General features: G+C 44.2%; 3 protein-coding genes across 7 annotated transcripts; 1 reads left to right on the top strand and 2 right to left on the bottom strand.

Annotated features, from left to right (window-relative positions):
• Positions 1-2,372: 2,372 nt before the first annotated feature.
• ZNF16 (zinc finger protein 16) lies at positions 2,373-19,402 on the bottom strand. Of its 2 annotated transcripts, none has more exons than XM_015087349.3 (3): positions 19,248-19,402; positions 15,877-16,081; positions 2,373-7,140 (listed from the first exon to the last, which is right to left on the bottom strand). In XM_015087349.3, the coding sequence occupies exons 2-3, from the start codon at positions 16,070-16,072 to the stop codon at positions 5,294-5,296; spliced, it is 2,043 nt and encodes a 680-aa protein (XP_014942835.1). In that variant the 5' UTR covers positions 16,073-16,081; positions 19,248-19,402; the 3' UTR covers positions 2,373-5,293. The 2 variants fall into 2 exon arrangements, with proteins under 2 accessions (XP_014942835.1, XP_014942836.1); XM_015087350.3 differs by lacking the exon at positions 19,248-19,402 and adding an exon at positions 18,849-19,241.
• Positions 19,403-39,228: 19,826 nt separating this feature from the next.
• On the bottom strand, positions 39,229-64,748 carry LOC106988869 (zinc finger protein 252-like). Of its 3 annotated transcripts, XM_027063536.2 has the most exons (6): positions 64,172-64,748; positions 57,311-57,522; positions 55,124-55,198; positions 54,611-54,737; positions 53,921-54,034; positions 39,229-43,375 (listed from the first exon to the last, which is right to left on the bottom strand). In XM_027063536.2, exons 3-6 carry the CDS (start codon positions 55,160-55,162, stop codon positions 41,016-41,018), a joined length of 2,640 nt encoding a protein of 879 aa, XP_026919337.1. In that variant the 5' UTR covers positions 55,163-55,198; positions 57,311-57,522; positions 64,172-64,748; the 3' UTR covers positions 39,229-41,015. The 3 variants fall into 3 exon arrangements, with proteins under 3 accessions (XP_026919337.1, XP_053064062.1, XP_053064063.1); XM_053208087.1 differs by lacking the exons at positions 57,311-57,522; positions 64,172-64,748 and adding an exon at positions 56,586-57,223; XM_053208088.1 differs by lacking the exons at positions 55,124-55,198; positions 57,311-57,522; positions 64,172-64,748 and having other exon boundaries at positions 53,921-54,000; positions 54,611-54,732.
• CF2H8orf33 (chromosome F2 C8orf33 homolog) lies at positions 64,703-66,658 on the top strand. 2 transcript variants are annotated; one of them, XM_027063564.2, is made up of 6 exons: positions 64,703-64,814; positions 64,902-64,947; positions 65,085-65,263; positions 65,499-65,583; positions 65,747-65,893; positions 66,241-66,658. In XM_027063564.2, exons 1-6 carry the CDS (start codon positions 64,809-64,811, stop codon positions 66,378-66,380), a joined length of 603 nt encoding a protein of 200 aa, XP_026919365.2. In that variant the 5' UTR covers positions 64,703-64,808; the 3' UTR covers positions 66,381-66,658. The 2 variants fall into 2 exon arrangements, with proteins under 2 accessions (XP_026919365.2, XP_026919366.2); XM_027063565.2 differs by having other exon boundaries at positions 64,809-64,947.
• The last annotated feature ends 4,105 nt before the right edge of the window (positions 66,659-70,763 follow it).

Below are 70,763 nucleotides of genomic sequence, written 5' to 3'. Positions count from 1 at the left end.
TTTGTTTATGTCCGTAAACCGAAGAGTAGAAGGTGTGGGGGCCAAAGAGTTTCTATATATTTTTGAAGGTGTGGAAATATTTATTACTTACATAATGGAGGTCTTTTGGGAGAGTAGGAAAGGCTTCTCAGAATGGTCTGAAATGGCTTAAGAGAGCAAGTAAGGGATGTTAACTTTGGGTCTTTATTGTGGTCAGTAGGTATGGTGGGTGAGAGGACTGCCAAGCATAGGTGAGGGCTTGTGTGGTTTGAATCTCCTGCTGGTGTCAAAAGAGAGAGCACCAGCTTTCTTTCTCTTTTTTCTTTTTCTTTCTTTCTTTCTTTCTTTCTTTCTTTCTTTCTTTCTTTCTTTCTAAATTTGTTTTTAAATGTTTATTTTTGAGAGAGAGAGAGAGAGAGAGAGAGAGAGCGAGCCGGGGAGGGGCAGAGAGGGAGTCACAGAATCTGAAGCAGGCTCCAAGCTCTGAGCTGTCAGCATAGAGCCCTATGTGGGGCTTGAACTCACAAACCGTGAGATCATGACTTGAGCTGGAGTTAGAGGCTTAACTGACTGAGCCACCCAGACACCCCAAGCACCAGCTTTCTTATCAGCTTGTCCAAATGTGGGCATGGAGAAGTAGGAGGATGAGGTTCCAAAGCTATCAGCCAACACTAAAAAATGGAACCAGACCATTCATTATAATTCATCCCTGATGTTTGATGACTGAAACACTAATTGAATTAGTACTCGTTTAAATAAACTATATGGCACTCTCTGCAACCTGCAGCCTGAGGCTGGTGAGGGAGATGAAAATCCCACTAAATTGCTTTTTCAAGAGTCCAGCATTGTGTTTTCTGAGAAGTGACATGAGTGCCTCAGCTACTCCAGAGGGGATGAGGGTGTCCTGGTGAGACCTTTTACTTAGGCCTGAGCATAGATAGAGAGATATCTTGACCTTGATTGATATTTTGGGGCATCTATCTGTGGGGTAAGAGGTTCTGAGAGTTTTTTACCCTAAAGGGGGCAACTTTTAAGGCAATGGCACAAAAGTTTGTAAAAATGTGGAGATGGGGCTATTCATTAGCTAGGCCATCCAGTGCTAAGATAATTGCCAGAAATTCAGCCCAGCCACTTGTGCTGACGTTTGGATCTGGTTCTTTATTAGGGAAGTCCTGGTTAGGAAATAAGGAACAGTAGCTCCCCACTGCGCTCCATCACCTATGACGGTTGGCAGTGCTGCTTGTATAGTCTGTGGATTCCCTCTGCTGTTAACTTACTTCATCCCAGGTGGCTCTCCAGGTAGCCAAAGGGTCTGGGGAGGGCTGCCCTCCAACACCCTGGCATCTAGCAAGGGACAGAGGACAGAGGAGGCTGCCCCTTCTGCAGGTGGAATATACCAGGGGGCCCAGGTTTGGCTTTATACTGTACCAAGGTGGCCTCAGCAGTTGTATTGAGCTCATGGTGTACTACTTCCATAACTCAGAACACAATGGGCAGCTGGGTACAGAGATAAAGTCACAGACTCAGGGCCTGTGAAAGCCTCCATTTCTAGGAGGTTCCAGTATGTGGCCAGCAATTGCAGCTCTGGTAGCATGTAGTATAGGGCAAGGAAGGTAGTTTCTTGGATCAGAAGCCCTTGGACAACTTATGGCCATGATGGGTGGTCCGGAGACTCTGGGAGATGTGAAAGGAGGTTGTTGAATCCCCTATGATGGAAAAGTCTTGGTGGGAGGGACACTAATGGGAATGTGGTGTTGGAAGCTGGACAGATTCTAGAGGATTTTGTTGGAGGGGGCCCCAACCAAGGTGGGCTGATTTGCAAGTCGCAACATAAATGGGGTTAAGTAAAATCTGTAGATGAGGAACATGTTGCCTCCAGAACCCCCAAAAGATCTAAAAGAGTTGTGGGTGCTGATAGGGACACTGATTATTTCTGAAGCTTCAAGGATGGAGCAGTCCTTGGTTTACAAAACATTTTTGGCAACTTAACAGAAGTGGCAGGGCCTTGCACTACATTTGGGGGCAATGGCCCATTCCCTTTGGTGAGCTGCTTTGTATCTGTATGTCCTGAATAAGTGACACACAAATTAATGCCAATTAAATCACCTTGGAGGATGTCATCAATGTAATGTCACATCTGTGCTCCCAGAGGAAGGTGGATGCAGTCAAGACTGTATGTGACAGTGAGGCTGCTGAGGCACCCTATGGGCATCCTAGTAAAGATATATCATGTTCCTTCAGAGGTGAAGGCAAACTGTGGCTGAAAGGCTGTGGACGCCATTGTCTAGATGTCCTGTTCACAGTGCCAACTCCAACTTTTACCATCACCTGCACGGTGGATGGACCCCACCCAAAAGTTGGTTCAGATGTCAAGACTGACAATGCCACACATACCAAGAGGGCATGAGATGGTTTATTACTCACGTAACTGAGGTGAGCAGGGCAGGGTTCCTTGGGGAGGCGCAAAGTGGCTTAAGGAATGATGGAAGGGCACTGAACTGGGTGTTTGCTGTGCCTGGGATGAGGCTGCAGTACATACTGCACATTTCTTGTTGAGTGGGACTTGAATGGTTTGAAATCTGCTGGCACCAAGGGGATGGCACTCAGGCTTCTCTCTCAGCCCGTTTCCCAAGAAACATTTCCAAGGACATCATCAAAGTCAAAAGAAAGAAATTGTGGCTGACCATTTGTTTCCCAGACTTTCTCTTTGGAAATGTGACATTCCAAACTCAAAACTCTCAGGCTGCGGATAGCAGGCCCCTAAATGTGGTCAATTCTGCCCAGACACTGGGTATGGACAAGGGTCCAGTAGAGCTTGACACTCACTCCTCCTTCCTGTCTCCAGACTCCCACAGCCATGCCTCAGCCCCAGGGGTCTCCCAACAGTGTGGAGGCCAGGGGAAGGAGCAAAAGGAGTTGATGAGGGAGTGATACAGAGAACATGCTTGCCCCTAGAGCCTCTTCTCCACACAGCAATGGCCCTGTTAAAATGTAAGTCATCCAAATCCTCCAACATCTCCTTTCACCCAGAGTAAAAGCCGAAGTCCTTGTCATGGCCATGAGGGCTTTTGTGATATGGCCCGTTACTACCCATCCCATCTGCTTCTCCCTCTGCTCACTCAACTCCTAGCCATACTGAACTCCAATGATTCTTGAACACTCTAAACCTGTTCTGCTCAGGGCTTTTGTACTGTGTGAATGGAAAAACAAAAGTTGTTTTTCCCAGTTATTGCCTAGGCATTTTACTGTATGATAACCCTATTATCAGAGTCTGGGCATTTAGATAAGAACGTGAATTCAGTGCTCACCACCCTAACCACTTCCTAAGTAATAGGTGCCTGCTACCCTGTTCTCTTATTTCTTGCTTGCTCATGACCTGGGATGATGGACTGCCCTCCATCATTGTGCTCCCTTGCTTCTGGGATGTGTGTGTAGCAAATCTTGTGACTTTACTTCCTTTGTGTAAGTGTATTGAAACTGTGCCTTCAATCAAAAAGACTCTGGGTTTTCACTTTCCCAAAGCAGGAGCTTGGATAACGAGAGAGCTACCTGCCAACCCGTGTGGGTGGCTTGTGAGTCCCACCTCAGCCAGTCATAATCTGCACATTCCTAATACCCCAGATCTGGCTTCCCAACAAAACCAGCTATTCTTGCTGTCAACCCCACTCCCCCATTTTCACTGGTCATTTTCTCATTTGCTTCAAGTTGTCACTCAAAGGGCATTGTGGCAAGGCCTGCTCTGACAGCCCCCATTTAAAACAGAATCTGCCAAAACACCCACACCTTGTTTCCTGCTTTCCTTTCACGTCATGACAACCATGACCATTAGGCCATTTTTCTCTACCCACTGACCTCAAGGACAGACTTGTTTCTTGCTGTGTCCCTATGAATGGCATGTAGTAAGTATCTCACAAGTATTCACTGGGGGGGTGGGGGTGGGGTTGTAGAATCCAGGCTGGACAATGGGGAATGTGAAGCCAGAAAGGATTGCCTGACAGTGAGACAGAATGAGGGTTAACAGATGGAGGTCTCCATGGAGTGGAAAGATGAGCAAATGAGGATAACAGAGCAAGGCTGTCACCAAACTGCAAATGTGACAGTTTGTTATCTAGCGTATTGCCTTGGGAAAGCAGGGCTGAAGTGGAGGGGAGTGAGTGAGTAGTGATGGGCTACCCTGATGGCCTCTGAGAGAAGGGTAGGCAGCCCACTGTAGCCCAAGCCCATGGAACCAACCTGTGCACCCTTGATCCAACTTTCACATACTTCTCTCTTCAAACCTCTCCCTCATTTGCAACTGATGACTCTGCCTCTACATCCTCGAAAGCAGAGAAGCCAAGCCCTTATCTTCCTACCTCAACTGCAAACCTGACTACATCTGCCCATTAATGCCTTTCCTCCTGAACCATGAGGGAAGTACTTCTCTGTCCACCCATCCTAGGATACTCCTAAATTGAGACCTGGTAGCTGGCACCCAGGGGCCTCTCTCGTGGCAGATGTGTTGCTTCTGGGCCAACTCCCCCTGCTCATGGAGAAGGGCACAGCTCTGGGAAACTGAGGAGGCCGGTCCCCACCTACTGGGGGCACTCACAGGTCCTCCATAAATGTCTGGTGATGAATGGGCCTGGGAGAAAACAACCTGGGAACTTGTGGGGAGAACAGGAGGGGCATGGAGAGGGCAGGCCTCTGTGGGGCCAACAGCCAGGACCATAAGGCACAGAGCTGGGAAGTTGGGAAACACCTGCATGTGTACTTGTGCAGCAACCCTGAGTGGAACTGTAAGCAGAAAGCATGACCTCAGACTCAGGCACAAGGGCAAGGGGGGCAAAGGGGTCCTGCATCCAGTGACTGTATGGGAGGGTCAGTGGTGATGACTACACACCACTTCTGGGAAGGATGACTATAATTCAAACTGAAAAGCTCGACCTGATATATGTAAACAGAGTATCATTATAACTATAGAAAAGAACTCACTATGAATAATTACCAAATAAAAGAATTACTGTTGTTATTTTGAACCAAATGTCAGTTTACTTTTTTGGTTCTGTTTGATTATAGTAATAAACTATTCATGAATATGCACCTTCTATCATCCTTTTCCTCCTAATAAATGTGGCAGTCTGATAACAAAATGTATAAACAAAACAAACAAGAAACAAGAGGTCACAGGAGGCTGGAATGATGACAGGGGAAGGAGGATTGAGGTTTTTTGGACAGTGGGATATGGGTTTACAGGGCAGCAAGTGAGCCTGGCTTCAAGTCTGGGAAGTGGGTGAGGCTGGGACATGGCCAGAGGAGTCGGGAATGGAGCTCTGTTTCACTCCCTAGCATGGATCAGCTGGTGTTTGACCAACTTGGACCGCTGGCTGAAGGCTTTCCCACAAGCAGAGCAGTCGTAAGGCTTCACACCGGTGTGGATCCTCTGGTGCTGGATGAGGACCGAACGCTGACTGAAGGCTTTCCCACACTCACTGCACTTATATGGCCTTTCGCCAGTGTGGATTATCTGATGTTGAATAAGGTGTGAACTCTGGCTGAAGCCCTTACCACATTCGACACATGTGTATGGCTTCTCGCCAGTGTGAACTTTCTGGTGGTGAATAAGGTTTGAGCTTCGGTTGAAGGCTTTACCACACTGGTTACATTCATGAGGTTTCAATCCATTATGGATTCTCTGATGCTGAATGAGAGTTGAACTCTGGCTGAAGGTTTTTCCACATTCGGTACATTCATAGGGTTTCTCCCCAGTGTGAACGCGCTGGTGAAGGATAAGGTTGGAGCTCCGACCAAATGTTTTTCCACATTCCCGACACTCATAGGGTTTGTCACCCGTGTGCACACCCTGATGCTGAATGAGAGCCGAACTGTGGCTGAAGGCCTTCCCACAGATGCTACATTCATACGGCTTCTCTCCTGTGTGGATTATTTGGTGCTTTCTGAGCACTGAGCTGTAACTAAAGGCTTTTCCACACACATTACACACATGAGGTTTTTCTCCAGTGTGAATTCTTCGATGCTGAATGAGGCTTGAACTCTGACTGAAGGCCTTCCCACAGTCACTGCACTTATAGGGTTTCTCTCCAGTGTGAACCCTGTGATGCTTAATAAGGTTGGAAACCCGGCTGAATGGTTTGCCACACTCATTACACTCATAAGGTCTCTCTCCAGTGTGAACTCTCTGATGCTTCCTCAGGTGTGAGCTCTGGCTGAATGCTTTCCCACACTCATTACACTGGAAAGGCTTCTCACCTGTATGAATCCTATGGTGTTTAATGAGATTTGAGCTCCGCCTAAAGGCCTTCCCACATTCGTTGCACACATACGGCTTCTCTCCAGAATGAATTCTTTGATGCTGGATGAGGTTTGAGCTCCGCCTGAATGCCTTCCCACATTCACTGCATTCATAGGGTTTCTCACTCATGTGAGACTTCTGGTGCTTTTTAAGGCTTGAGTTCTGGCTGAAGGCTTTTCCACATTCATTGCATACATAAGGCTTCTCACCACTGTGGTTAATCTGATGCCTAATGAGGTTAGAATGCACACTGAAGGTTTTCCTGCACTCGCTGCACTGGTAGGGTTTTACACTCACATGAGACCTCTGATGACTTTTAAGAAATGAATTCTGACTGAAGGATTTTCCACATTCATTGCATATGAAGGACTTCTGTCCAGCATGGATTATCTGATGCTGGATAAGATCAGGGTTTCCTCTGAAGGTTTTCCCACAATCATTACATATGAGTGGGCTTTCGGCTACGTGAAGCCCTTCATGGCTAGTTAACTCCACACTGTGTTGGAAGCTGTGGCCACACATGTCATACATATGTGTTCTCTCTTCTGTAGGAATTCCCTGAGATGCCATTGGGTTTGGGCTCAGACTGAAGCTTCTCACAAAGTCATTACAGCCTAGCTCTTTCTCTAAGGTGCTGCTAAGGAGCACTGCCACTGGTGTGAAGCCCCGCTCCTGGTAGTGGGACTGCACCCGTTTCTCATTGTCAGGGGCTGCCCAATCTCCCTCCAGGACATCCTCACAGAGTTCTCCAAGCTCAGAAGCCTGGGAAAAATCACTGGTATAGTTTTCTGATACTTCTGCCTGTGATTCCAAATCCTCAGAAACTTCTCTCTTCTGAAGAAACTCCTTGTCCTCAGTCCTGGTGTCCCAATCTGAAATAGCAAACACAGTCATTTGGAAGGAAACAGGAAAATACAGATGACACATCTGGGAACGTGGGACCCATTAGGGGTGGTAGTCCTAGATCTCTCAAGGGGGCCACAGAGGGGGCTGGGATGGCTTTGAGGGGACCAGGCTGCAGGGCATTCAACCTACAAGACTGACCCTCACTCCCCTGACCCATATCTCAGGAAATCACCTGTAGTCCCCCTACTGGCTCAGGCCAAAATCCTGCCCCTCAACTGTCCCTTTCCTGTCTCATAGCAGGTCATCAGCAAGTCTTGTGAGCTCTACCCTGGAGCGCCTCAAATGCAGGCACTCACCATTCCCACCATTACATGCCTTATGCTATATTGTTAAACACTCTACCGTTTTTTCTTTCCCACAATGTTTCTTGGGCCAGTATTTGTTTTCTTAGCACCAACTAATGGCATTCAGGCTTTGCCTCAGACGTCACCAGTACAGAGAGGCAGGCTCTCTGCTGGCAGGTGCAGAGGGACCTGTTCCATTCAGAGAAGCAAGGGTGGTTCTGATTGCATAGTAGGCTAAGAACTGCAGTAGGGACTTGCCTAAAATATCAGATTCTGTCCCGTCAACAAAGAGGCCTTCAGAGACTGAGCCCTGTCCTGCCAAAGCAACGCTTACCCCTAAAAGCTGCAATTCTAACCGGCGTTAGCTGGACAATTCTGTGCCCTGGTACAATGTTTTAAGCTGCTGTGTCCATCTTTCTGAAGGCAGAAATGTGCACAACGTTCCTCATCACACTAGAAAGGCTCTGCCTGGGTGGCTCAGTCTGTTAAGCATTCGACTCTTGACTTCAGCCCAGGTAATGATCTCATGGTTCGGGCTTTGTGCTGACAGCTTGGAGCCTACTTCTCTAGTAGATATGAAGTGGTAATCTTGTTGTGGTTTTGATTTGTATTTCTTAAACGACTGAATACATTTAAGCATCTTTTCATATGTTTTTTGGCCATTTGCATGTTTTCTTTTGGGAAGTGTTTATTCAAGTTCTTTGCCCATTTTAAAATTGGGTTGTCTTGGGGCGCCTGGGTGGCGCAGTCGGTTAAGCGTCCGGCTTCAGCCAGGTCATGATCTCGCGGTCCGTGAGTTCGAGCCCCGCGTCAGGCTCTGGGCTGATGGCTCGGAGCCTGGAGCCTGTTTCCGATTCTGTGTCTCCCTCTCTCTCTGCCCCTCCCCCGTTCATGCTCTGTCTCTCTCTGTCCCAAAAATAAATAAAAACGTTGAAAAAAAAATTTTAAATTGGGTTGTCTTTTATTGTTGAGTTGTAAGAGTTCTTTTTTTTTTTTTTAAATACATTTTAGGACTTTATTATTTTCAAAATGTTTATTCATTTTGAGAGAGAGACAGAGAGAGACACACACAGAGAGAGAGAGAGAGAGAGAGAGAGAGAGAGAGAATGAATCCCAAGCAGGCTCCATGCCATCAGCACTGAGCCTAACATGTGGCTCAATCTCACAAACCATGAGATCATGACCTGAGCCAAAATCAAGACTCAGATGCTTAACTGACTGAGCCACCCAGGCACTCCGAGTTGTAGTTCTTTATATATTCTGGGTACTAGACCCTTATCAGAAATACTTGGCACAGAATTTTCACCCATTCTGTAGGATATCTTTTTACTTTCTTGATAATGTCCTGTTTTGTTTTGTTTTTAATTTTATTTTAGAGAGAGAGAATGCATGAGTGGGGGAGATGGGAAGAGGGAGAGAGAGAATCTTAAGCAGGCTCCATGTTGATCTCATGACTCTGGGATCATGGCCTGATCTGAAAGTAAGAGTCAGATGTTCAATTGATTAAGCCACCCAGGCCTCCCAATAATGTCCTCTGATACCCAAAAGTTCTAAGTTATGATACAGTCCAACTTACCCATCTTTTTCTCTTACTGCTCATGCTTTGGTGTCATATTTAAGAATCTATTGCCAAACCCAAGGTCGTAAAAATTTACCTGTTTTCTTGTAAGAGTTTTATGACCTTATTACTTATATTTAGGTTGGTGGGCCATTTTAAGTTAATTTTTGTATACAGTATGAAGTAGGGGTCCCAGTTTATTCTTTTGCATGTGGATATCCACTTGTCCCAGCATCTTTTGTTGAAGAGTTATCTTTTCTCCCTGAATGGTCTTGGCATCCATGTTGAAAATCAATTTGTCATAGATGTCTGGGTTTATTTCTAGGCTCTCAATTCTATTCCATTGACCAAAATGTTTTGATTACTGCAGCTTTGTAGTAATTTTAGAAACTAGTAAGTATGAGTTCTCTCACTTTGTTCTCCCTTTTCAAGCTTGTTTTGACTGTTTAGGGCCTTTTGTAATTCTATCTGAATTTGAGGACTATTCAACTACTGCAAAAAAAAGGCCATTGGAATTTTGCTAGGATTTGTACTGAATTTGTAGATTGCTCTGGATAGCATGGACATTTTAACACTGTTAAGTCCAATTCAAGGACTTGATGTCTTTCTAATTATTTAGGTATCTGTTAATTTTTGTCAAGGCTTTGTAATTCTCAATACACAAGTCTCTCACTTCCTTGGTTAAATTTATTTGTAGGTATTTTTTTTTTTTTCTTTTGATGCTTTAAATGATGCTAGCTGTGGGTACTTCACGAATGCCTTTTTACATGTTGAGGAGGTTCCCCTGTATTGAGTTTTCTGCTTTTTTTTTTTTTTAATCACAGAGTGTTTATTTTGTCAAATACTTTTTCTGCATCGAGATGATTACATTCTATTAGTCCTATTCATTCTATTAATGTGGTAAGTGACATTGGTTTTGTTATGTTAAACTACCTTTAAACATTTTTTTAAAGTTCATTTATTTTTGAGAGAAAGAGAGAGTGGGGGAGGAGCAGAGAGGGTGAGAATCCCAAGCTGGCTCTGTGCTGTCAGCATGGAGCCTAGCACAGGGCTCAATCCCACGAACCATGAGATCTTGACCTGAGCCAAAATCAAGAGTTGGACACTTAAATGACTGAGCCACCCAGGTGCCCCATGTTAAACTACCTTTGTATTCATTCCTGGGTTACATCTCACTTGGTCATGGGATGTATTCTTGAGTCACTCGGGTAATTTTTTTTTGTTTTTAGGAATTTTTTTCATTGAGGCTATATAATTTGTTGGTGTAGAACTGTTAACAGTCTTCTTTTATACTCCTGTTTTGTAAGATTAGTAATAATGTACATTTCTGAATTTTTAAATTTTTGTGTCAGAGGTTTGTCAATTTTAATCTTTTTAAAAAACCCAACTTTTGATTTTGTTGAATCTCTACTGTTTTCTACTATTTCATTCATCTGTGCTCCAATGTTTATTATTTCCTTCCTTCTGTTACCTTTGGGTTTAGTTTCCTCCTTTTTTTTTTTTTTTTTTTTGGTAGTTCCTTAAGATATCAAATTAGGTTACTGCTATAGATTTCCCCTTTGGCACTACCTTCCTTGCATACCGTAACTTTTTGTTTGTTTTGTCTGCAGACATTTTCCAATTTCCTTTGATTTCTTCTTTGACCCCCTGGTTAAGAGTATGTTGTTTTATTTCTACATATTTGTGAATTTTTCAATTTTCCTGCTGTTATTGACTGGAAATAATACTTTAGATGACTTCAACTGTTTTCAACTTATTAAAATTTATTTTTGGCCCTAACATATATGGTCTATGTTGGAGAATGTCCATATACACTTGAGAAGAGTATGTGCACTTTTGGGTGGTGTATACATATATGTCTGTTAGGTCTGATTGATTTATTGTGTTGTTCAAGTACCCTATTTCATTATTGATCTTCTGTCTAGATGTTCTATCCATTTTTGGAAATGAGGTACTAAAGTCTCCAACTATTAATGTAGAACCATCCATTTCTCCCTTCAAATGTATATTTGCTTCATATATTTGGGAGTTCTCTTTTTGCATGTAGAAGTTTATAACATATCTTCCTGATGAATTGATTTCTTTTATCCAAACATAAGTTCCTTCTTTTCTCTTACAGGTTCTAACTGAGTTTATTTTGTGTGGTATTATAGCATAGCTCTCTTTTGGTTACTATTTATTTGCATGTAATATCTTTTTTCACCTTTCACCTTAAACTTATTTGTGTCTTTGGATCTAAAGTAAGCCTCTTGTAGACATTATAGTTGGATCATGCTTTTTCATCCACTGTGTTAATATCAGCCTTTGGAGAGCTTAAACCATTTATAATTAAAATAATTACTGATAAGGAAGGATGTACTTCATTTTGCTATTTATTTTTGTTATCTCACCTTTTTTTGTCCCTTGTTTCCTCTATTATTGTCTTCTTTTGGGTTATTTTTTGTAGTGTACCATCTTAATTTTCTTCTTTCTTCCTTTTATGTATATTTTAAAGATATTTTCTTAGTGGTACAATGGGGATTGTACAATGGGGACAATTAACATCCTAATATCCTGAAGCAATGTAGCATGGTCCCCCCTTCCCAGCTGTTTTAGTTTTTATTCCTCCAGCTTTACTGAAACATAACTGACATACATCATAAGTTTAATCACAATGTGATTATTTGTACACTGATATATGTACACTGTAAAATGATTACCATCATAAGGTTAGTTAACACATCCGTCACTTTACACAGTTATCTTTTTTTTTTTTTTTTTTTTAAGTGATCTCTATACCCAATGTGGGGCTTGAACTCATGACCCTGAATTGAAGAGTCAGATGCTCTACTGACTGAGCCAGCCAGGCAACCCCTTTTATTGTGGTAAGAACTTTTAAGGTCTACTCTCTTAGCAATTTTCAAATATAGAATATAGTTAATTATAGTCACCATGCTGTACATAATATCCCCAGAATATAACCATCAAGTATGAACTGATATCAACTTAGCCACAACAGCATACAAAAACTCTGCTCTTATACACCTCTGTTCCCTACTTTCATGTTGTCAGAAATGTATCTTTATACGTTGTGTTTAATAACACAGATTTATAATTATTTTTACAAATTTGTCTTTTAAATCATTTAGGAAATAAAAGTAGAGTTATAAACCAAAAATACAATAATAGTAGTTTTTATAATTACCTATATAGTTACCTTTACCAGAGATTTTTATTTATTTATATAGCTTTTAGTCCCTACCCAGTGTCCTTTCATCTTAACCTGTAGGACCTTTAGCATGTCTTATAGGGCAGGTCCACTGGTAATAAACACCCTTAGCTTTTATCTGGAAATATCTGAGAATATCATTTTTTAAAGGGTAAATTTGCCAGATAAGGAATTCTTGGTTGACAGTTTTTTTCTGTCTCTCAGCGCTTTAAATAGGTCATCCCACTGCCTTCCAACCTCCACGGGCTCTGATAAGAAACTGGCTACTACTCTTATTCAGGATATCTTATAAAGGACGGGTCACTTTTTTTGTTGTTTTCAAGATTCTGTCTTTTGACAATATGATTATGAGTCTTTGTGTGAATCTCTTCAAATTTATCCTAGTTGGGAGTTTGTTGAACTTTTTGAATGTATATAGTCATATCTTTCATCAAATTTGAGACATTTGGCCATTAATTCTTCATATATTCTTTCTGCCCCTTTCTCTCTTTTTTCCATAATATGTATGTTGGTTTGACTGATGGTATTCCATAGGTCTATTAGGCCATGGTCACTTTTTTTCAACCTTTAGTCTTCCTGCTCCTCAGACTGAATAATTTCAACGGTTCCACCATCAAGTTTGCTGATTCTTCAGGTTTGTCTGCTCAAATCTGCTGTTGAAACCCTCTAGTGAATCCATTTGTTATTGTACCTTTCAACTCTAGAATTTCTGTTGTTTCTTTTTAGAATTATGTAACTATATATTTTATAATTATATAAATCTAAAACCTCTAGGTATTTTATTTGCACATTGTTTTTCTGGTTTCTCTTAGTTACATGAGCACATTAAAGATAGTTGGTTTACAGTCTGTCAAGTATCTGTGCTTTTTTAGGGACACTTTCTGCCACTTAATTTTTTTTCCTTTGAAGGGCAAGCCTTATTTTCCTTTTTCTTTGTATTCTTTGTAATTTTTTGTTAAAAGCTGGACATTTGAATATTTATTGTGATAACTCTGTAAATCAGTCTCTCCCTCCTCCAGGGTTTGCTGTTCCTGATTGTTGAGGTTACAATCATCTGTTCATCTAGTGACTTTTCAAACAAGTTTTGCAAACTAAAACAAGTCTGTCATGTGAGGTCACTGAGGCCTCTGTTTCTTTAGCTTGTGTTCAGCTAGTCTTTTGACAGAGATTTCCTTGAATGCTAACAGTAAAAGAAAAGTAATACCACTCTCCCATTTTTTATGCTGGGGTACTATTTGAATACTATATATAACTATCTTAGCTTTCTGCTTTTACTGAACTTAGAGATGATCCAGAGGTGAAGTTATGATCTTCAGAGGTCTTTTCAGAGCACATTTCCTGTCCTGGGCATGTATGTGGCTTTCTACATTCCCTGATATACTGGGGTGCTTTTGAAAGTCCTCATTTCCCCAGCTTTTCCTCCTAGGCTTTAGGTGGTTGACTGTACTGTTAAGCGATATCCTAGGTGGTTGGGGAAGGTAGTTCCCCTTAGAATGTTTTTGAATCCACTACTTTTCTGCCCTGAGTAAGTTCTGAGTTAGGCAAAACAGAGACAAGCACTTTGCATCAATACTTTATACTACCCCACATAGCTTAGGACAAACAAAATAATTTCTAAATAGGTCTTTTTTGCTCCCTTTGGAATCAGGGACCATGATCACACACTGGGAACATAAGCTGCTCACTTTAAGACTGTTACTGAGCCAGGGGATTTATGGGGACATGAGAAAGTAAAAACACCACAGAGCTTTCCTATCATTTTTAAGTTGCCTTTTTCTTGATTTGGCATTCACTTGGTTGCTGTAAACCTATTTTCTAGATTCCTGAAGAAGTTGGTCCTGGCAGTTTCTGCTTGTTTTTGTGGAGGACTGGGTATTTGGAACCACCTACTCCACCATTTAGTTCCACAAGTAGCTTTTTATTTTTTTAAATGTTTGTTTATTTAGAGAGAGTGAGCAGGGGAGGGGCAGAGAAAGAGGAAGAGAGAATCCCAAGCAGGACTCCATGCTGTCAGCACAGAGCCCAACATGTGGCTCAATCCCATGAACCATGAGATCATGACCTAAGCCAAAATCAAGGGTCAGATGCTTAACCGACTGAGCCTCCGAGGCTCCCCTCCCCCCACAGTGGCTTTTAAAACATGCGCCTAGGTGGCTCAGTCAGTTATGCGACTGACTTGGTCTCAGGTCATGATCTTGTGGTTTGTGAGCTGGAGTTCCATATTGGGCTCTGTGCTGACAGCTCAGAGCCTGGAGTCTGCTTCAGATTCTTTCCTTGATCCTTCTCTCTCTTTCCCTACCCTGCTCATACTCTCTTTCTCAAAAAAAAATAAAAACACTAAAAAAAATTTAAAACATAAGTTACCATCAATCTGTTCTTTTTTAATGGAGCAGGGCTTGGCCTCTCTCACCATTCTCTGCCGAGCATACCCTTAACCACTCGGTTCACATTCTGCCTCTGTGTGGGACAGTCAGCAGACCTGTCTCTCGGGGCTACTTCTACTTCCTGGGACCTCATCATGTCTCTCATCCCCTAACACTCTCCTGCTCCAAAACACCCAGGACTGTCTTGTACCACCTCTGCTTGTTGGGGAAGGTCACTGAGAGGATGCGACCACTGGTTGACTTACGAGCTGGACCCAGGCAATTGGAGGCCCCTCATCTTCTCACTTGTCCTTGGATGTACATACTGCTTGCCTTCCCTGCTCCCAGAAGCTGCCCCAAGGACAGAGCCTTGAGACAGTGATATGGTGCTGAGACCATCTGGACAGTACATAGGACTAAACCCAGTTAAGGCCACTATATCAACTTTTAAGATTTGGCAGCCAGGTGGTGGGATTTACTTGTATTGCAGCCACTCATGACAAGTTTCTTAAGTAAGTTCTCTTGCTTATTAAACTGCCACCTACCAATCGGGGTGGCCTGCCTTGTTATTCAGCTTCTCCTTCCCCTCCATGTATAGGGGCCAGTTTAAGTTATACCCAGGAAGTTAGTTGTCAAGGTTTGTCAACCAACACTGCCATTATCCCAACCTTCCCTGGTCATACAGAGTCTGTACATTGCCCGGATGTCCTGAGAATAACCATAGGTCCCTGTATTTAAGAGTGCCTTTTGTAAAATAGCCAACATCAGATCCCGGTAAGGAAAGTGAACACTACTATCCACCCTAATCACTGCTGAGAGGTCCATGAAAAAGGCAAGCTAGTTGAGGGCTCTTTGGAAAAGGACTCTAGCAGTGTTCTGAAGTGGATGAGAGTGGCTGAGCAGTGTGAACACAGCCAGAAGGGAGCAGGACGAAAGCCTGAATTAGGGCAGTACCTGAATCAGGTAAGGCAGTAACTGAACCAGGCAGTACCTACCTGCCTGAATGCAGGCAACCATCATTAGCCTGGAAGTTGGGCTGGGCAGGCCTCAGCTGGTGACCATCATACCACACCCCTCTAGGTCAGGTGGGGGAAACATGTGTCCTGCTCTGGCACCAAGACAGCCTGGGGCCAGGCCAAATTCCGTTCTGATCTCTAGCCTTGGCCCTCAAGTCCATGAGGCACCCCATCCCTAATGATGACATGGTTGCCTTCTAGGGGTAAGCACAGGGTGACATGGATAAAGTCCCTCTAGAATGAGGGCACCAGTGGGGGACTTGCTCCCAGTACCTGGCCGCTGATGGTGAGAAGGAGTGGTTCCTGGCTCAGTGTAGTCACAGCAGTGGGGATCACGGAGTGTTGATCCAGGGTGGGTCACAGCAGGAGCATCACTCACACACGCCTGGGCTGCAGGGATCCAAGGGGATGGTCTAGGAACTGAGGGCTCCATTTCTGCCTCTTCAGAGCGAGCTCTGAGGCTGGGCATGGCTGGGACCTGGAGACCAACAAGGATGTAGGTGAATGTGCAGGGGGCCTAGCTCCAGGGATCCATCCTCCCACCAGGTAGGGGTGTCTTTTTCTACTCCTACAGACTGAGACCAGAGGAGGGCCTGCTGCTAGGTCTCAGGAAGGGGTAAGATGCTGACCCCAGGGCAAGGTGAGCACAGTGTCCCCCTAGAAGGGATCCTGCCATGATAGAATAGTCCCACAAAACCTGCGCCCACCATGGGCCCACCCCTAATTCCTGACACAATGTCCTGAAGGTGGACCATCTGATCCATTCATGGCGGACCACCATGGTATCTGAGTTGTGTCCTCCTGGCAGCATCCACAGTGGATATCCCTGTCTTCCCACTCTACCAGTGGCTCCCTCCCAGGCTTCTCCTTATCTCCCTCTTCATGTTCTTACCCCAGGGTTCACTTTTGAACCTATACCAATTTCTTTGATTAAGGAAGGCATCAAGACCCTTATGTGAAGATTCCCAAGCTTGGGCTCATCTCCAGCTCTAAATGCTCCTTCTGAGAAGATAAAATATTCTCAACGACACATGATGGGTCCGAGTTAGTGATTTCCCCCACCGCTCCCACTGCCCTGTCTCTTCAAATGCACCATGCTCTGCTCAGTGGCCCACACGTTTGTGGCAATACCCCTTGGCCCCTTATTCACACTGAACCATTGATAGATTATAATGACCCCTCTGTCCTTCAGAGACTGAGAAGACAAATCAGGAAATGCTGGCAGAAGCCCACTGTGGACACTACTTGCCTACTGGGTAGTGGGAAGTATCAGCCCTCCCAGTCGTGTTGTTTTGTTTTATAAGGCAAATGCCTGAATTAAGCTTTGATTGCTGAGGCATCCACTGCAAAGAGGCATCGATTTCAAAGATGGTTATTGGAGAATAAATGCATTGCCAGCCACTGGACTAGATAAAAAGCCTGGCTGCCTCCCCTGACTGAGCCTCCTTTTAGCAATCTTGGTTGATTCTGATAACTGGTCATTTGGGTCACTCGTCATTTTTCTCTTCCTGAACTTTAAATTCCCACTCTTATGTTTTAAATTCACCAATAAAGAGTAGCCTACAAAACCCTAGGTGTCCACCCTCAACTCCAATAAAAGCAGAAGCCTAGGCCCATGCACCTCTCTCTCTCATTACTTGCAACCTCACTGTGTGGCTCCAGGTGTGCTAATCTATAGGCCCTTGTTTTGAAAGTTTCCTGATGGTTTTTGTTGCAGGTAAGAACCCCAAGGGTTGATCCAACCAAATCATTGGTTTTTGACAGGCTGAGACCGCAGGAAACAGAGGAAGCAAGGAAGGAGCAGCACCCTGGGGCAGGGAGGCATTTAATCCAGCCCAGGGAAAAGGGCTTAGGCAATGCCTGGTTAGAGAGGTAGGAGAAGATGGGGCAAAGATGTGGACAGAGCTCAGAGGCAGGGTCATTGGGATAGAGACTATCAGGGCCCTTGGCTGCCTGAGTGGTGAGGCACCGGCCACATTTCTGTATTAAGACAGACAGAACTAACCTGACACTGGTGCTCAGGGGAATGGCACAGACAAGATTCAAAGCAGGGACAGCACTGACTTAAGGTGTCTGTCTATGCAGCATCAGAACAGAGCAGATGCTGCTTCCATGGGGGGAACCTTCACTCTCCCTCTTCCAAGGGGAGACTCAGTCATTTGCAATATTCATTCAGTTCACTTTATTTTAAAGTTCATTTATTTTGAGAAAGAGAGTTTGCATGCAGGAGGGGCAGAGAGAGAGGGGGAGGGAGAGAGAGAATCCCAAGCAGGCTCCACTGTTAGCATGGAGCCTGATGTGGGGTTTGAACTCATGAACCCTGAGATCATGACCTGAGCTGAAATCAAGAGTTAGACGCTTAACTGACTGAGCCACCCAGGTGCCCCAGTTCATTTTATTTTAAAATTCTTGAAGGCGCACCTAGGTAGCACAGTTGGTTAAGCACCCTACTTTTGATCTAGGCTCAGGTCGTGATCTCACAGTTCCTGAGTTTGAACCCCGCAATGGCGCCTCCTCTGATCGTGCAGAGCCTGTTTGGGATTCTGTCTCTCCTTCTCTCTACCCTCCCCTGCTTATGCATGTGTTCGCTCTCTCTTGCTTTCAAAATAAATAAATAAACTTAAAAAAATAAAATAAAATTCTTGAAATTATCACTGTCACTGAATGGAGGCACAATCATATGGCTCAAATATGAACAGGCAAAAAAGAACTTCCTGGCCAGCCACTGAGTTCCCCTTCCCAGTTGTTAATGTATCCTTCCAGAATAGTCTATGCTCATTTTACACCTTGTTTTTCTCACCTCAGTATATGTGGGAACTTGCCCAGGAGGCTATAAACCCAATCTATGGGGTCAATCTATGGTAAACAGAATGTCCCTCAACACCCATGTCCACATCCCACTCCACGGAACCTGTGGATATGATACACTACACAGCAAAAGAGACTTTGCAGAGAGAATTAGCTTGGTGGACCCAATCTAATTACATAAGCCATTGCTGGCTCTGAGATGCAAGGTCTCTGTGCAAAGATTGGGACCTCAAGAGCTAAGGACAGTCAGCAAGGAAACTGACACTTCAGTGCAATAACCCCAAAGGATTCGATTCTGCCAACAAGCCTGGAAGCAGATTCTCTCAGCTAAGAGCCCAACAGGGTGCTGAGCAGAGACAACTGGGAAAGACAAGCAGACAGCAGCCCACTGCAGGCATCCACAGGATGGACATGGCTCATCCCTCAGCCCCACTCACGTGCAGGAGAATAAATTCCTCTCTCCTCAGAGCTTCTTCGCCACCTGAAGAGTGAATCCATCACCCGAGGCCTCCAGGCGACAAGCGACAACCTCACTTCTCATGCAGCTCAGTACAGTTCTGACGTTCGCACCCAAGTCCAGAGGCCTCTCCTGAACCCCAACCCCCATGCGCCAGACACCGCACACCTGCCCCGTCGCCTAAGGCAGCTTCGCCACGCAGCTTTGAGGCTGGCTCCCGGGCGGGTCAGGATCGGCCGTCCTGGGCACCCTCTTGAGGGCGCCCCTCAGGCCCGCTCCGGGGAGGGGCCTCCGAGGCCCCAACCCCGCCCAGGCCGAGCCGCCCGCCTGCCCCTCTTCCCACGACGCCCCGCCTAGACCACCCGTGGCCGGCACCCACCGCTGGGGTATCGGAGTCACGCGGGAGCGCGGTCCAAAACGTGGGGGTTTCGCCGGCTCGAACTCCCCACTCCGGGTAATCTCTCCGGGCACCGCCGCAGATGTCCTGCGGCTGGGCCCCGAGACGGACCCCGGAAGTCCCTCTCCCGACTTCCGGGCCAACGTCGTCGCTCTAGGCGGCCGGAGGCCAGAGCGACTTTGTGGTCCCGCCCCTGGTCCGGCGCGGAGGTGGAGCTCCCTAGCTTTCCTGCTTCAGAGTCGACCGAGCCACCAGTGCGGTGGCGACTAAACGTGAAAATACGACGGTTAGAAATGCAGAAGAATGAGCCGTGCCGCTGTAGCGAGACTTGGATGCCCAATTCCTGGAATCAAACAGACTGCAGCTTGATGAAAACATGAGGGCGCACGTGGTAGAACTGAATCCCTAAATCAGTAAATGATGGGGCAGATGGATGGAAAAACTGAAATTCCTTACATAGATAATACACATTTAGTGGGAGTGTCCATGGAACATTTACAGAAGTTGATTATACACTTAGACATTAAGAATACGAGTTTTAAGGTATGTATTTGACAGGCAGTTATCAAAGTTAGAAATATATAAAGTTGACTTAAAAAACGTAAGTATCGGAATTTACAAACAGCCTACATAACCTTTTAATAAAAAATGATACTAGCTAGAAAAGTACAGATAATGCATAAAGCAACGAAAAGCGAAACACTTAATTCTCAAACCTATGGGACCCAGTATAACGTGTAAAAGATATAAAATTCACTGAATATTTTTCGGAGAAAAATATATAATGTATTGATAAAATAAAGGAAATTAAAAAAAAAGGAAATTGTCAAGTTTTAATGTTTGTAGGCCCTGCATGGACTCTCATGGAAGCTATATTTTAACATCATAGTCATCAAAACTTTAAAGCATGAGCTCAGTTTCTACCCTGAACACATCGTAGTCTGCTTCATTTATAAATAACCTAAAAGGAAGCATTCCAAACATAAAGAGAAGAGTAAAACCAAAACCAAAACCTTTCCAGTTCCCATAAGATTAAGGTCATACAGCTCTGCATATACTAAAAAGATAACTGTAACTGTAACTTTCTGAAATGATTTTTGTCCAATGGTTTGTAACTAACTTCTTATTAAAAAAAAAAAAAGTATATAACCCTGCACCAAATGTTCTTTCCCAGGAGCACTCTCTTCTTTGTTGTTGTTGTTTATGGGGCATAAAACTGTCTTTTTTTAAAAGTTTATTTATTTTGTGTGAGAGAGAATCCCAAGCAGGCTCTGCACTGACAGTGTGGAGCACAATGTGGGGCTTGAACTTATGAACCTGTAAGATCATGACCTGAGTTGAAATCAAGCATTGGAGGCTTAACGGACTGAGCCACCCAGGTGTCCTGGAGGACTCTCTTCTTTGTGAATATTGTGTACCCAGGGCAGCTGTCCTAATTTGGACTCAGATAAAACTCACTTTTTTTAAGAGATTCTAAAAGTTTTGTTAATATTGCGTGTATTTGATGAAATTAGAAAAAGGAATAATTAATTGCACCAGCAATAACCAACAAGAAAATGTAACAAAAAATGAAATGTACTCCACGATAGCAACAAAAACCATAAAACATTTGGTAATTAACAACGAGCACTCAAGACGTCTGGTGAACACTTTGAAACTGTAGTATAGGACACAGAAGGCGATCTTAGTCAATAGAGAGGTATTTCTTGTTCTTGGATCAGGTAATTTAATATTTCAAAGATGTAAATTCCTCCCCACCCCCAATTTAACCTATAAATTCACTGCAATCTAGTCAAAGTTCTACTTGGTTAGGAGGAAACTCAAAATGTGCGTGGAAAAAGAAAAATCATTGAATAGCCAAATCAACCTAAAAAGGGAAAGAGGAGGATGTGCTATTAGTATTGACAGAAGAAAACACAGACAGCAGAAGCAGGACAGTGAAGAGATCAGTGTCAGACTTTTGTGGAGGTAGAAATTCAATAGATGATAATTCTGGCACCACAATCAATGGCAAAAGAGTGGGTGGGTTCTTTAGTAGAAGGTACTGAGAAAATGAGCTCACTCAATGGAGAAAAACAGAACCAGATCCCTACCTAACAACACGTGCAATGTTAGTCTCTAAATGAATTAAAGACCTGATATGAACAGAAATGAGGTTAGCAGAAAAACTACACAGGAAATATTTTGAAACCCTGGGATGAAAGAGATGCTCTGCTGATCAGCTATCAGAGAAAGACAAATAAATGAGTGAGATATGACTTCATACTGCTGGGTTGGAGAACTTAGAAGCCTGGATCACACTAGTGTTAGCACTTGAGGTTCAAATATTTTTCTCTTATGTAAAATCACAAATTTTATGGCAGGTTCCCTAGGCAGTGATCAAGGACCCAAGTGCCTCCCCTGAGGATGTTCTGCCAGCTGATTTGGAGGAGAGGAGAAGAACAGATCATAGGGATAATGAGCTGCTTCTGCCACAGTCTTTCCATGTGGTCACCTGCTGCACCAGGATGCAGCCCCTGGTCAAGAGGAAAAACCCAAAGTTCTGTCCAATCCCCAATGCAGCTCAGTCCAGTCCCTCTGGACAAGGTACAGGCTCTCCAACAGGTTCTATCACTGAAGGGCCAGTTGTGTGCCGCCCTCCCCCCCTCCCCCAACCTGGAGTGTGGAAAAGGAGGGGAATGGGAAACACACAGCAGCATTCAAACTCTGCTTGGCACTGTCCAAGGTAAGTCTGGCACGTGGTTATTTAAATAAAACTGTGTAGGGGAACCTGGGTGGCTCAGTTGGTTAAGTATCTCTTGATTTCAGCCCAAGCCCATGGTTTGTGAGCTCGAGCCCCACATTGGGTTCTGTGCTGACTTCACAGAGCCTACTTTGAATTCTCTGTCTCCTTCTGTCTCTGGACAGAACCCTATCACCCAAACTCAGCTGGGAGGAACTCCCTGGACTTTGGGCCTCATTAGGTCTGACTTTACTTTCTGGGGTGTGTCCTTGTCCATAATCTTCATGGTCAACTGCAAAGGAATGTGAGAGGCTGCCCTAGCCACAGCTGCCTAGTTTTGCAGGGGCTTCCTGATTGACAGCTGGGTCCCTGGGTCAGCTTCTTACATACATACTCCCACTCAGCTCCACATGCAAAGGCCTCATCTAGTCATGGGTTTAAGCCTGAGGATTCTTGTCTTTTATTTGTTGGTCTCTATATGCTCATCATCCTTCTCTGCTTCTCCAGCTCAAGGTGGCTACCTTGAGGCCACTTGCACCGCCAACTGTCCCTCAAATATTTGCAGAATGACCTTCCACAAGCAAGACACAGTCCCACTCTCTTGACTAGGTTGTCTTCACGTGTATTGGATCTGGTGCAGTCAGAAGAGCCCTCTGCTTGGAAGGACTAGCACTTGGTTTAATGCTGGACCGACTCCTGTTATCTGGCTAAGAACTCAGGATTTGAGAGGAATGTGGGGCATACATTTGGCTGCCTTTTCAGAGCCTTGCTTTCTCAAAGCTTCATGTGGGGTTCAGAAGCAACTGGTATTTTCAACCTATGGGGCCTTCTTAACAGACTTACAGATCACAGGCCACAGGCAGAAGAAAACCCACTTGTCCAGCTGTAGTCTCGTCCATCTTCCTTTCTCTACCCAAGTCTCTAGGTGAGCTTTGCTGAAAGTGTCAAGAAGTAACCAACACTTGCCAATATTCTGAACTATTTTCAACCATTTCTTCTAGAGCTATAAATACACCACAAGCAAGAGTCATACCAAATGCTTTTTCATGCATATCAAGGGTCACTAGCTTTCTACCTGTAACATCTCTGTCCTGACTGGCTGATCGTTAAGCCAATTCCACATGTATTAGGTTCTGTTTTGGCACCACTCTGCTCCCAGGTGTCAAGTTCTGAATTAGAATAAAGCTCAGTTGATATAAAGAAGCTCAAAACAAACATTGGCTTTAACAAGGCACAGGGTCTCCTGTAATGGTCCACATGGGTGTGGTGGCTGTCTTCCTGAAGCTGGAGGGTCATAGGGCTCTTCTACCTGAGGATTCCACCCTCTTCAGAGCACCTTTATGGCCAAACATGATGCATTTACCATGTCCAGTGGGAAAATGAAAATGTGAAACTTGAGGACACACTAAGAAGATGCACACATTCCTTCTGCCCATGGCCCACATGTCACACCTTACTCCAGCACAGCTCAGAAAGGCCATTTCTGCATGGATGGACAAGCGCTCTGCTACATTTTCATCTCTAAAAAGGGCACAGAGAAGGGAAAGGCAGTAAAGGACAAACAGCAGTCTCTGTGCATCTATTACGAGAGAAAATAACACAATAAACACAAAATAAAATACAAAATCAGGAAGCAACATCAGCAAATATTAGAGGAAAAACTGATAAAGATGCCCAACACAAGGTCTGTGAAAACCCACCATAATGTACCTAGGGGAAAGCACATTTGTATAGAATATGATAGATCATTGGTCCCATGCTCTTCCCAGCCTTCTTCTCAAATGGGCCTTGAGTTCTTGTCAGGATTTGGAGGTGTAGGCTGGTGGTTAGGAAATCACTATCTCATGGTCATTGGGAGTTTCTCAGTTCAGCAGCTGGCCATCTTGTGTAGTGTCAACACATTTACCTTTATATTTGTGTGTGTGTGTGTGTGTGTGTGTGTGTGTGTGTGTGTGAGAGAGAGAGAGAGAGAGAGAGAGAGAGAGAGATGGTTAAGATTGACTGAAAAAAATAATGCTTTTCATCACCCTTGCAATAAAAATATTTACTTCTAGATTAATTCATGAGATAGTGGCATTTTTACTATAATACATAATAGGACATAATAGGCAGACTTCTAATAAATTTATTGAGGATAAGCTATCTAATAAACTTAGAAATAAAAGAAAGGGGAAAAAACTGAAACTAAGAATGGACCACAGAACTGCTGTAAATTGCTTTTCACATGACAAGTGATATACTGAAGCCTGAAAATTTTTGTTCAACGTTTATTTATTTTTGGGATAGAGAGAGACAGAGCATGAACGGGGGAGGGGCAGAGAGAGAGGGAGACACAGAATCGGAAACAGGCTCCAGGCTCTGAGCCATCAGCCCAGAGCCCGATGCGGGGCTCGAACTCACGGACCGCGAGATCGTGACCTGGCTGAAGTCGGAGGCTTAACCGACTGCGCCACCCAGGCGCCCCTGAAAATTTTTGTTAATGGTTGATTGCAACAACAAAGCAAAAAACCATGAAACCAGGTTAAAGCAAAAAATGAGGAAGAAATCAAGCTAAAACTTGTTATGGATTGAATGTTTGTGTCCCCACCCCCTAGATTAATATGTTGAAGCCCTAATCTCTGATGTGATAGTACTTGGAGGTGGGACATTTGGGAGCTGATTAGGTTTAGAGGAGGTCATAAGGGTGGGACCCCCCCCATGATGGGATTAGTGCCCTTATAAGAAGAGAGACCAGAGTGTGTTCTCTCTCTCTCTCTCTCTCTCTCTCTCTCTCTCCACTCCCCTCTTTCCCCCTCCCACCTTGCCACCCCTGTCCCATGTGAAGACAATGAAAAGTTGTCAGATTGCAAACCAGGAAGAAAGCCCTCTTCTAGGAACCAAATTGGCCCGCATCTTGGTCTTGAGCTTCCCAGCATGGAGAACTGTGAGAAATAAATTCTATTTTAAACCAACCAGTCAATGGTGTCATGTTATGGCAGCCCAAGCTGACTAGTAATGATTTTGGTACCAAAAAGTAGGGTGATGAGTAACAGATACCTGAAAATGTGGAATTGGCTTTGGAACTAGGCTGTGGGTAGAGGCTGGAAGAGTTTTGCTAGTAATGTGGATGTTGAGGGTGATTCCGGTGAGAACTCAGAAAGAAAATGGGAGTGATGTAGAGAAAGCTTCCATCTTCTTAGAGAATACATAAATAATCATGAGTAGAATGTCAGAAGAAATATGAATGGTAGAGGCCTTTCTGATGAGTCTCACATGGAAACAAGAAACATGTTATTGAAAACTGGAGGAAAGGTGATCCTGGTTATAAAGTGGCAAAGAACTTGGCTGAATTGTGTTCGTGTTCTAACATTTTGTGGAAGGTAGAGCTTGTAAGCAATTAAATCGGATATTTAGCTGAGGAGATCTTTTTTAAACAAAGCCAGTTTTTTTAAGTGTATTTATTTTGAGAGAGGGAACACACATGAACAGGAGAGGGGCAGAGAGAGAGGGAGAGAGGGCATCCCAAGCAGGCTTTACTCTGTCACTGCAAATCTGGATTCAAGGCTCAATCTCACAAACCATGAGATCATGACCTGAGCTGAAATCAAGAGTTGAATGCTTAACTGACTGAGCCACCCAAGTGTCCCTAGCTGAGGATATTTCTAAGCAACGTATTGAAGGAGTGCCTTGTTTCCTCCTGACTTCTTATAATAAAATGCAAGAAGGGAGTGATGAATTGAAGAAGGCATTGTTAAGCAAAAAGGAATAAGAACATAAAAATTTGGAAAATTCTCAGCATGTCCATATTGCAAAAAAAAAAAGTAAGTGTGTTCAGAAGAGAACAGCAGGAATGTGGCTGGATTATGACTTGATAAAGAGCTTATGGGACATGAGCAAAAACACTTACAACTTTCATTGAAGGGGACAGAGATGGGATAAAATGAAGGAAGGTTGTTAGACTTCTAAGATCCTATAGGACTGAACCACAGAGCTACTTGGCTACAAATGTGCACTATTCTGCAAGACAAGTGAAGAATGACCCTAAAGCTGATACAGAGATCACCAAAGCTGTCTTCTCAGTTTCAAAGGGGGTACCTATTACCTTGGTTTCAATGGGCCTGGAGCCTTGGGCAGCCTCTGCAGGACTTTCTGGAGACTTCAGGATGCCACCTGTTTGGCAGAACCACAGAGGAAAGACTGCTGCCCTGGTGGATCTGGAAGGCAGAGCCCTGAACCTGTAAGGATTATTCTTGAGCCTTAAATATAGTGATATTTTCCCTGCTAGGTTTTCAATTTGCTTGGAACTCATCACCCCTTTCTTCCTCCCAATTCTCTCTTTTGGAATGGGAATTTTTTTTTTATGCCTGCCCCATCATTGTCATTTTGAAGTATATAACTTACCTGGTTTCATAGGTTCTCAGCTGAAGAGGAATTTTGCCTCAGGATTCATACCTCAGGTGTCACTTATATCTGACATAGATGATATTTAAATTTTAATGTTTATTTATTTTTAGAGAGAAAAAGACAGAGCATGAGTAGGGGAGGGGCAGAGAGTGAGGGAGACACAGAATCTGAAGTAGGCTTCAGGCTCTGAGCTTATCAGCACAGAGCCTGACTGGGGGCTTGAACTCACAAACTGTGAGATCATGACCTGAGCCAAAGTCAGGCACTTAACTGACTGAACCACCCAGGCACCCCTGACACAGATGATATTTAGATGAGACTTTGGAATTTAGACTTTAAAGTTGATGACTCTTAATTAGTTAAGACTTTTGGGACTGTAGGAATGGAAAGAATGTATTTTGCATGCAAGAAGGACAAGCATTTTGAGGGGCCATGGAGGGAGTGCTATGGAATGAATGTTTGTGTCTCCCAAGTTCATATGTTGGAGCCCTGATCCCCTATGTGATAGCATTTAGAAGTGGGAAATTTGGAAGATAATTTGGTTACATGAAGTCATGAGGATGGGATGCCTGTGATAGGATAAGTATCTTTATAAGAAGAAGAAGAGTATGCTCTGCTTGTGCTATCTCTCTCTCTCTCTCCACTCTCTCTCAGTCACACTCTTGCTGTCTGTCATGTGAGGACATGGTGAGAAAGCAGCCATCTTCAAGTCAGGAAAAGGGCCCTCATCAAGAACCTGATCATGATGGCACCCCGATCTTGGACTTCCCAGTCTCTAGAACTGTGAGAAATAAATGTTTGTTGTTTAAGTCACCCAATCTATTGTATTTTGTAATAGAAGCCAAGCTGACTAAGACACTAGTCAACTTTACTTGAAATCTGGGTCTTGGGGCGCCTCGGTAGTACAGTCAGTTAAGGGTCGACTTTGGCTCAGGTCATGAGCTCACAACTCGTGAATTCAAGCCCCACATTGGGCTCTGTGCTGACAGCTCAGAGCCTGGAATCTGCTTCAGATTCTGTGTCTCCTTCTCTCTCTGCCCCTTCCCTGCTCATGCTCTCTCTCTCTCTCTCAAAAATAAATAAACATTAAAAAATTTTTTTTAAAATCTGGGCCTTAGAGATTTGCCACATTTAACTGTCTTTCTCAGAATAGAGAATTTCCAGGATGCCTGGGTATCTCAGTTGAGCATCCAACTTCGGCTCAGGTCATGATCTCGAAGTTTCGAGTTCAAGCCACATGGAGTCTGCTCTGAATCCTCTGCAACCACCCCCCGAGTCCCTCCCCCACTCACTCTGTCTCTTTCACAAATAAATAAAGTAAAAAAATGGAGAATTTCATATGGCATAGGAGTCACCACATCTGAGTTCACCAGTCCTGAATTTTCCATATAAATGATAAGTCAGCCTCCTCAAGTTGGGAGAAGACAATAAAATGATGAATATGTGTGGAAATGAACAACAATAAATCTTTGGCTATATTGACTGAGAAAAAGATAAAAACCCAAACTATTATAATTAGAAACAGAAATGGGGATATTACCTCCAATTTGATGGAAATAAAAAGAAATACAGGAGAGGGCTGTGAAGGCACCTGGGTGACTCAGTCATTTGGGCATCTGACTCTTGATTTCAGCTCAGGTTATGATCTCATGGTTTGTGAGATTGAGCCCCGAGTTGGGCTTCGTGCTGACAGAGCAGAGCCTGCTTGCAATTCTGTCTCTCCCCTCTCTCTGCCCTCATTCACGCACGCGCGCGCGCGCGCGCACACACACACACACACACACACACAGTCTCTCTCTCTCTCTCTCTCTCAAAATAAATAAACATTAAAAAAAAAGACGCTTTGAAAAAAAATGAGTGCTGTGAACAACTGTATGTCAACAGACTGGATAATGTAGATGAAATGGAAAAATTCCCAGAAATACACAACCTACTAAGACTGAACCATGAATAAAGAGACAATGTGAATTGTCATAAAATAGGAGATTGAAACAGCAACCTCCAAAAAGCCCCGGACCTGATGGCTTAACTAGTGAATTCTGCCAAACATTTAAAGAAGCATTGACACCAATTTTTCTTAAACCTTCCAATACATTCAAGAAGAGGGACCACATCTTAACTCATTCTATAAGCCAGCATAGCCAATCTGAAAAGACTAAATATAGCATGAGCCCAGCTGTAGGACATTCTGGAAAAGTCAAAACTATGTAAACAGTCAAAAGATCAGTAGTTTTCAGGGGCAGAAGGGGGCAGGTAAATAAGTGGAGCACAGATTTTTAGGGCAGTAAAATACTCTATATGATACCATAATGATGGATACATGTCATTATATAGTTGTCCAAATCCAAAGAATGTACAATAGCAAGAGTGAATTGAAATGTAAACTGGGTGCCTGGGTGACTCAATCAGTTGAATGTCCAACTCTTGATTTTGGCCCAGGTCATGATCTCACGGGTTGATGGGTTTGGGCCACATGCTGAGCCTCTCTTTCTGCCTCTCCCACCTCCTCTCAAAAATAAACATTAAAACATTATTAATAAAAAAAGAAACGTAAACTATGGCTTTTGAGTGTGATACATCAATTGTAACAAATGTTCCAGTCTGGTGGGGATGTTGGAACTGGGGGAGGCTGTGATGCGTGGGAGTTTGGGAATATATGGGAGCTCTCTGTACCTTCTCCTCAACTTTCCTATGAACCTAAAACTGATCTTAAAAAACACAAACATCACTCAAGGAAGGGAAACCAAGGTCCAGCCCACCAAAGAGACAGACTCTTTTCTTTTTAAGTTTATTTATTTATTTTGAGAGAGACAGAGAGAGAGAGAGAGAGAGAGAGAGAGAGAGAGAGCAAGCAGGGGAGGAGAAGAGAGAGTGGGAGAGAATCCCAAGCAGACTCTGAGCTGTCAATGCAGAGCCTGATGCGGGGCTTGATCCCATGATCTGTTAATCATGACCTGAGTGGAGATCAAGAGTTTGGACACCTAATCAGCTGAGCCACCCAGGAGCCCCTCCCAGTTTTCTTTAAAACTTTTTAAAAAAGTAATCTGTACACCCAACGTGGGGCTCAAACTTATGACCCCAATAGCAAGAGTCCTATGCTCTACCTAGTGAACCATCCAGGCACCCCATCATTTCCACTTTCCTAAAACAATTGCTGGATCAGAGGACCATTCTCTGATGAAATGGGAACATTCTCAACCTATGAGAATGGGTTGGTCAGGGCATGTGGTCAGGTGAAGACTAGGGCTTCTATCCAAAACTAACAGCCCATATTCTTAGCATGTTGGAAGGGATCTAAGAGAGCTCAGGACCCCTAGAGGATAGGCCTCACTCACATTGGTTCACCTTGTCACCTCAGGTGTCTCTGGGCCAAGCTTCTCCCTGGATCAGGGCTACTTAGAAATCATTGCTGAGCTCAAAAGACATACCACAAACCACTCCATCTTTCCCCAGGGAGCAGAATTCACAGAATGCAGCACAGATGGTCCCCCAGATCTGACATCTGGACTCCTTTTCAATAGGGGACACTGAAATGTCAAGTGAAGACCAATGCACAAAATGCTTCCTTACTTGGGACTGATGGAAAAGGATCAGTAGAAAGTGTTTTCATCACCTTCAAAATGAGTAACATGAAAACAAAAGAGATCTCAACAAAGTTAATGAATGTAGACAATCTACAGTAGGAGGACAGTAAGAAGTAGGCTCCAAACTCTCTTTTAGTCTCTTTTTGTCTTTCAGCAGGAACACAGAAGGAGGAAGAAATGAGTGGGGGCTTTTAAAGATGAGGCTCTGGCGCACCTGGGTGGCTCAGTCAGTTAAGCCTCCGACTTCGGCTCAAGTGATGATTTTGTGGTCCCTGAGTTCAAGCCCCACGTCGGGCTCTGTGCTGACAACTCAGAGCCTGGAGCCTGCTTCAGATTCTCTCTCTGTCCCTCCCCCGCTCGTGTTCTGTCCCTCTCTCTTTCTGTCTCTCTCTCTCTCTCTCTCACAAAAAAACATTAAAAAAATAAAAATTTAAAGGCGAGACTCTGCTGGTCAACCCTGGGCTCCCACAAGTTTGACCATCTCTCTCTCTACCAGGCTCAGATCCCTCAACATGGAGGACACCAGTTCCTAAAGCCAGTCCTTCTCAGAAACCAGAGCACCCTGAGGAACTTGTCAGGGGAATAGGGACCAGGCACACTGCTTGCTCTGCTCTGCCTTCTGTGGGGGTAACAAGTGAGGGAGCTGAGCAGGGGTCTTTACCCTCTAGGGACAGTGACACATAGTGGATATTTCAGAGACAAAATTTTGGGGTCCTGGCTTTCGACAAGTTATTAAAGTCCCTAATTTTTCAGAATCCTCCCTTAAGAGGTCACTTGGTCCCACAGATTTTTGTCATGGCCACTTGGGATATATGTATGGAAGCACCTTCCACATGACCCAGCAGTCACAGACTGAGCCTTACTGATGTGGCCATTGACACTTTGACCTTGAACACTAATACCTGGTGGCACTCAGGGTTGAGTTTTGAAGTAGCCTACACCCAAGACAACTGCTCAAGCTCCTGCAAGTTCCCTTTGCTCCTCTCTTCAACACTACAATCTGTTTTTCTATTTCCCAGCTGTGAGACTGGCCTGAGAGGCCCTCAAGTGGCAGTGGACAGGCCTCCACCTCAGAAAAGTCATTTGTGCCCTCTATTATCTCAGGGTTCCTCTCCCTAGCTTCCCCATGCATTTCCAGGGCCTGTACAGCATGTGGTTGACCCGGGAGGGAGAAGTATAGGGAAAGGGAGGGGGGGGGTGACAGAAGCAATGAGATAAGGGATAGAAGGACTACAAGAAATCAAGGATGTGGGGAAATGGAATGTTTGTCCGCCCCGTCTGGCCTGTCTGCCCCCTTCTCTCCAGGATGCACTTCTCACGTCTTGTCTCTTACAGGCAACTGTGTATGCTCCCCTTGGAGGGTCAAGAAGTTGGGAAGGTCTACTGCGTGGGGTCACTGCACACTCCTAATGGCTCCACCCTGGGGAGCCCCTTGCCCCTGAGCGCCAGATGTTTGGCTCCCTCATAGTGCCAGCAGTATCACCATAGGCCCTCTTGAGGGCACCCTCTTCTCCATGCGGGGACTTCAGTGTTCCTAGTCACAACATCATGCTCTCCTCAAGCAGTCCTTCCTTTTGAGGATTAGATTTCATCTCCCCAATGGCCTGCCTCTAAAAGCTCACTACAGGTGCATGCACTTTACCCATCAGACCTCACAGCCTAATCTTTGTGATCTCATGTCTTCCTGTGAACTTTTCTCAGGCCACTCCCCTCTGTGCCTTTTCTCTTGATCCTTACATAGACTCACTAATAAGTTGGCCTTAGTCCTTTCAGCTTGGGGTGTTTGCAGAAACCTGTCTGCACTTGCCACCCACATGCAATCACCCCCAGCGCAGCCTGGCTTCTACCCCCTCTCCCTCCTCCCCACAGGGATTTGCATGCAGTTTCAATGGATATCCTAGGTATGAAATCCTGGGACACTTTTAGTCCTTATTGTAAAGGACTTATGTAGTATTTGATGCAGTTATCACGCAGGCCTTTACATTTTTTCCTGCTTCAATGTTACCAGGATCTTATTTTTAGTCTGATTCTACAAATGCGTTCCCTCTCTCCTTGATGGACTCCATTTCCTCTATCTGCCCTCAGTGATGCTTTTGCCCAGGACCCCAGCCCCTAACTTTTTACTCCAAACTTCTGCCAATATACAGAACCCCTACATGGCCCAGGGCACCATCACTTCCTCACCTTCTTTCATATCCATCTCCATACAAGAACACACCAACTTTACCTGATCCACTCAGACACTTAAATAAGAAATGAGGGGTCATTCTTGATCTTATTTCTTCCTCAGTCTCTAAATCTGTCCAGTCAGGAAACAACAAAACTAAAAGGCAGCCTACAGAATGGGAGAAAATATTTGCAAACAACCTATCTGATATAGGGTTAGTATCCAAAATCTATGAAGAACTTACAAAACTCAACATCCAAGAAACAAATCACCCAATTAAGAAATGGGCATGGGGTGCCTGGGTGGCTCAGTCGGTTAAGCGTCCAACTTCGGCTCAGGTCATGATCTCGCAGTTTGTGAGTTTGAGCCCTGCGTCAGGCTCTGTGCTGATAGCTGGGAGCCTGGAACCTGCTTGGATCAGGTGTCTCCCTCTCTCTCTCTGCCCCTCCCCCGCTTGTGCACTCTCTCTCTCTACCAAAATAAATAAATAAATAAATAAATAAATAAATAAATAAATAAAATGTAAAAAAAAAAAAAAAAGAAATGGGCAGAAGACATGATTAGACACTTTTCCAAAGAAGACATCCAGATGGCTGATACATGAAAAGATGCTCAACATCACTCATCATCAGGGAAATACAAATCAAAACCATGATGAGATACCACCTCACACCTGTCAGAATGGCTGAAATTAACAAACAAGAAAACAGGTGTTGGCAAGGATGCAGCTACCAGGGAAACTTCTTGTACTGTTGGTGGGAATGCAAGCTGCTACAGCAGCTCTGGAGAACAGTATGGGGGTTCCTCAAAAAATTATAAATAGAACTACTCTGTGATCCAGCAATTGGACTATTTGGTACTTGCCCAAAGGATACAAAAAAAAATACAGATTTGAAGGGGTATATGGACACCAGTATTTATAGCAACCTTATCAACAATAGCCAAACTATGGAAAGAGAGCAAATGTCCATTGACTGATGAATGGATAAAGAGGCACGCATGCACACACACACACACACACACACACACACACACACTGGACTATTACTCAGCCATCAAAAACAATGAAATCTTGCCATTTGCAATGATATGGATGGAGCTAGAATGTATTTTGATAAGTGAAATAAGTCAGAGAAAGACCAAATACCACATGATTTCACTCATATGTGGAATTTAAGAAATAAAACAGATTAACATATGGGAAGGGAGTGGGGAAGAAGAGAGAGGGACATAAACCATAAGAGACTCTTAACAACAGAGAACAAACTGAGGACTGATGGAGGGAGGTGGGTAGGAGATGGGCTAGATGGATGATAGGTATTAAGGATGGCACTTGTGATGAGTACTGAGTGTTGTATATAAGTGATGAATCACTAAATTCTACTCCTGAAACCAATATTGCACTACATGTTAACTAAAATTTAAATAAAAAAAATAAATATAGATGTGTCCAGTCATGTAGTCTTTCCAATTTTACCATTTAAACATTTCTGGCATCTGTTCCTTCTCTTGCATGCTTATCAAGAATTCAGTCCTATATCACCTTTATCCTAGATAATTCCTATCCCTTCCAGTCCTAAACGACTTTACCTGGCACCCCTTCATCTCCCTTAACCATTTCTGTATGATAAGTTCAGTTCCATATCACCTTCACCAAAATTGACACATTCTTTTTGCCCAGTTCCTCTACTACCAGTTAAATCCCATATCCCTTTACCTGGATCCTCCCTGTAACCTTCTTATTCTTTCCCCCACCACTAAGCCTCTAACAGCTGCTTCCCTGCCTCTTCTTTTTGCTGATTAAAATAACTCCATAAAATTAGTTATCTGCCCAATGTCCCAACATGACAGAGCTTAAATACTCTCAAAACTTTCAGTGCTCCTTTGTTTACAGTTAAAGCCCAGTCCTGGTCCACAGGGTCCTGCATGGTTGGGACACTTTTTGCTTCCTCAGCCTCAGCCTCAGCCTCTGCTTGCCTGGGTGGGGCTCTGCACCTAGCATGAGGCCTGCCCCTGTGCCTATACTCACCTGCCATCATGCATGTCCTGGCTCCTTTCTCTCCTTTCCCTGTCACTGCCTGGCCAGTGCCCCTGGCCCACTAAGACTTGGTCTCTCCCTTACTCACTTGGGGATGGAAGAGAGGGGAGGTGACATTACTGCTCCAACACCCATAGGTAGTACTCACTTTAGAAATTGAGAGGATTGGAGGTGTACATTCCCATGTGGGTGCTGAGGGAGGGCTGGGTTCTCAGAGTTGTTTTTGAGGAGTGGAAGGGAGGTTGTTTTTAGCTATGACTTTGCCCACTTGAGTGGTGTTTACTTCATTTTGATGGTTTGTAGGAAATTTTTTGTGTTCTCATGAAGAAGCTTGGAATGATCAAGACCAGAGAAACTGTGGTGTGGGAAATGGAGAGATGTTGGTTAAAGGACAGAGCCTTATAGTTACAAGTTGGTAAGTTCTGGGGACTTAATGTACAGCATGGTGATTATACTTTTTTTTTAAAATGTTTATTTTTTTGAGATAGAGACAGAGCATGAATGGGGGAGGGTCAGAGAGAGGGAGACACAGAATCTGAAACAGGCTCCAGGCTCTGCGCTGTCAGCACAGAGCCCAACGCGGGGCTCGAACTCACGGACTGCGAGATCATGACCTGAGCCGAAGTCAGCCGCTTAACCGACTGAGTCACCCAGGCGCCCCTACATGGTGATTATACTTAATGATATTGCGTATTATACTTGAAATTTGCTGAGAATAGATCTTAAGTGTTCTCATCACATAAAGAAAAGTGTTGAAAAACTACGTGAGGTAATGGATGTGTTAATTAACTTGATTGTGGTAATCATTTCACAATGTATAAGTATATTAACTCATCACATTGTATACTTTAAATATATACTATTTTTCTTAATTTACCCCAATAAATGTGAAAAAAAAAGACCAGAGAAACTGCCCTGAAAATGCAGCAAGAGGCTTTTGGATGTAGTGCACCTCTCTCACTACTGGGAATTGGATACCATCATGGATGTTTCAGTGTGGCAAGGAATCACTATCCCTAGAAAAAGGGATTCTCAACACAACTGGGAGCCTCTTAAGGCCTCTTTAGTTCCAGGTTTCTGGAAAAATGGGATTGTGAATAATACAGAGAACTGTCCTGATCTCGATCCTCTCATTCTGCAGTTAGAATGGTGACCTTGAAGCCCAGACAGTTGAAAAGAGGAAGCAAATTGGGGAGGAGCAAATGAAATGGCCCGGGAATCTGGAAGTGTGAGAATGGGAACTCCATGAGGCTCTCTGCTGTTTCATGGGTCTTGGGGATACTATAGCCTGGTTCTCTAGTTTGATTCACAATGGTTGCCCATACTGAGGACCAGCCTGCGGCCTGCTGCGTTGGTGAGGAAGGCAGGGCAGGTGGGCCCTGAACAACTTGCACTCACTCCTGCTGCTGTCTCCTCTTCCAACTGCTGGGACCCAGGTGAGTCATCAGTCCTTGGAGCCTGGTGCTGCAGCCTGAAATAGCGAAAAGCCTGTGACCCCCAACCCTGAAACCTGATCCCTAATCTCTTCCCAAGGGCATGGTATGGGTGTAAGGGGTGAGGAATGAGTGACAATGGTTAGCCAGTGTTTGAAACGTGCAATGACCACTGTTCTACCTGAAATACTTAGGATACAACAGCAAATAAAGACCAGTCCCCACCCTCAAGCAGGCCCCATAGTTTTGAGGGGAAAACAATTGTTCCCATCCAGGGCACAATTCCCAATCCAAGTCTTGCGGGCTAGGGGACCCAGGCCCTGCAGCTACTTGCCAAATTCTTCTGAGATGAGAGCTTGTAGATATTTTTTTTTGGCCACAGGATCGAGAGGACACCTTACTTCTGTTCCATAATGAGCTACTTTACTCCCTGTTTTTCTTCAGAGCATTCACCACCACCATATAATTTCTTTGCTTATCATCTTTCTCTCCTTGCTAGAATGTATGCTCCATGAGGGCAGGGATTTTATCTATTGCTGTATCCCCAGCATCTAGAACCATACCCAGAATAAGTACTTACCATATACATTTGTTGATTAAATGAATCCATGATCAACCACACTAGTTCTCTTTTAAGAAAGGAAGAGAGTGGTAGTATTTGGGAAAACACCACATTCCATTATAGGAGTTATTACACATAAATCTCTCTCCAATAGGAGTTATATTATGCCCTCTTTTACAATGAAAAACAGCCCATTGATGTGGAGCCAAGACTCAAGCTAACCCTCTCCAAAGGCAGTGTGCTCTTCCTACTGTTCTTGCTGCCCTGACCAGAGTGGCAGGAAAGAGAGCGGGCTCTGCTGTGTGCCCACTGTGTTCTGAGTAGCACATTGGTCACTCTGCATATTTGGTTCTACCTAATCCTAACCCCCAAATAGCCCCACATGGGTTTTTATTTCTTTTCCCATTTTGCAGATAAGCAAACACTCAGAAAGGTTAGTTTGCCCAGAGTAATCCAGCCTACAAGTGGGGAGCTGGGCTCACCTCCAGGCCTGTTTAATCCAAAGATTCCTATCGTAACACCCTGAGAACTCATGTGGGGATTCTGCCAAGTGCAATATGTCTCCTCTACCTATGCATTCAGGATCTGGGTAAATACCATGGGGTGAGTTCTGGGCCCCAGTGATCTTACTGTGAAATAAATGATCCTGAGTTAAAAATCCATTTGCCACTTGACTCCATGAACTCCTACTCTGGTGAACAACAGCAATATCTTGAACCAACATCAGTTCAGAGCCAGAGTCCAGTATCCCCTCCCCTTGCCTGATCAGCCTCAGACTACCAGGAACAAGCCTATACTCCAACAAAGTTAGTGTCATGGAGCTATTACCACAAGGGTGACAAACGAGATCTGTGGGGTGTCTCACCAAAGGAAAATGGAGTTGTTACAGGACTTCAGGGAAGGGTGTTTAGGTGAAATCTGTCTGAAGCAGTGCTTGGACGGGCAGGAAGCAAAACTAGGCTGTGGGTAGTGGGTCAACATTGGTTCTGGACTGTGAAGTGGACCCAGTCTCCTATTTCCCTGGAAACCACAAAATATAGATGTGGAATATGGGGTCCTAAACTCCTTATCTGGTTCCAGTTGTAAATCAAGGCTGCTTCTCTGTGTCAGTGACTTAGATCTGTCAGGAAAGAGTGGGTGTTTCATTCTTGATAATTTATCACACATCCCTGTTTTCTGTGACATTAGAGAACAAAGTTCTTCAGTAAGAAAACAGAGGTAAAATGTCATGACATTTTAAAGGTACATATCGTTTTTGGGAAAGTATTGTCTCCTATTAACTTTGAAGCTGGCTTTATCCTCATCTGCAATTCCAGCAGTTTAATAGATTGTTTTCTTCCTCAGTCCAAGCTAATTCTTACTTTCTCATCTCTCATAAGGGTGGGTATTTCCTGTCTTTCAACATGGTTACTCCATAATTGGCCACATTCCCTTTTGGGAAGGAAATAAGGTATAGTATAAAATTGGGGGAGAGCATTAGGGTCTTTCCTCAAGGGAATCTGGCCTTTTCTTCTTTCAAGAGGTTCAGGTGTCTCTTCACCAAATATATGGTTTTTTCACTTACACTGATAGAAACTTTAGTGGGCCGTCTATTTCTGTCTCAGAGACACCATCACCATTATCCAGGGCCAAAACATCTATGTTCTAACTGTTCTGATTACTGCTCTGGCCCTGGGCCTGTTAAGGTGACACACTTCCACTGAAAAGGTTATGAGCTCCTGTCTGGTATTCAACAATCCCCACTGAGTTATGGAACCCATTTTCATGACAGCCCTCCTACTGTCATTCCTAGCCTATAGAAATGAGCCACTGTATCACCTTCCCAGGACGTTGGTGCTCCCCCACCAATGCATTTCTCAAGCCTGGGTGATGCTCCTTGAGGGAAGTAGGCTCCAGCCACTACAGAATGAGTATCTCTTCCAGAAAGCTTCTTTTCATCAACTGGAGAAAGTGAAATGTCCTTCTCTTCTCAATTGTAATTAATTTACTTGGTTTAGAAGCTAGGGTCCCAAGGGATGACTGCTCTGTGGTAAGCAACAAGTGTAGCACAGAGCGGGTCTGCATCATCAGAAGACAGTCTGCCTCCCAGCCAATATTGATGTCATCATCACGCTAAGTAAAAAATTAGGTAAGAGACAAATTTATGACTGGAATGGAGCATATGAACGACTATGTAAATAAGATCTAATACAATTTGGGTGAAATACTTAACTGAAAACTAAGACAATTAAAAATTCATCACAGGAATTAGAAGGGATGTCTTAGCCATAGTTACTTAAACAGAGGATTAAAATAAAGGCTGGAATTCTTAATTAAGTAAACATCTGCACTGTATATAAAGATGGATTTAAAAAGAAAAAAAATATTTCTTCTGGATTTGGCATTCTAAGATCGCATGCAATCTTGAGGAAGACACTGTCATGGCTTCTTAGTCTTTCTGTCTCTTGAAAGGATGGGAGACCCTTGGAGCAAAAACAGTTAATTTGTCTTCCTTCCTAAAGGGCCCTTCTCTAGAAGCAAAAGTTGTAACTGAATAAAAAGCTCCAAGGCCCTATCTCAGACTGAGAAACCAGGAGAGCCAGAAGGAGCTTCTGACACAACTTCCAGAGACTAAAGTTTCCAGCCACCTCAGGAAAAGACAGACATTCTCTTTCTTATGTGGAACATGCCTGTCGGGCAATGGTTAGTGAAGTCATAAGCCAGAGGCTCCTACCTTTGAACTGTTTCTCATTTTCCGTCATTGATCAAACACCTAAAGACCCATCTACCAAACCACATTTAAGTAAGATGTACCATTTGGAATCAGCAGATGGGCCAGCCTTGGGGGCTGCAAGCTTCCTACCAGCACTGCCTGCATTCTTGGGGTGCTGGGGTGCAGCAGGTGCTAGCCTGCAGGACTCAGGAGGTATCAAGAGCCTGGGTGGTGGAGCCACACAGAGAGCACTACCACTGAGCAGACTGTGCCTCAGGTCTCACTGTGAAACGGTAAATAAAAGTACCTACGTCACTGAATTGATGTGAGGGCTAAATGAGAAAACCCATGCAAAGCATTAATCACAATGCCTGGCACATGCTAAAGTAAAAAAGTAAAGGTTTATTGACTGAATCACAATTTTCATTCAGCATACAACCATTATTATCACAGTAAATTCACTCCCATTTTCATTTTTTAAGTCAAAGCTATTTGCGGTGAAGTATGCTTAGGAGGATTATCATCAAGAGGCAGATTTTTCTAATCAGCTTTTCAACATTCTAAGAGAAGACCACTGCCACTACCATATGGACAACAGCCTGGAAAATAAAATCTGAAGTACAGGTCAAGTCAATGTAAGAAAAAAGAATGGAGTCAAATTCTAAGAAAGCTCCTTTAATAAATAGGAAAACTGGAATAATTTTATTAGTGAAAATGGCACTATAAAGGAATAAAATGGCCAATTGCTCTCACTTATTCTTTCTTACCCTGATTCTTATATACAAAGCACCATTCCATTATAGCTTATCCCAAATATTAACTGGTCAATCTCCTCTCAAGTGTTTGTTCATATGGCATTCAAATTGTTCATCAAAGACTCTAAGCTACTTTCAGTTGTCAGATTTCAGCTTCTACAACTGTTTCTCACAGACTGCTGTTGCTGAATTTCTATTTATTTATAGCCTGTTTCAGACCATTTTGATGTTAATCTTTCCTCCACAAAGTAGGAAAAAGTGCTAAAGAAGTTTCTGGAGAACAGGGTTCTGAGGATACTGAAGTGAACCACTCATAAGGGAACCTGGGCCAGAAGCACCACAGGCAAGGGTGGCAACTCTGGAAACTGGCTTTAGGAAAACAGAGCTCCTAGGATATTTGTCATCTCAAATATCAAGAACCAAAGGACACTGAGACCTTGCTGACCAACATCACTCTGGAGGACAAAAGGCAGCTTTAAAACATGCACACAAGAGTTCCCAGGCTGACAAACAACCTGCACAATTATCTACTTACCTACCTCACCTGGAATCCTGTCCTCTGGCAGCAGAAGGACCTGCCACTCCTCACCAGAGTCTGCTCAGTGCCAGGCTGCCCAGAACACAGTTATGACCACTCACCTTCTCCTCCTGAGAAACTGATACAGAATACACCAACCTTGGTTTTGAGAACAAAACCTGTTAAGTCATATCCCATATACCACTGTGTGTCTACCTTATGGCTGCTTTCCTCCCAATTCACAGGATTTTGTCTTTCCCAATTACCTTGTAGAAAAACCCATTTTACTTGTGTCATTCGACTTCTTAGCAGGATCTTACAAGTTTCAATCTACACATAAGCCTCATGTCGTTCCTTAACAAACTTTGCTCAAGCTCATAAGGTTTCTCTCCTGTCTGAATTACCTGATGCTGAAAAGGGATAACATTTTTGAAGTTGAAGGGATATTCCTCACAATAGAACGAAAACATTTTGAAGAGGCCCTAACAAAGAAATCCCAACCTGGCTCTATCATGATTGAAAGTGCAAGGATTCCAGTGAACTTTTCTTGAACCTGAAATAGATGAGTACAAGGAAAGAAAAGCAAGTGACCACATAAAATACCTCACTGCACCTTAAGATCTGGTGCTATGAAAACATGATTTTAAAGAAGTATATTTAAGCCGTGCTTGTTTAAAGTACTGAAGCACAGGGCCACCCTCTGAATCTGAGGGAAGGCATGTGACCTTGGAATTTTTAGCACATAATTTTGCAGCCTACCTTTAGTTAACAGCACACTGGGAGATCTTAAATCACTGGAGAGATGAATCTCCAAAATGAAAGCTGTAAAAGTGACAGCTTTCCCATCAGTATATTGCTTCTGATGTAAAACAGGGAAGGCTATCGAATAAAGTGGAGTTATTCTCCATTGTGAACTTTACGATGCTGAATGAAAGCTGCCTGTGCACTAAAGAGGGCCCCACAATTAATACACTTATAGGCTTGCTCTCCAGTGTGAATTTTCTCATGACCAGTAAGAGTTATTCTCTGACTAAAAGTTTTCCCACATTCATTACACGTATAAGGTCGTTTTCCACTGTGAACTCTCTGATGACGAATGAGGTGAGAGCTTTGTCGGAAGGATTTTCCACATTCAGTGCATTTGTAGGGTTTCTCTCCTGTGTGAATTCTCTTGTGTTGGATAAGGGACAAGCGTGCACTGAAGGCTTTCTCACATTCATTGCACATATAGGGCTTCTCTCCAGTGTGAATCCTCTGATGCTGAATAAATTGTGAATGCTGACTGAAGGCCTTGCCACACTTCTCACATTCATAAGGCTTCTCTCCTGTATGAATTCTGTGATGCTGGATGAGAGAGGAGCGGACGTTGAAGGCCTTCCCGCAGTCACTGCACTCGTAGGGATTCTCTCCAGTGTGAATCCTTCGATGGCGGACAAGGTGTGCACTCTGGCTGAAGGCTTTTCCACAGTCTCCACACTCATAGGGCTTCTCTCCATTGTGTGTTCTCTCATGTTTAATTAGGGTGGATATCTGCCCAAAGGTTTTCCCACACTCGTTACACTCATAGGGTTTCTCTCCAGTGTGGCTCCTCTGATGCTGAATGAGGTGTGAGCCCTGGCTAAAAGCCTTCCCACATTTGTGACACTCATAGGGCTTTTCACCATTATGGACTCTCTGATGTTGAACAAGGGAAGAGAGCACACTGAAGGCTTTATCACACTCATTACATTCATAGGGCTTCTCACCATTGTGTGTCCTTTGATGATGAATGAGATTAAAACTCTGGCTGAAGGCTTTTCCACACTCATTACACTCATAGGGTTTTTCTCCAGTGTGAATTCGCTGATGCTGAATCAGATGTCCCTTTTGACTGAATGTCTTCCCACACTCATTGCATCCATAAGGTTTTTCTCCAGTGTGAATTCTCTGATGCTGGACAAGGGACAGGCGAGCGCTGAATGATTTTCCACACTCATTGCATATATAAGGCTTCTCACCAGTGTGAATTCTCTTGTGCTGAATGACTTGGGAACGTTGACTGAAGGATTTCCCACATTCATTACACCTATAGGGTTTCTCTCCAGTATGAATTCTCTGATGAACGATAAGGGTTCGGTTCAGGCTAAAGGATTTCCCGCATTCATTGCATTCATAGGGTTTTTCTCCTGTGTGAATTCTCTGATGTTGAATGAGAGATAATCGTGCACTGAAGGCTTTGCCACACTCAGTACAGTCATAAGGTTTCTCTCCAGAATGAGTTCTCTCATGCTGAAGGAGGTGTGACTGTCTACTAAAAGCCTTCCCACATTCCTTACACATGTAAGGTTTCTCTCCGCTATGAGTTCTCTGATGATGAATCAGGTTAGAGCTATGACTGAAGGCTTTCCCACACTGATTACACTCATGAAGTTTCTGCCCAGTATGAATCTTAAGATGTTGACTATAAGATGAACACGTACTGAAAGCTTTTCCACATTCACTGCACTCATAAAGTCTTTCTCCAGTGTGAATGTTATGGTTCTGAATGAAGTAGGCATGAGCCCTGGAAGCTTTGTCGCACTCAGCATAGGTGTGGGGCTTCTCCCCACAGTGAACTCTCTGATGTTGGTTGAAGACAGAGCAGTGGCAGGAAGTTTTTCCACATCCACCACACTCAAAGGGCTTCTCTCTGGTGTGATTACTCCCATGTTGAGAAAGAGCTCTACTCCGGCTGAAAGGTTTTCCACACTCAGTACACTCAAAGGATTTCTTTGGCCTGTTAACCCTCTGACTCTCACCAGGAACTGAACTCTGCCTGGCCACTTTCACAAACACATCTGTCTGACATGATCTTTCTCCTAGATGGAAACATGGGAGATTAATGAGGTCCTGAGTTTGTTGAAAGTCATCTACATGTGGCACATTCTGGTGGAGACTCTCCCCTCTAGACCCTCGATGAAATCCGACAGGGTTTGGGTCTGCAGTGCAGTTTACCTCCGTGGAACCGGATATCTGGCCGTCCCCCCTAGGGGTTTTCACACGTGTCAATGCCACCGGTCTGGAATTGTTCTTCTGGGAGAAGGATTTCTTAAGTCTTTCCACTGTAGATTGTCCCCAGTAATTCTTTATCTTTCCCTCAGTTTTACACATTTCTTCAAAATCAGATTCCTTGTATATATTTCTTGCATGTTCTTCTGGTTTTGCTCTCTGGGACTCCCCTGCTTTGGAAATTTCCTGTTTTGGAGTTAATTCCTTTTTTTCCATTAGAGACTCAAAACCTGAAAGAATGAAGAAAAATGAGTTATGTGTATTCTACTATGGGAAAAAGAATTAGAGCATAAATAGGAACATTTATATGAAACAAGTATCTCCTAGGAGGATACTGGATTTTCAGAATGCAAAAGCAAAAAATGACCTCACTGGGATGAGGAAAGAGGGGAGAGAAGCATTCTATCAAAGCAACAAAAGCTGGTGTGGGGAGGAAGTAAGGAGAAGCCCAAGGTCAAAGTGTTACATCTGCAGATGGGCCAACTAGGCACAGATGGAGCAGAAACAGTGAGGCATGACTTGAGGGCGCTCAGAAAGGTGATGAGGGTAACAGGAGAGGAGGCTCGGAAGGTCACCACCTCTGCTGATCATGTCATTGCTGCATACTTTGCAAACAAGGTATCTTCTTATAGCTGCTTATAGCTTTCTATAATAGATATTCAAATATTTGTTTAAAAATAAATGAATGATAAATGGCTTGTAATGAATAAAGGGTATACAGAGTAATAGATAATGGAAAAATGATTTGATATGGACAAATTGGCTTTATAGAAGCAAATTAGGGTAAATAGAGAAAAATAGATACAAAGAAAAGATACAAAAACAGATACTCATCCAAACAGCAGGCACAGTACAAGGCAGAAAAGCTAAATGTGTGCAACAGTCCATACCACACATTCCCAATGTACAAAAGTACCTGAGTATTGGTAAAAATTGTGATACAACTGAATTCTGAAATTCAATGAAAGGAAATTTACTAAAGACAAAACAAAAATTTCACACTAAACCACTGAATCATGTGGACACAATGACTGTTGGAAGGATAACCCAGGTCAGAACACTGAGAGGGGAGCCCTGTTGTGGGATGCCATGAAAGCATAATTGAACCTCTTTTGTAAACTAGTTCTTATAGAGCTGTAACAGGCTGTTACTTGCAGACTGTTTGGCTAGACAAGGAAACAGAGCTGAAAACGTTGATTAGATGGTGTCTAGCATTGGGCTAAGTCCTTTTAACAGACTTCAGTGAACTACTCACAGTACTTCAAAGGGATTTACTTAAGTATGGAAGCTAAAAACAAACAAAAATTTATTCTAGAAACTTATGAGCAGTCTGAAGGGGCAGACTCTGGATGTAAACACCCAGAATTCCTGTGGCTTCTATCAGGAGTATCTGAAGTGTCAAGAGTCCTCAACATCTTAGGAGTGGAGTCTAAAAAGATCCCAGTTGAGAGGTATTATTTCACTGGGTAGGAAACAATGAAGAATGTGAACAAAATGAGAAACTACAGAAGAGGGGTGCCTGGGTGGCTCAGTTGGTTAAGTGTTCGACTCTTGATTTTGGCTCAGGTCATGATCTCACGGTTTGTGGGATTCAGCCCCACTTTGGGCTCTGTGCTCACAGTGTGGAGCCTGCTTGGGATTTTCTCTCTCTCTGTCCCTCCCTGACTTGTGTGCACTCTCTCCCTTTCAAAAACAAACAAACCACAGAACAGAATGATCTGTGGGTCAAGAAGCAACATCTCATGCTGATTCAGGCTGCCATTTTCCCTCAGGAATCTAGTGATCCTTGGTTGCCTATCTGTATTTTAACATGAGACAATAAAAAGATGCTTGGGAACTCTGTGTATGAATGGTACTTGTCAAGTGGAGGCACATTTGAGTAAGGTGGTAGTTATAAGGCCAGGGCATCCCCAAATATCAAAATTTAGAAGTCTTTCTTCTATGGTTGGTTTTTTGAGGCAATCCCCTAATTTTTGCCTTAGATAGACGATGCCTTACTGTTGGGTATTCTTTGTACAAAGTTAGAGGAAGGATGTGTCACTATTAGCTGTTTCTGTATTTTCACCTTTTAGTTGATATCTCAGGATTCAGGTCTTTTTTTAAAAAAAAAAACTAAACTAAAAACAACTCTTTATAAGTGGTAGACTGTTTTTCCATCAGGAGGTGCAAAATGTCTGGTTGCTTCTCTTTTTTCCAATGTTAGCAGCCATTAGTGATCATTATTTATATTCATTTTTATTAAAAAAATTTTTTTAACGTTTGTTTTTGAGACAGAGAGAGACAGAGCATGAATGGGGGAGGGTCAGAGAGAGAGAGGGGGAGACACAGAATCTGAAACAGGTTCTGGGCTCTGAGCTGTCAGCACAGAGCCCGACACGGGGCTCGAACTCACAGACCGCAAGATCATGACCTGAGCCAAAGTCGGCTGCCTAACCGACTGAGCCACCCAGGCGCCCCCATATTCATTTTTAAATTTGGAATTTTGAAATAGTGATTTCTAATTCTGTCATTCTTTTATTTTTCTTTTATTTTTTTTTAAAGCTGGAAGCTCTATGAAGAGAAATTTCTACTCACCAATTGTTCAGTTATCCTGAGGTATAATACATCTTATAAAGGCAGAATAAACACTTGATATTTTTATTCACCAGTTTTCAGAATAATGAATCCACTCCCTAGCATTCCTCAAAGGTGACCAATGAGTAGGAAATTACTCTAACAAAGTCTAACTCTAACAGCTCTAACAAAGCCTAAGACCAACCCCTTGACAAGACATGGTGATTCAATGTCATGTTATCTTTCTGCCAAAAGGAGACTTAATCCTCTTTCAAGAGTATGACATCAAATGGAGACTCTATAATGTTTTATCTATAATATTGACTCTCAATTAAATATCAGAAAGTATGTTAAGAAAAAGAATAATGACAAGAAACCAAGAGAAAAAAATACACAATAGAAACAAACCCACAGGTGATTCAGATACTGTCATGAACCAATATCAAAAGCAAAACTGATTAGTATATATAAGAACATAAAGAGATACAGAATGTGACCAGAAATCAAACGGAAACTGAAATTAAGAGTTCAATAGAGAGTTTGTTAGCAGACAGGACATAATAGAACAGAGGATTACTTAACTGGAAGGTACACAAGTAAAAGTATTAAGTTTCAGATTGAAACACAGAGGGGGAAAAAAGGACAGGGAATATAGAAAAGAGCATAAGAAACAGGTGTGATATGGTAGAACAGTGTAATATATGTATAGTTACAATCCCAGAAACAGGAGAAAAGGAACAGGACAAAAGAAATACTGGCTTCCTCACACCTATCAGAATGGCTAAAATCAACAACCCAAGAAATAACAGATGCTGGCAAGGATATGGAGAAAAAGGAACGTTTGTGCACTGCTGGTGGGAATGTAAGCTGTTGCAGCTGCCCTGGAAAACAGTATGAAGGTTTCTCAGAAAGTTAAAAATAGAACTACCATATGACCTAACAATTGCACTACTGGGAATTTTCCCAAAGAATACAAAAACACTAATTCAAAGGGATTCATGCACCCCTATGTTTACAGGAGCATTATTTACAATAGCCAAGATACGAAAGCAGCCCGAGTGTCCATCCATTGATGAATGGATACCCATGGTGTATATATGGGCAATGGAATATTATTCAGCCATAGAAAAGAATGAAATCTTGCCATTTGTAACGACATGGATAGAGCTAGAGAGTATTATTCTAGGTGAAATAAGTTAGAGAAAAAAATACCGTATGATTTCACTCATATGTGCAATTTATTTTATTTTATTTTTTTTTTAATTTTAACATTTATTTTTGAAGGAAAGATACACAGAGCATGAGTGGGGGAGGGGCAGAGAGAGAGGGAGACAGAATCTGAAGCAGGCTCCAGGCTCTGAGCCATCAGCACAGAGCCCGATGCGGGGCTCAAACCCACAAACTGTGAGATCATGACCTGAGCTGAAGTCGGATGCTTAGCCAACTGAGCCACCCAGGTGCCCCTCATATGTGCAATTTAAGAAACAAAACAAATGAGCAAAGAAAAACAAAAGAGAGAGAGGCAAATTAAGAAACAGACTCTTAATTATAGAGAACAAACTGATGGTTTCCAGTGGGGAGGTGGGTATGGGGATGGGCTAAATAGGTGATGGGGATGAAGGAGTGCACTTGTTCTGATGAACAGTGGGTGATGTATGGAATTGTTGAATCATTCTATTGTACACCTGAACCTCATATCACACTGTATGCTAGCCAACTGGAATTAAAATAAAAACTTAAAAAAAAATAAATATTAGCTTACAACTTTCCACAACTGACAAAAATCTACAAATCATTGCAAAAAGCTTGAAGAATCATAAGCAATATAAATGCAAAAAGACCCCACACCTGGGTATAACATAATCAAAGTGCTAAAAACTAAAGGAAGAAAATATTTAGAGCAGCAAGAAGAAAAAGACTTATCAACTTAAAAGCAAAATAAGACTGCAGGCTGACTGTTCAACTGTAGAAGTGGAAGGCAGTAGACAAAAGGGTGTTGTTAATGGGCTGAAGAAAATAAATGGCAACACAGATTTCAGCATCTAGCAAGAACAGTCTTCAAAACTGAAAGCTAGGAAATTGCATTTCCAGGGTGACAGTGTAAAGAACTCACTGGATCCATGTTACAGCAAAACAAAGATGGTAAGAATTATAAAAACAGATGAACACAGGGGAAGGGATAGAAAAATAAGATAATAACAGAGAAGGAGGCAAACCATAAAAATCTCTTAAATATAGAGAACAAACAGGGTTGCTGTAGGGGAGGTGGGTAGGGGGACGGATTAAATGGGTGAAGGGCATTAGGGAGGGCACTTTTTGGGATGTGCACTGGGTGTCATATGTAAGAGATGAATCACTGGGTTCTATTCCTGAAGCCAAGACCACACTGTATGTTAACCACCCTGGATTTAAATTAAAAACAAAAACAAAAAAACAAAAAACAAAAATACAACAACAAAAAACCAAACTAACAATGATTTAGTCTCTGGAAATTATCCTAAGGGCAAACTGCAAATCAAGAAGCAGTTTTCTTATCCAAGAAAATCTACTAAAATTTGGTATGAACACTGAGAATGTAGGGCATTTGAGCCATGACCCACTCCATCTCTACCCACAGCTCAGCCTGACAGATGCTGTACTTGGGTTCGGTGGGGACAGGAAGAAGGGGCCTTTCTCCTTGGCTCCCAGTGAAAGCTTACCACATCTCACCAGGAGGTTAGGCCACGGGTAGTTACCATTCCTTCCAACTCCAAGGCAAAGAGGCAAAAGTCCTGGTGAGTGTGGCTGAGAGGGCAGGGAGTCACCCTGCTGGAGTCAGAACAAACCTCTAACAATGCTTTAAAAATACCACAGCCCAAGTTTAATTGGATCAGACTGCTGAGCTATTTATACCCTAGGGTATTATCAAAACAGCAGAGCAATCTTTGTTGCTTTCCTCACATAGGAAATTCCAAGGGATTCAGGAGCTCTGTGCCAGAAATGGGGATGAGAACCAAATATGTATTCATTATAAATCACAGTATCACAGATAGGAATATTTTAATGTGAAAAAGACAGCACAGAGGAGGTGAGTGAATGCAGAGTGCTGTTGGGAGTCAGAAAATGACAGCAGGTGGCTAATGGAATGTACAGGAACAAATGAAGACAAATGGTAAATAAGAAAGTAAATACAACAAACTCTATATTCATTCTTGTTCTCATTTTTTTCTCAATTTTCATAATAGACATAATTAATTATATAAAGTAAGAATTATGAAAATGTATTGTTTTACTTGGAACATACAGAGATGGAACTGTGTAACATTAGCACAAAGAGAGGAAGAGAAAACAAAGCCATGTAGAAGCAACAATTCTACATGCCCCTGGAATTGTTAGTATAAACCAGAAGGAGATTCTGATAAGTTAAGATGTACCTGGTAAGTTCTGGAGCAACCACGAAGAAACTAAAGGTACTAGGTATGGCCATGTAGCTGAACTCACCATTGGAACGGGAGAGGCAGTGATTCGGGCTTCTTCAAGGCCAGGATTTACCTCCTCTGCTCTTTCTCTGTCTCACAAGTCTGAGGACAGATGTGTTTATGACGCGGAGCATAGAGACGGGGCTGGAGATGAGCATTTGGACATGCTGCTCCAGAGGACGGCAGACAAAACAGATAAACTGGCTTCTGAACAAGCATGTCCAACAGGGAACACACCAAACAGGGACTCTACTACATGAGGAAAAGAAACTTTTATCTGTTCAAGCCAACGTATATATGGTCTATGAAATACTGTCACCTAGTGCCAAGAATGAACATTTCTACATAGGAAGATTTGGGGTGATTTTATTCTCACTGCTGCACTTCTCTACAAGACTATTTTGGTAAGATGATACATGTTCACTGTATAAAAATACTTTTTTTTTCTTTTTGGCAGAGAGAGAGAATTCCAAGCAGGCCCCATGCTCAGCTGCACAGCCAATGAAGGGCTTGATTCCACCACTCTGGATCATGACCTGAGCCGAAATCAAGAGTCAGCCACTCAAAAAACAGTCACCCAGTCACCCCTAAAAATAATAAATTATCTTATTTTTTAAGTTTATGTATTTATTTTGAGAGGGAGAGCGAGCAAGCAGGGAAAGGCAGAGAGAGAATTCCAAGCAGGCTCTCCATTATCAATATAAGTCTGGTGTGGGGCTCGAACTCATGAACCATGAGACAAGACCTGAGCTGAAGTTGGAAGCTTAACTGACAGAGTCACCCAGGCACCCCCAAAATAAATTACTTTTCAACACACATTTCATAGCTTTCTACTCCTCTGGGATCAGAATCACATCTAACACACATCTAACACAGCCTGCTAGGCCCTAATGCAGTCCTGTCTACTTTTCTTCTTTTTTTAATGTTTATTTGTTTTTTGAGAGAGAGAGACAGAGGCAGAGTGTGAACTGGGAAGGGGCAGAGAGAGAGGGAGACACAGAATCCGAAGCAGGCTCCAGGCTCCAAGTTGTCAACACAGAGCCCAATGAGGGGCTCAAGCCACGAACCATGAGATCATGACCTGAGCCGAAGTTGGGACGCTTAACTGACTGAGCCACCCAGGTGCCCCTGTCTACTTCTCTTTAAACATGTGTGTCTCTGTTCTGGTCTGTCCTCCCCTGTACACTATAGGCTCTGACAGCCACGAGGATGCTACCCAGCTTGTTCACCGTAAGTAAGCCAGATCATAGCTGAGTGATACATTTGAATCCATACACGTTCTGTGCCCAATTCCCAGCCTGTCCTTGACAAATTCTTCTGCCTGGGTGTCCTTGTCCTTGGACCCCCTTCCCTTTTGCTCAGGTTCTTCTCAGGCTCCTCCTCCTACCTAAGAGGCAAAACCACAGGACCACCAGGACCACCAGACAAGGCCACGAGGAGAAGAAGCATGTTAAATGCTCAGCTGCAGGACGGTGAACATCCCTGAAACTGGGCAGAATGACAAAGTCCATCCTGGTCTCAGGTGGCACAGAGGAAACCACACAGTCTTGGAGCCAAACAGCCATGATTCAAATCCCAGCTACTCCCCAGCTGTGTGTAACTGACTCATCTCTCTGATCATCAACTTCCTCATCTATGAAATAGGGAAAATAATGCTTCTGGCATGGACTCTGAGCCCTCAAGAAATTGTAATGGGAGGTTGCACCAAAGGCCCTTGGAAATCTCCTGGAAGATAAACCACTTCTTACTTCCAGGTAAGGAGATATGACAAAATAGAAGTCATCAGGGGACAATGTTTAACATATTGTGTAACCCACAGAGGGTGGTGCATGTGGAGAAACGAAGGGGGACCCAAAAATAAGTTTAACTGGTTTAATTTCATCAGGCAAAATCTGGGTAAGAGAGTTACAGAGGCATGCTACCACTCAGTTATTTTACAGCACTTCTGCCAACTCTACCCCTTTCCTGCCAGCATGGACTCATTTCCCTATATGCCACCATTCCCACTGTGTGCACCCACGTATACAGGAAACTCGATAAATGGACTGTGCAAAATTGCAGGGTACAAGAACAATTTGCAAACATCAACTATATTTTTATACATAAGTAATGAAGAATTGGAAATACCATGCACAGCAGCATAAAAATAAAAATACTTAGGAATAAATCTGACAAAAGATGTTAAATGCCTAAACGTGGAAAACTAAAATTCTACTGAGAAACTGAAACATAAATAAATGGAGACGTACATCTTGTTCATGGGTCAGAAAACACAATATATGTCAATTCTCCCCAAACTGGTCTATAGATTCAAAGCAATCACAATAAAATGCTAGCTGTCTAGCAGGAGCAGAAATCAACAAGCTGATTTTAAAGATCATATGGAAATACAGAAGACCTAGAATAGCCAAAGCAACTCTGAAAATGAAGAACAAAGTTGGAGAATACTACCTGATTTCAAGACTTTTTTTTTTAAGTTTACTTATTTATTTTTGAGTGCACTTGAGTGGGGGAGGAGCAGGGAGAGGGACAGGGAGAGACAGAGGGAGAGAGAGAGAATCTCAAGCAGGCTCCACACTGTCAGCATGGAGCCCAGTGCAAGGCTGGGACTCATGATCCATGAGATTATGACCTGAGCCAAAATCAAGAGTCAGACACTTAGCTGACTGAGCCACCCAGGCACCCCTGATTTCAAGACTTTTCATAAAGCCTCAGTAATCAAAACAGTATGATACTGCAGTAGAGACTGACAATAGACAAACAGAAGAGAGCAGAGGGTCCAGAAATAAACCCACACATACATGGACAACTGATTTGTGACAAAAGCACAAAGACAATACAAGTGGAGAAAAAATGTTTTTTTTTCAACAAATGGTGCTGGAACAAGTGGATTAACAAATTAAACAAATTAAATCTTGGTGGGGCACTGGGGTGGTTAAGTCAGTTAAGTGTCCAACTTTGGCTCAGGTCACAATCTCATGGTTCATGATTTTGAGCCCCATGTCGGGCTCTGTGTTGACAGCTCAAAGCCTGGAGCCTGCTTCGGATTCTGTGTCTCCCTCTCTCTCTGCTCCTCTCCTGCTCACGCTCTGTCTCTGTCTGTCTCAAAAATAAACATTAAAAACATTTTTTTAAAATAAAAATTAAAAAACAAAAAAAAATTCAACAATCAGAAAGCAAAAAATCCAGTTAAAAAATAGGCAAAGACATGAACAGACACTTCACCACTGAAAATACACAGAAGGGAAACAAGTACATGGAAAGACAGCTAACATCTTTAATTACTAGAGAAATTAAAATTGAAACCACAATGAGACACCACTACACATCCATCAGAGTGGCTAAAATGAAAAAAATTGATGACACCAAGTATTGATGAGGATGTAGAGAAAATGGAACCCTCATCCATCGCTGGTGGGAATATCAAATGGTGCAACCAGTTTGGAAAAGAGTCTGGCAGGTTCCTAAAAAGTTAAATATATACCTACCATGTAATCCAGCCATTCTATTCCTAGGTATTTACCCAAGAGTAAAGGAAATGAATGGTCATACAGGGGTCTGCATACAAATGTTCTTAGCAGCTTTATCTGTTATTAACCCCACACTGGAAACAACCCAAATGTCTGTTAACAGAATTGATAAACAAATTGTGGCATATCCATACAATAAAATACTAATCTAAAAAATAAACAAAATAAAAAATAAAAAAATTAATAAATAAGTTATTGATACATAACATGGAAGAATATCAAAAGAACTATGTTGAGTCAAAAGATGACAGACAAAAAAAAAGAATACATGCTCTATGATTCCAATTATATAAAGCTCTAGGAAATGTAATTTATATAGACAGAAAGCAGATCAGTAATCACTTCACGATAGAGATGGGAAGAAGTGAGAAGGAGGGATTAGAAAGAAACAGGAGAAAGTTTTGGGGGTAAAGGATATTCTTGCTATCTCGACTGTGGTGAATAGTTTCACACGTACATACATAATGCACAAATGTTAGCATATTGCACATCTTAAACATGCATGGCATATTAATGCTTAATATACCTTAATAAAGCTGTTTCTAAAAGGGGGAAAAATGCATGGAGTGTGGAGCCAGTATGCCAGAGATCCAACCCAGCTCTGTTCCTGGCCAGCTGTGTGATCTCAGGCCAGCAACTGAATCTCTTGTGCCTCAGTTTCTTGAGCACCAACTGTGAGGACCTTGGAAGATTGCATAAGTTCATGTACTGAGCACAAATGTCCAGGCATTGTTAGCTGCTGTGGTAGCACAGAGGATTCAGCTACACTTACTGTTCACTATTTATATGCCCATACTCTTTGCTATACATGAAGAAACCCTAACTCATGTTTTTCTCCAAGGCCCTGAATCAGCCTGGGAAGTCTAAGTGAGCAATAGCAGGAATGACTCTGGGCAGGAGGGCATATCTCCGGGTGGTCTTTCCAAGCAGCCAAGGCAGAGCTGACCAGCAAGGCCTGAGAAGGAATGGGCAGCCAGGGCAGGGAGTCAGCGCCCCAGAAAGATACCTGAGCTCTTTTCTGGGATCTTTCTAATCATTTTCTAGGGTAAGGGAACCATGAACTCATTTATGGGTATAGAGAGAAACGAGAAGAAAGGCAGAAATGGAGAAGAGGGAAAGCAAAGCCTTGGCAGTGACAAGAGATGTGGCCCAGAGCTCACAGAGAAGGGCCTGGAGAAGTGGCAGCACCTGCCAGCAGGGGCAGGAGAGCATGGGGGCATTCCTGGAGACTTACTTCCACTCCTGTGATTCCGGATCCAGCTCTCCTCAATTCTCAGTGAGCGTGGGGCCCATGGTTCTTCCCCCTTCTCCAGCCTGGAGATGACATCAGGTTTGGAACGTTGAAGTCCTGTTCCAGAGAAAGGAAGCAAGACTGACAATTCATCCAAGTCCAGGGCAGGATGGCCCCATGGGCAGCACGTGTGTGCTGGTCATGACCTCCCCTGTCACCTGGTCTGCAAATCAAGGAGACAGATTCAGGCCTCTGCCCCAGCTGAAGAAAAGTTAAACCCAGCTCTTCTGGGGGCTGTGGATAAGGGACAGAGTTGGGGCCTGAACACATCACACTAGAAGACTCACAGAATCTTGGTGTCTACCAAGGACTGTCTACAAGGACTAAAGGGAAGCAGCACATTCTGGTGTAAGGTAGGGCTCTGAAACCAAATGGATTCAAATCCTAGACCTGTCCCTGACTGCCTGTATGAACTTAAATGAATGATACTCTTCTATACTTCCCTACAAGGAAATCGGGGTGTCCATGGCACTGCCTGTCCTCTCCTCTATGCAGACCAGGCCTGCCTGGGACCAGGGTCATAAATGTCTTACGTTCGGACCCAGGGGATGAGGAGCCTCTTAGCCCCAAGCCTAGCCCCAGTCCCGTTCATGAGCAAGGAACCCAGAGCCCAACTTCAGAGAGAAGCCTTACCCAGCGAGACCAGATTTCTGTAGGTTTCCAGCATCACGTCCCTGTAGAGGCCTTTCTGAGCAGGGCCCAGACAGCCCCACTCCTCCCAGGAGAGGAGCACAGCCACATCCTCAAAGGAAACTGAGACCTGGAATGACGAGATCTTGTTGCAACCCCAGGATCAGGCCCAGGGTGGGTCTGGGGTGTGGAGGAGCCATTAGGCTCAGGATGGGCAAAATCCCTCTGAACGCATGTACCAGGCTTATCCTCACAAGAGTGGCCTCTTTGAGGCAGGCACCATTTCCACTTGTCTTTGTCTGCCGAACCCCTGCCCTCCACTGTGTCTGGTCCAGGGATTGGGAAGACACAATGTGGGGCACATTTCAGGGACCTGAACTCAGGGACCGAGGACACTGGTGAAGACAGGCAGCCAACTACCCTCTGGGACCAGCCCCTCATACAGAGAACCATAGAGAGACTCCAGCCAAGAAAGGGCTAAGGCCACACAGAGGTGTCTCCATGCATACCACTCACCTGGGGCCCATCAGGAAGGAGCTGCTTGACGGCTATCATTGGATCTCTGAGCTTTTCCCAAGGAGGTGGGCAAAACTGCAGGGAGAGGGAAGACTGTAATGGAGTGTGACCAGCCTGCTTTTCTCACAGCAACACTGAGACTTCTGTGCCTGGATCTCAAGAGGTCTATGGCAGCAGACATGGAGTGTGGGGCTGCCAGAAAGCCCTGGGAAGGGCAGATGGACCAAGCACCCAGTAGTCCCTGAGACTATATCCCCTTGCCCACCATGAGGCCTCCCCAGCAGCCCCTAGTACAACAGCATCCTAAGGCCACCACGTGATGGCACCAGCAGTGCACCTGGCTGGAGGAGCCAACGGGCTGCATCTCAGGCCCACTTAGGAGGTCCTGGAAAGTGGGCAAACACCTGAGGACAAGCAGACTAGGCTCTTTCTAATGCAGTGCACAACAAGTAGGGAGGCTGACAGACAAAATTTTAAGTGCCTATGACAGGTGGCGATAAAGGATAGAAAGAATGAGTAGCATGAGGGCAGTACTTGGTGGTAGGAGATATTTTACAGAGGATAGTCAGGGAAGGCACCTTTGATAAAGCAACATCAAAGGAGAGATCTCACTGTAGTGAGGGCAGGCAGTGTGTGGATATTAGGGGAGATATATCCCAGGAAGGGGAAAGCACAAGTGCAAAGGTTATGAGGTGCAAGCTCACTTGATGTGTTCAAGTAAGGGCAAGGAGGCCAGAGGGGCTGAAGGGGAGCTGGGGAGGGCACGAGAAAAGAGGGTGGAGAGCCTCCTAGACTATAGGATTTGGGCTTTAAATCTGAATGAGATGGGAAGCATCTAGAAGGTCTGGACAGTGATATGACCTTGACAGGTCTTGTGGCCTTTCCAGCTGCTGCTTTGAGAACAGACTGGGGGTGGGGGGTGGGGGCTATCAGGGCCTAAACAGGAAAACCAGTTGGAAGGCTCTGGCTATAATCCACTAGAGGTGACCAGAGTGGTGGCAGCAGCTGATAAGTGATCAGATTCTAGATGCATTTCAAAGGCATACTTAATAGGATTTGCTGATGAATTAGATCTGGGATAAAACATCACGAATTCTGGCCCAAGCTATTGAGATGATGACATCTCCATTCACTCAAAAGGATAAGACTGTAGAAGTACATCTGAAGGGTAAAAATTAAAAATTGGTTTTGTATGTGTTGTATTTAAGATGCCTATTAGACTTACAAGTGGAGAATGAGAGCTTTTGCATATATGGGTCCATAATTCAGGAGAAAGGCCGAAGCTGGCTGGGTATACACTGGGAACTGTCAGTATACATATGACATTTAGAACCCCTCCTCTGGTTTTACTACAGGCTGACAGGTGACATGAGGGTTAACACTCTCAACAAAACCTTCCCAATCAGCCTCTGATACAAAGCTAGCTCCCACCTCCACAGCTCCCCACTCCATGCAAACGAACCCCTTAGTTCAAGTAGAAATGTGTATCGCTGGTGGGTCTGCACTCTGCCTTTGCTTCCAGACTGGCAGGAAGGCATGTAACACTGCTGCTGGAAGCACGGGCTCTGGAAGCTAAGACGGCTGAATTCCAAATTTGGATACACCACCTACTAATGCAAGGGTCCCCGGTAAGTGACGAGTTTCTACACAGACCTTAAAATGAGAACACTACCGCTATCCTAAGCGACTATTTTGAGAATTAAATGAGGAAAATGTATAAAGTACTTTGTATAGTGTTGGCAAACCATAACCAAGAAAAATATAACTAAACCTTAATCACTATCATTAAGGCAATGTTTATTGACCGCCCAACAAATGAATGAACGAACGCCGTGATTGTTCTAGCTCCAGAAAGTGATCTCCTGCTTGTCCCCTTCAGACCCAGGAACCGAGGTCCCTTCCCTGACAGCTTTAGCAACTCTATCCTTTCACCTAATCTGCTGCGTGAAAAGCACTTTTCGAGAAAAAGCACAATTTGATTCATCCCCTGACCACGTCCCAACCTCGCCTCCTCGTTAAGGCCTTCTTCATCCACGCGGAGACCCGGGGAGCCTGGACGCCACGGAGCGGGTCTCCGCGGGGGCCTCCGCCGCTCCCCTGCCCGCCTCCCCACACTCCACGCCACCTCCGCGCGCTACCCACGGCCGCTCAGACACCTCCGCGCCGGCCGCCCTCGCCCAGACTCACTCAGCTCGGACACGGGTGGTCGCGCCCCTCGCAGATGCCAGGCCCTGAGCGCCAGAGCGGCCGGACAGGAAGTGCCCGCCTTGAACTTCCGCCGCTCCCGCCATCTCACCACCAATCGGGTTCCCGGTTCCGGAGGCTGCTCACAGAAGACTCTGCGCTCCTGGCAAGTTCCTGGGTCCTGGTCCTGACTTGGTTGCCAGAAGCCGACTGGCCTTGTGAGAAATGTTAAAAGCTCTTTAGAGAGTTGGGAACTGTCACAGGGCGGAAACTCATGAAGAAAGGAAAAGGATCAGAGAAGGAATAAGTGACAGTGAAACAAAATCTTTTATTTTTCTTATTCCCGATTATTCTGAAAGATTACTGTTTTTCAGAGTAATAACAGCAACGATATATTAGGTTATTATAGCACATGGATGAGTAAAATGGAAGACAGCAATGTCATAAGGGATGGGAGGGAGGAATTGGGAATACTTGGTTATAAGTACCTATGCTACCTATGAAGCAGTATAGTGTTACTTGAAAGCCGACTCAGATTAGTTCTACTAGATATATTTGCAACCATTAAAATATTTTCATTTTTTTTTTTTTTTTTTTTATTTGAGAGAGAGCGAGTCGGGAGAGGGCAGAGGGAAAAAGAATCTTGAGCAGGCTCCATGCTCAGCGTGGAGACTGAAGTGGGGCTCCATTCCATGACCCTGGAATTATGACCTGACCTGAAATCCAGAGTTGATGGTCAACTGACAGATGCACCCAGGAGCCCCCCTTTTTTTCCTTCTCCCCATGCTATATGGAGACTTATTTAAAACCTGAGGACACAAAGTTTAATGTTTTTTTATTTATTTTTGAAGGAGAGAGAGAGAGAGAGAGAGAGAGAGACAGCATGAGCGGGGGAGGGGCAGGGAGAGAGGGAGACACAGAATTCGAAGCAGGCTCCAGGCTCTGATCCAGGAGCACAGAGCCCGATGCGGGGCTCAAACCCACAAACTGTGAGATCATGACCTGAGCCGGAGCCGGACACTCAACGGACTGAGCCACCCAGGCACCCCGTGAGGACACAAAGTTTAAAAGTAAGAAGATGGTGGAATGCCTAGGTAGCTCAATCGGTTAAGCGTTCAACTTTTGATCTCAGCTCGGGCCCTGATTTCAGGGTTGTGGGTTGGAGCCCCATACTGGGCTCCACACTGGGTATGGAGCCTACTTAAAAAAAAAAAAAAGATGGAAAAGCTATCGAAGCTGTATAACTTAGAGATAAAGTAATCTTTTTATTTTTTTAAGTTTATTTATTTTGAGGGAGAGAGAGAGAGAGAGAGAGAGAGAGAGAGAGAGCACACAGGGGAAGGGCAGAGAGACAGGGAGAAAGAGAGACTCCCAGGCAGGCTCTGCACTGTTGTATGGATCCTGATGTGGGGCTCAAACTCATGAACCAGGAGATCATGACCTGAGGTGAAACCAAGAGTCAGATGCTTAACTGACTGAGCCACCCAGATGCCCCAAGATGAAGTAATCTTTAAGACCAAGGTATTACTATAGATAACAGAATGTCATTAAATAATTCTGAAATGTTTATTTAATCAGGAAGATACAAATATTTAAAATTCACAGAATAAGAGTTTCAAAATGCTTCAAAATTAGAGAATCATAAAGAACAATACACATACCATCATAGTGGAAGGGTGTTATATGCCTTTTTCAATAACCGATAGACCAGACAGACAAAAAAAAAAAAAAATCTAAGGATTGAGGTTTTTTTTTTCCCCTCCTGACACCAACTATGTGGTATCCTCTCCAATACCAGCTAGACTCCTATAACTCAACTAAATTTTGACACTTAACTACCAGAGGTAGAGCAGACCACACAGGCCAAGGGCTCAGCCCACAAGACTTCCCACACTAAAGATACCAGTCACAAATATCAAGTGCCAGGGATACTCACACTTCTGTGTGACTGAGTTATGAAGTCAGGAGTTCCCACAACCCCCACCCCCAAGCTCAACAATTTGCTAGAAGGACTTACAGAACCCAGGAAAATGCTAACTCATGATTACAATTTATTATAAAAGATACAAATCAATAGCCAGATGAGGAGGTATGGAAGGGAAGTCTGAAAGGATCTCAAATGCAGAAGCTCTGTCTCTGTGGAGTTGGGGTGTACCACTTCCCAGCACATGGATGTGGTCACTAACTTGGAAGCTCCTCAAATCCCCTCCTGTAGGGGTTTCCATTGAGGTCTCATTATGTAGGCATGAGTGTGGTCATTGATGATTGGCTCAATCTCTAGCCCCTCTCTCCTCTCTGGAGGTTGGGAGATGGTGCTGAAAGGTATAAGCCTCTAATAAAAGCTTATTATTATTTTTCTGCTGACCAGCTCCCATCTTTTTTTTAATGTTTATTTCTTTTTAAGAGAGAGAGAGAGAGAGAGAGAGAGAGAGAGAGCGCACGTGAGTGGGGGGAGGGACAGAGAGAGGGAGACAGAGGATCCGAAGCAGGCTCTGTCCTGACACCAGAGAGCCTGGTGTGAGACTCAAACTCAGGAACCGTGAGGTCATGATCTGAGCCAAGGTCAGACACTTAACTGACTGAACCACCCAGGTGCCCCTGACCAGCCCCCATCTTGAAGCTTTCTAGGGGCCCACAAGAATCATTTCATTAGAACAAAAGATGCTCCTATCATCTTTATCACTTAGGAAATTCCAAGCGTTTTAGGAGCTCTGTGCCATGAACCAGGAACAAAAATCAAAAATTTTTTTTATTATATAATTTGTGTCCCACTTTGAATCCTAATAGCAACTAAACAATAACATATGCAGGATTAATTACCCCCAAATGTGAAAGGTCTTTAGGGAGGAAGTTGTAAAACTTTATTGAAAAATATTATAGAAGATTTAAATAAATGAGAGGTATACAAGGCTCATGTAAGATTCATGACTGTTTACTACAGAGATTCAGTCTGCAACAAAATCCTCTATAGAATTAATTTGAACAAAATCCCAAAGGAGTTTTTAGTAGAAACTGACAAGCCAATTAAAAAATTTATATGGAAAAACAAATAGTCAAGGTGCCTTTGAAGCAAAAGAAAAGGTGGGGTTTACCTTATTTAGATCAGACTCACTATAAAGATTGGTAGTGAGGGACTCCTGGGTGGCTCAGTCAGTTAAGCCTCCGACTTCGGCCCAAGTCATGATTTTGTGGTCCCTGAGTTCAAGCCCCACGTCAGGCTCTGTGCTGACAGCTCAGAGCCTGGAACCTGCTTCAGATTCTGTCTGTCTCTCTTTCGGCCCCTCCCCCACTCACGATCTGCCTGTCTGTCTCTCGAAAAGAAACATTAAAAGAAAAAAAGATTGGCAGTGAAGCATAGTGGCATTAGTGTGGGGATACACAAAAGGTCTAATGGAACACAGTGCAGAGCTCTCAAATACACCCACACATATGTGGACATGAACTACAACAGATGGACACTGCAGATCTGAATTCACAAATGAGGGTAGAAAAGTTGATTATCCCTATTTGAAAAATAAAACTGAATTCTACTTTACAAAAGACACAAAAATCACCCCAGACTAAAAATTTGAATATGAAAGGTAAAGCCATAAAACTTTTAAAAGAGGAAGTTAGCTCTAAGTTCCCAGGTTAACAAGAGGTTCTTAAGACACAAAAGGGGAAAATAAAAAGATTGATACATTTAACACTGTTAAAAATAAGAATTTCTTTTCATCAAAGTATACTATAACAGAAGTGAAAAGACCCTACAACTCAGTTTTTCCACTCCTGGATATATCTTAGAGAAATTCATTTTTTTTTAAATTATTTTTTAAATTAATTTATTTTATTTATTTATTTAAAAATTTTTAATGTTTATTTATTTATTTATTTATTTTAATTTTTTTTTCAACGTTTATTTTTGGGACAGAGAGAGACAGCATGAATGCGGGAGGGTCAGAGAGAGAGGGAGACACAGAATCCGAAACAGGCTCCAGGCTCTGAGCTGTCAGCACAGAGCCTGACGCGGGGCTCGAACTCACGGACCGCGAGATCATGACCCGAGCCGAAGTCGGATGCTTAACCAACTGAGCCACCCAGGCGCCCCTAAATTAATTTATTTTAGAGAGAGAGGGAGAGAGAGCATGCATGTGCAGGGAGGCACAGAAAGAGAGGGGGACAGAGGATCCAAAGCAGACTCTGTGCTGACAGCAGAGAGCTCCATATGGGGTTCAGACCCACAACTCGTGAGATCACAACCTGAGCTAAAGTAGGATGCTTAACCAACTGAGCCACCTAGGTGCCCCAATAAATTCTTGAACACAGGATACATACAAGAATATTCCTAGTGCATTGTTTATAATAGCAAAACAGTGTAAGAAGCTCAAATGTTTATTGTTGGGTTTCCTTATTCGGTGGAGTATTATCATCAGTGAAGACAGTGAACTACAGCTGTCTGTACACAGCAACATGTGTAACCCTCACAAACTTATTGAGAAAAACAAGCTCAAGAACACATATAGGGTGATTTACTGTATGCAAAGTTCAAAGCATGCAAACAATGTTGTTTAGAGATACATATTTATGTTACGTAAGAACACAGGAGTCCTGAAAGATTGGTAATGTCTGTTTCTGCAACTGGGTGGTAGGTAGATGCATTTTTATGATTTTTAACTTCAAATATGTTTATATATAGTTAGTCTTCATTACTCTGATTCCATATTTGCAAATTCATCTGGTTGCTAAAATCTACTTGTAACCCTCAAAACCAACACTCACACTTTCACGGTATTCATGGACATGCACAGAGTAATGAAAATCATGTGTTCCCAGCTTAGGCTGAACAGGTGACACTCTGCTCTCATACTGTAAATCAATGTCCTTTTCATAGTATATTCAATGGTACACTTTTTGTATTCTTGTGCTTTTTGGTGGGGATTTTACTGTTTAAAATGGCCCTGAAGCATAGTGCTGAAGTGTTGTCTAGTGTTCCTAAGGTGTGCTGTGCCTTATGGAGAAAATACTTCAGGTACTAGTTATACCATGACCATGACTTCAATGTTAATAAATCAACAACATATACTAAATATAGGTGTTAATGTATATTAAATGTGACTTTAAATAGAAACATACAAGGTGATGTATCAATTGATTGATTAAAATGTTGTGACTGGAGGTTCCCAGGAACCCAACTGTATTTCCCCTAGGAGCAATGGTTCAGTATTCACAAATTCAGCATTCTCAGATATTTTATAGGACTACCTTGGATGATAATTGACTGCATATGAATATTGATATTTGCAGGTATGAAATTTGTAATAGATTTTCTAAAGAGGCTAGAGGAGTAGAGAGAGGAAATATGGTTTTGGTAGAGACCAGTGGAACTTATCTATTCAAGAGATAGGAAGTAGCTATCGTGATGGAGAGTGAAATGTTAGGAGCGGTTGCTAGAGTGGTTGTGGAGGTGTGGATAAGTCAGGAAGAGATAGCTGAAAGCTTGAACTTCCTTTTATGAATCCTCTTTCCGTGTCAAGGTGGGAGGTGGTGGAGAGATTTGGAGACTTATTGACATGGAATGCTGGGTCCTCTAGGCCTTCCTCTCTGAAGTCCTTCAAAGACCTGCCTTCTGGGTTTGGGGGTTTGAATAGGTGTTGGTAATGCCAGGGAAGGAAAATGAAGTCTCTGTGCAGGACAGAGGGGTTGCAGGGGCCTGTAAGGAGATGCTCAGAAGGCTGGGGGCTCAGTGGGACTACAGCAGAGTGACGTCTGGAAAAAGTTGCCTTTGTATGATTTGAAGGGCATGTGCTGGCTGGAAGGTCAGGCAAACAGCTGTCCATGTCAACTAAGGAGCTTGGACTTCATGCTGGAGGAAATGGAAGATTTCCAGGCAAGAGAGTAATATAGTTTTTGTTTTAGAAAGTTCACTCCCACAAGATGCTTCAGAAGAGACAAAAAGGGAATGGAAGTATAGAGATTAGCAAGGCCTGGATAGAGGTTGTTCAGGGCAGAGATGGTCTGGGGCGGGGCGGGGGCGGGGGGAGACCATTTAGGAGATCAACTGATAGGACTGGGTGGCTGATTGCATATAGGGCTGTGGAAGAGGACAGTCTGCTGTGAGGATTGTGCTCAATTACAGATGTCTGGGCTGAGAAGGCTTTCTGGAAGAAGCAGTTCTGGGCCAAATCACACAGGCTGATTCACAGCCAAACAAGGCAGTAAAAAGTCCCTTTGGATCTGGAACCCACTCACCGCCAAAACCTCCAGTCTCCCAGGGCTGAGATACATCCTGACTGTGGTAGTTTAAAAATATGTCTAAAAGTTTTTGAAATTCCTCCTTTCAAGAGTGGTCATGAGAAATCCTGAGTTAGAACCACACAGCTATGCTGTTGCTGCATTCCTGATCCTCAGAAACTCTATGAGATAATGTTTACTGTTTACAATCTGCTACATTTTGTGACAACTTGTTATGCTGCAATAAATATCTGTGATGACCAAACTCCTACCCTTTGACACCTCTCAGTCCAGGCAGGCAGCGGTTCCCATTCACTGGGTCAGGAAACGACGCTTTCTACCCTGATTTCCCTTACAGGAGTCATAAGACAACACTCACGACTCCTGTTCTCCTGAAGTTCCTAGTTCCTCTTGGTTGTGGAGGTCTGCTAACGACTGTGACCCCAGACAGGGAGGAGGCACCCGGGTCTCTAGTGCCATAAGGTGGAAGGACTGCCCTGGGCAGAAAGCGAAGAAGGGCAAGGTAGACTGTGGGGTTGGATGGGCCTCCCTCTCTACACCGCCCCCCCCTCCCGTGTTCACATCCAGACCACCAGCAAGTGCGCAGGCTTTCCCCCCTCAGTTTCTGAAACTCCTCCACATCCCCAGGCTCACCTGCCCCCAACCCGTCCGGCCTTCGTCACAAGACAGCAGAGTGATCTTTAAAATACACATCTGAGTAAGACCACATCACTCCTCGGATGAAGGTCTCTCAATGGCTTCCCATTGCGTTTAGAATAGAGGTGGACTGCGGGCTATCCTACGGGGTCTATGACCAGATCTCGCACAACTCCGAGCCCGCCTAGCACCACGGCCCCAGCTCCCCGGCCTCCTTGGCTACTCGACCAGTCCCGCCGGCCAGGCACAGGCTGCTCCTGGGAGGTTTTTGCTGACCGCTCGCCGTCCTGTTTCGGGCCGCTATTGACGGCGCTTCTCTGCCCGACGGTTTTTCTCTCCGCACTAAGTGAGCTTTGAGAGCATTCCCTTGCTTCAGGCGTTGTCCTTTCACCCAGAGTGGTGCCTTCCACGTAGTAAGTGCGACGAGAGCGCCGTCCAGAGGCTCCCCTTCCGACCTTTCCGAGGTTCCCTGCGGCCGAAGCGCCGCGCGCTCCCCCGCCCCCAGTGCGTCCAAGGCACCGCCCACAGCGCCGTCGGTGCCCAGCGGAACTCTGCGCCGCACACGCGTTTCTGCAGGGGGGATTTCGGCCTCGGACCTCAGGCCCCACGTAGTCTCCGGCGGCGACTGCGGCGCATGGCGGTGAGCTGCGCGGTGAGACCGCAGGGGTCCCAGGGACTTGGGCCGTTGGCGGCCCCCCATGACCCTTGTGCTGCTCCCTTTCTCCAGGCCCTAGGACATCCTGCTCGGGAGACATCAGTGGCCGCAGGCCCAGGTACTGCCCGCGCTCCGCAGCCCGCGGCTGCCTGGGTCGTTTCCCGGCTCCCCGGGTCGTTTCCGGGCTCCCCGGGTCGTTTCCGGGCTCCCCGGGTCCTTCCGCCGTAAGGTCCCATCCAGTTCGTCCCTGCTTAGGGCACTCCACACGCAGTGACGCCGCCGCCCGGGCGCACCCCGAACGTGGTGAAGGCGACGCAGCCTCTAAGAAGCAAAAGAAGAAGAAAACCCGGAACGGAGCCTCTGTGGCGAGTGGAGGCGGGAAGGTCTCAGAAAAGCCCTGCTCAGAGGAAGCGCCCCTAAGCGCGGAGGCTCAGGCAAGGGCGGACCTCTGTCGGGGCGGGTGGAATTCAGCGCTGCATCCCGGGTGTGAGTGTGCTAGCGGGTGTGTGTAGTCTCGGTTTTTCTGAGTTAAGGCCGGAATGGGGTGGGATGGGATGGGATGGGATGGGATGGGGACAGAGGGTGGGAGGGAGGGGTGCCTGTGGGATGGGGCTGGAACCCACGCTGTCCTGGTGCGGTCTCACAGCCACTCTTCCCGTTTCATCACAGGCAGAGCAGCTGGCCCGGGAACTGGCGTGGTGCGTGGAGCAACTGGAGCTGGGCCTCAAGATGCAGAGACCCAGTCAGAAACAGAGTGAGGGGCCTTTCTGTAGAATTGGGGAGAGGTGAACCATGATAAAGCTGTGGCCTTCAGGTGGTGCCAGGGGATGGAATTGTTGTCTTTCCTGTAGGATGATAGGCGGTCAGAATAGAGGAGATTCCTAGTTATTATTTATTTATTTATTTTTAATCCGCAGAAGAGCAGGCTCTTGGGGCAATCCGAACCCTGCGTAGCGAAAGAACCCCCCTGCCCCGGAAGAGGCAGCTGATGCGCTCCTTGTTTGGGGACTACAGGGCTCAGATGGAAGCCGAGCGGCGAGAGGCCCTTCGGGTTCTCAGGACTGGTGAGGAGCTGGAAACTGGTTGATTTCAGGGGTAGGGAGGAAGAACCTAGGGAGTGACTGGAAGAAAGCTAGAGTAACAGGGCTGGCAGGGGTGGAGAGAGGAGATGGACTCAGGGAGGCCTGGGAAAACATGGAGAGAGAGCTGGGTCCTCTCTGGAACACAGATGTCAGGCTTGGGCCTGGGACGCAGAGCAGCAGAGTTAGTGAATGTCTCAGTGATTCTAAGTGGAGTGTGATGATAATACCTACCCTAAGACTTTGAGAAGTGAATCAGTTGATTTGTCTTAAGGCACAGGTAATGTTAGTTGCTTTTACTCTGTTCTGATACTCTGTCCTCTCCCCCACAGCAGCCCGCACAGCCCAGGTGCGGCCTGTAGCTGAGGCCACCAGAAGGAAGAGCGGAAGGGTCTGCAGGACTCGCCAAGCAGGGGTAGCCAAGTCCACCCTGGACACTCCTGATGAAGAGTTCAGGTTCAATTTCTTTTAGCCTGTCCTCCATCCTGGAACAGTTCCCCTCCCTGGGGAACATGGGGGTTTCTGTTGAGTGTAGAGCTTTTCTGGGAATGCGCTGTTGGACAGATGTGGTTTTGTCCATGGTCCATGGATCTGGTGCCATGGCTGCTGGACAGATGTGAGACCAGCATATTGGGCAAATTTCAGATAAGCACAAGACCCATTTGTAGGTTTTCAAATGAAATGTGCTTCCTGCCAGAAGAAGGAGCTCCATTCAGAAAAGCTTCTACAATAAACTGAAGTGAGTGTTCAGCATGTCGTTGAAAGAATGTTTTACTTAATCTTTAGCCTGACATTAAGCAGCTGTTTGTAATAAGGACAATGGAGGAAGCTATAGAATTGTTCAGTGGTGCTCACCTATAAAAGAACGTCCTGTCAAATGATGCAGTGCTTTATGCTGTAATATCACATTGTAGTAAGAAAACTATTTTCTGTACAAATGGATTAGTGAATTTGTGTGCTAATTATCTGTGTTAGGTGAATACAGATGAGGCAGGTGCCTGGCACTTCTGGGTCCAGGCTCACCACAGTGTGTGGTCTTTTGTATTGCTTTCATTTCTGAGCATGTGTCATCCTCAGGGAGCCAGTGTAGCTCCCAGAAGGGCAGATTTGTTCTTAGGACAAGAGAGCTTCTTGCCCTAACAATCCTGGCTGAAGACCTGGGTTGAGCTTCAGTAGATGACCTCTGCAACGTTTGGCTACTCCAAATGGTAGTCCCAGTACATCTGCATCAAATTGGGTGACTTAATCCTCAGTGGCTGTGATGCTGTCTTTGCTGGTGTCTCCCAAGCTTGCATCCCAAGCTGGATAGATACCAGGAGCCCAACTGCCTATTCAGCATTTCTACTTAGATGTTTTGTGGGCATTTCAAACTTGACATATCCAAAACATTTATTGGCCCCTACATCTCCCTTTGTCTTTTGCTTTTGAGTCAGTGGCCCTACTGCCCACCTAGTTGATTAGGCCAAAAACCTATGTCATCCTTTCTTGCTTTCCTTCTCCCATACATGTGTTCTGTACTTCAGCTGGTATATGAGTTCTGTCTTCAAACTAAATTTCTAACCTTTTGTGCTTTCTCTCTTTACTGCTAGACATTCTAGTCCTGGCCCCAGCTCTTCCCCTGACTGCTCTCTGAGCCTCCAGGTGTTAGTGTCCCATACATCACTCTTACATCTTGTGTGTTCATTTTAGCCAGTGATCATATGTATTGGGTCCTATTTCTCTGACCTAGTGACTTTATTGTACCCAGAAAACAGTGTGAAAGCTGGTGGATGAGGCCCCACTTAGGGCTTGCACACATTTAGGCTTCTGACTTTTCTCTCTGATGTGGCTCCCTTTTCTTGTTCCCTCCTTGCTGGCTTCTTGTCTGCTCCTGCGATAACCAACTCAATCCTGCCTTAATGGCTTCAATCCTGATAGGATGTTCACAAAAAGTCCACTTACTTGTAGCAGGTTTTAGACTCTGGGGAAATATAGTGCAAGGGGACTGGGAAACAGGAAGCATCTGAAGGCCAGAGATGGGAGGGCACTGTGTGGCCTCTGACTGGGCCATCAATCCTGCTTCCCTCTTAGGTCATTTTTCTACTCAGGGTGCTCCTCCTTCGGCTTATACCCAGCTATGTTCTTGGTAGTGTTTCATCCATGGCTTGCATGTTGGGCAACCACAGCTAAGTCACACTCTTTAGCCTGGCCTCAGTTCATCCATCTATAAGTGGGGTGGTTGTAGGTAGTTCTGGGTGAGGTCAACTGGAGCTTAACCTGCACTGCTCTCGGTGTCAGTGTTCTGGTCTATGCAGCAGGCCCTGGTGTGTAGGGTGGGGGTCTCAATACCAGCTTCGAGGCTTTGCAGCTCATGTTGGCTTTTCCCAGTGGCCTTTGCAGCTGCACTCACATGTCTGAAAAAAATACCACTGGATGATGATCATTTGTTTTACAAACTTTTATCAGCACATGCTTAGTGCCTGACGGCTTGTTCCAAAGACTATATTCTTTCCAGCAGAGGCGAACCCTCCTCCTTATTTGAGTCCCATTGTCTCCTGAAAAGATGGAGGTGTATCACCTACCTACTGGGTGCCTGGACAGGATACACCCCAACCCCTGAAGTTTTGGAGGTCCCTTTAATGCACACTTGCAACTGCACATACCCCAGGTATCCTGGGACTCCCAGGAAGCCCCCAGCCTACTTTGCCCACTTGCTGTGTCCCTGTGGGACTCACTAAAAGCTGGGCCCACTGGCCTGAAACCCCCTCCAGTCCTGCCCTTCCAGTCCTGGGCTCAGTTGTCCCCTCACTTCTGGTAATGTGGACCCCCTACATGGGGAGCTTCAGAAACAGGTCACACTCAGACCTTCTCCCTGTTGTTTTCCTTGGAAAGAAATGCTAGTTCATTACAATTCTCAATAATAAATTCCAGAGGAGTAGAAGACAAAAAGCTGTAAACTAACCTTTAGAAATGCTAGGGGAAACGTAGAAAGACCTGTTAAAGATTGGAGTGTGGAAAAGACTTTTGTAATTGAGGAAAGCAGAGAAAGTGAAAACCTAGTGATAGAAACATGGTTCAAGAAGTGGAATGTAAAATGAGATCACTGCACACCTGGTAAGGGAAGATTTGAAGAATTTTACAATTGATTCCATATCTAGGCTCAGAGTATCTGTGTCAGTGAAGCTGGGAGAACTTCCTAGCCAGATTACAGACTCACTTGGATCAGGTAGCAGATGGAAGTGCCAGAATTAGATGCCCCATGACACTAATCAACACTCACTTTTCTCCCAGGTGTGGTGAACCTGAAAGCCAAGACCACAGTGATGGTTTTGGCCCAAACCATGGAAAGACCTATAGTAAGCACACCCTAAATGTGGATTGCCACAGGATGCAGGTGGCTGTGTTGGGGACCAATGAAGAGTAAGGAGCAGAGGAAGCCCAGGGTGAAGGAGGTGAGCAGGATGTAGCTGAGGGTTTGTTGATGAACTGCACTATGGGGGTTTCTCAGTGCCTCACAAAGACCCCAAGTATCATAGCTGTGAGAACAGAGGAGAGAGTTGTGTTGGCCAGAGCTTTCCTCAAAAACCAGAAAGGTCACAGCCTTTGGGGCAGGGAGGGGTGGGGGGGTGGCAATCTCTCTTATTCTTTCCAAAGTGATTGTCTGGATACTTCACATAGTGGTCTGCACTGATGAGAAAGCAGAAATGTAATGTCTCAGTTTCGGTAATTCTTACACATTTCTATCGAAACAGTCATATTGGAACGTTTGGACATATTTCTCCACGCAGCTACAGGGAAAGTCTTTATGTATAATTTTAGATTTACATTTCTCATTCCCTGGTGATTTTATGCAAAAAAACAAACAAACAACCCCCCCCCCAACCCCTCTATTCCTCTTCAGTGTACAAGGGAGCTATTTATTTTGTTGTTTCTCAAAGGGAAATTATACTAGATTCTTAGATTTACAAATATCATTTCTCCTGGTTATGTCTTCAGTATGCATGGTAATGTTAATTGGTTTTTAGAAAATCCCTCCTAACTGAACATTGATGATATGTGAGAGTCACTGATTTTATTAGGTTCAATACTGGTGATGAGAGGGTGTGGGGCAAGCTGAGGGCAAAGTACAGGCTAACAGCACCCCCCCTCCGCCCAGGTGGGATATTCCTCAGACACTCCTGGCTACCCAAGAACAGAGGAAAGGGGTTTAAGTGCTTGCCATGGTGATATGGGGAACAAAGGCAAATGAAAAATTAAATGCTCTTACTGCCTATAGCCCACTGACAAATCCTTGAAGCTTGGCTGTCTTGATGATGGCACTTTGCTAGGGGCAAAAGAGAATCTTAGCTTAACATTATCCCAACCTTGAGGATCCTGTAAGTCTACTTTAACATATAAAAATTCCTTTGGAAACTTCCTTTAGCCCAACTCTTCCAAGATACATATTGCAATCATACTCCAAGCTTTTGGCCCTTGATATACATCTGAAGGGTCTCATGATTGAGGTTTTACTAAAAGGTAATACATGGTGTTTTCCTAGCAACAGCTAGCCCCTCAAAGTCCTGGAAACCTGCTTTCAAAATATGTTAAGACTTACTCTATCCCTAACTCCCCCGCTCTGCCCCCGCCCTGAAGGTATATAATCAGTTACCCTGCCACAATCCCGGTGCAGCTTTTCCTGCACACAGGTCCTGCTCTTGTGCCTTAACAAAATCGCCTTTTTGAACCAAAGATGTTATCAAGAATTCTTTTTTGGCCATTGGCTCCGGACCACCCCACCATCACCCCAAAACTTCATCAGTATTGCAGTTCTGTGGAAAATTATGCTAGTATTTTTGGAAGTGCATACTGAGATATTTAGGTGTGCAGTGTTGTT

Source organism: Acinonyx jubatus, chromosome F2 (assembly GCF_027475565.1).
Source record: "Acinonyx jubatus isolate Ajub_Pintada_27869175 chromosome F2, VMU_Ajub_asm_v1.0, whole genome shotgun sequence".
Taxonomy (NCBI): domain Eukaryota; kingdom Metazoa; phylum Chordata; class Mammalia; order Carnivora; family Felidae; genus Acinonyx; species Acinonyx jubatus.
Note: the sequence above shows the minus strand (reverse complement) of the source record. Positions and strands in the feature narration are given on the sequence as shown.

Excerpts from the sequence above, each read along its gene's own strand:
- LOC106988869 (XM_027063536.2), bottom strand. The coding sequence starts at position 55,162 with ATGATAGCCGTCAAGCAGCTCCTTCCTGATGGGCCCCAG. Across the intron at positions 54,738-55,123 it reads TCCTTCCTGATGGGCCCCAG|GTCTCAGTTTCCTTTGAGGA; the intron begins GTGAGTGGTATG and ends TCGTCATTCCAG. Across the intron at positions 43,376-53,920 it reads CCGGAATCACAGGAGTGGAA|GTTTTGAGTCTCTAATGGAA; the intron begins GTAAGTCTCCAG and ends TCATTCTTTCAG.
- CF2H8orf33 (XM_027063565.2), top strand. The coding sequence starts at position 64,809 with ATGGCGGTGAGCTGCGCGGTGAGACCGCAGGGGTCCCAGGGACTTGGG. Across the intron at positions 65,264-65,498 it reads CCCTAAGCGCGGAGGCTCAG|GCAGAGCAGCTGGCCCGGGA; the intron begins GCAAGGGCGGAC and ends GTTTCATCACAG. Across the intron at positions 65,894-66,240 it reads CCTTCGGGTTCTCAGGACTG|CAGCCCGCACAGCCCAGGTG; the intron begins GTGAGGAGCTGG and ends TCTCCCCCACAG.
- ZNF16 (XM_015087349.3), bottom strand. The coding sequence starts at position 16,072 with ATGCCCAGCCTCAGAGCTCGCTCTGAAGAGGCAGAAATGGAGCCCTCA. Across the intron at positions 7,141-15,876 it reads TTCTCACCATCAGCGGCCAG|ATTGGGACACCAGGACTGAG; the intron begins GTACTGGGAGCA and ends TTGCTATTTCAG.